General features: G+C 41.6%; 4 protein-coding genes and 1 long non-coding RNA gene across 29 annotated transcripts in view; 3 read left to right on the forward strand and 2 right to left on the reverse strand.

The window, feature by feature from the left end:
* The window catches only part of LOC126986889 (glycogen debranching enzyme-like), a 60,459-nt gene extending 54,211 nt beyond the window's left edge, over positions 1–6,248 (forward strand). For all 17 annotated transcript variants that reach the window (XM_050843369.1, XM_050843370.1, XM_050843381.1 and 14 more), the window contains 13 exons: positions 528–708; positions 823–974; positions 1,182–1,297; positions 1,435–1,613; positions 1,821–1,923; positions 2,392–2,517; positions 2,699–2,798; positions 3,158–3,305; positions 3,595–3,810; positions 4,011–4,222; positions 4,380–4,565; positions 5,442–5,678; positions 6,023–6,248. In XM_050843369.1, the coding sequence (XP_050699326.1) occupies positions 528–708; positions 823–974; positions 1,182–1,297; positions 1,435–1,613; positions 1,821–1,923; positions 2,392–2,517; positions 2,699–2,798; positions 3,158–3,305; positions 3,595–3,810; positions 4,011–4,222; positions 4,380–4,565; positions 5,442–5,678; positions 6,023–6,082 (2,016 nt within the window). In that variant the 3' untranslated portion in view covers positions 6,083–6,248. The remainder of the gene's footprint in view (positions 1–527; positions 709–822; positions 975–1,181; positions 1,298–1,434; positions 1,614–1,820; positions 1,924–2,391; positions 2,518–2,698; positions 2,799–3,157; positions 3,306–3,594; positions 3,811–4,010; positions 4,223–4,379; positions 4,566–5,441; positions 5,679–6,022) is intronic.
* On the forward strand, positions 6,083–8,058 carry LOC126986785 (uncharacterized; the record flags this gene model as incomplete). Its single annotated transcript, XM_050843156.1, has 1 exon — positions 6,083–8,058. A coding segment is annotated over one exon (1,452 nt), but the record flags the coding sequence as incomplete, so codon positions are not given.
* A 6,813-nt stretch (positions 8,059–14,871) lies between these two features.
* LOC126986893 (peptidyl-prolyl cis-trans isomerase FKBP4-like) lies at positions 14,872–32,731 on the reverse strand. Of its 8 annotated transcripts, none has more exons than XM_050843389.1 (11): positions 32,707–32,731; positions 28,606–28,711; positions 28,116–28,260; positions 27,690–27,832; positions 27,240–27,360; positions 26,619–26,776; positions 25,851–26,092; positions 22,242–22,312; positions 19,390–19,559; positions 17,542–17,730; positions 14,872–16,258 (listed from the first exon to the last, which is right to left on the reverse strand). In XM_050843389.1, exons 2-11 carry the CDS (start codon positions 28,681–28,683, stop codon positions 16,196–16,198), a joined length of 1,380 nt encoding a protein of 459 aa, XP_050699346.1. In that variant the 5' UTR covers positions 28,684–28,711; positions 32,707–32,731; the 3' UTR covers positions 14,872–16,195. The 8 variants fall into 8 exon arrangements, with proteins under 8 accessions (XP_050699346.1, XP_050699345.1, XP_050699343.1 ...); XM_050843388.1 differs by lacking the exon at positions 32,707–32,731 and adding an exon at positions 32,077–32,099; XM_050843386.1 differs by lacking the exon at positions 32,707–32,731 and adding an exon at positions 32,007–32,031.
* Positions 20,786–21,342, reverse strand: LOC126986895 (uncharacterized). The gene is made up of 2 exons (XR_007740019.1): positions 21,019–21,342; positions 20,786–20,937 (listed from the first exon to the last, which is right to left on the reverse strand). It is a non-coding gene; the product is annotated as an uncharacterized LOC126986895 (long non-coding RNA).
* LOC126986894 (retinol-binding protein pinta-like) lies at positions 32,114–55,444 on the forward strand. Of its 2 annotated transcripts, XM_050843391.1 has the most exons (8): positions 32,122–32,220; positions 32,633–32,766; positions 43,979–44,187; positions 45,193–45,352; positions 47,064–47,322; positions 49,677–49,787; positions 51,543–51,648; positions 52,808–55,444. In XM_050843391.1, the coding sequence occupies exons 3-8, from the start codon at positions 44,043–44,045 to the stop codon at positions 52,936–52,938; spliced, it is 912 nt and encodes a 303-aa protein (XP_050699348.1). In that variant the 5' UTR covers positions 32,122–32,220; positions 32,633–32,766; positions 43,979–44,042; the 3' UTR covers positions 52,939–55,444. The 2 variants fall into 2 exon arrangements, with proteins under 2 accessions (XP_050699349.1, XP_050699348.1); XM_050843392.1 differs by lacking the exon at positions 32,633–32,766 and having other exon boundaries at positions 32,114–32,220.
* Positions 55,445–71,024: the final 15,580 nt, after the last annotated feature.

Genomic DNA, 71,024 nt, shown 5'->3' on the forward strand with positions numbered 1-71,024 from the left:
TGCTTGTATATTTCTTTGAGGGTATGGAATGGAGGCAGCCTGGTTCAGGAATGGTGATGAATTTGTAAACTATTATACAAGTATGGAACTGCTGCTTCAACAACCCTCTTTGGTGTACATCTCATCGTTTTTATTTCATTACAAAAATATATTTCACGAGTCAAATGGTAAAAATTTAAAAATTATTCCTAATTATTTACCTGATCAGGGAGGAAACAGAAACAGGATAGTGGTAATAACTATTTTTCTTTTTCTTTCAATGCTTCATCAGGATACAGTTGTAAGTTACTGGATGGTCTTTTGCTTCTCATATTTAAAAAAATTTAGAGGAGAGAAGCACAGACACACAAAGCTTAGGTTGAATGTCAAGAGTCTAACGTCTTGCATTTAGTGCTTAAAAATGTTTTGTGAATCTATACTTTTTCTTTTTGCAGTTTTAATACTTACATGAACAATAATTATATGAATTCATATACATTTATTTGAAAAATACTTGAATGGTTACATTTCTAATTTCCTTTTTACAGTCGAGAATTTCTGAAGTCACAACCCACAACCCTGTGTTGACGGAAATTGTGAACAGGCTCAGCCTGGTAGACCTGAATCGTATCCTTTATCGCTGCGACGATGAGGAAAAGGACGAGGGCAGGGGCTGGGGGACCTACAACATCCCTAAATACGGCCCACTGCTCTACTGTGGCCTGCAAGGTGACCAATCTCATCAATTGCAGCTGCATATAACCTTAATGTAAAATCTGCAAGCAAGGGGAGGGATGTACACTCTAATTTGTGTATATTTTAGATAGAATTGTACTCTTGCAGGTGTTGTGTCTGTACTCAGCGAGATTCGTGTGATAAATGACCTTGGTCACCCGCTGTGTGGGAATCTGCGTGATGGTGACTGGCTCCTAGACTACATCGTGGGGCGCCTCAAGCTGGAGCCGTCGACCCAGCGCCTGGCGGGCTGGCTGGAGGTGAGGAGGCTGTACTGTGTGTAGGGCTGTTGAGAGGACTTTTACCTATATCTCCAGAAGTAAGACTGTGTACATGGAGTTAACAAGTCTATATATGATTAGTGGAGTTGTGTTAAGGGAATATAGAAAGCCTCTTTATGAAGTTAGCTGCTTTTAAGTATGTAAATCAACCTTTCTGTAATCAACACCTTCTTCCCTGGCCTGCAGGAGGTGTTTGGCTACCTGAAGGATGTGCCGCGCTACCTCATCCCGGCCTACTTTGATTCCATCATCACCAGCATCTACCTCACCCTCATCAACAGGGCTTGGGCTCTGATGGGAGAGTGAGTACTTTTCTACAAAAATAAGCGACTCAGCTCGAGGTCATACTTCTTGCATTTTGTGAATAGTTCCTTGAATAGTCAATTGCAAAAGCTTTCTTGTCCACATGTCCCTACATTGCTTGTGTTTCTGTTTGCAGGTTTATCTCTGAAGGCTCAAACTTTGTGAAGGCTCTTGGTTTATGCTCAGTACAATTTTGTGGCGTCGTCAAGTCTGCTCTGCTGCCGCCACTGTCCCCCAACCTGGCAGACCCCAAACCTCCAACTGTCCCTGACAGTTCAGGTGGCCAAATCCAGTTGTCTGCCACCATTGCTGCTGGTGAGTTCAGTACTTCATCCTTGACCTTTCCAGAGTTACAACCTTTTGTTGTAGATGTAAAATACTTTGTTGTAGAAGGTAATTGTTTTTCTCATTAATCAGCTACTCATTCAGGGCTGCCTTACTTTATTCTCAGTATATGTTTTTTAGTTTGTAACAATTTTTTGAATAGTTATTGTTTTTATCATAAATTAACTCCTCCTCCAGGTCTGCCACACTTCTCGGTTGGCTACATGCGAAACTGGGGCCGAGACACCTTCATCGCCCTCCCTGGGAACCTCCTCATCCCCAGCAGATATGATGAAGCCAGGTGGGTTTGGAGGCGTGCCCTTTACTATTGTTGTCATACTTAATGGATCAGTTTTGGTGAATCTTAAGATTCACACAACAAGAGGGAAGGCAGAGGGTAGCAAAGTATTCCTCTTGCCAAATTTGAAGGGTCTTGTGATGTTAGTGTTCGGTGAGTCATGGGGAGGAAGGTTGACATACTTCAGTGACTGTACAATTTGATGACATTTGTGTACCAAATAGTGCGAGAATCTGGTCGATACACTAACTCATGCTATTTTATTTGTAATGAATGTAGTATGACCCAGGCTATTCAATTTTAGCTTAAGTAAGTGTTTCTCATTGGATTTTGTTTATATTTTTTTTGCAGCTTGTTCCATTTGAGACTTGCTTGCACGATTCAAAACTCAGTAGTTGACTTTTTATCGACTTATTTTGTTAAGAGTAACCTGAACAAACAGAACTTTCTCACCATTTCTCTGTCTGACAGGTGGATCATCTTGGCGTTTGCGGGCACGCTGCGTCACGGCCTCATTCCAAACCTCCTTGATGGCGGGAAGAAGGCGCGATTCAACTGTCGGGACTCTGTTTGGTTCTGGCTCATGGCTATCCAAAGGTAAACATTAACAGCCCTCCATTGAACTGTAGTGAAAAATTGTTATATACTGAGTGCATAGACCTGTTATGTTTGGTGCTGTAATGGTTTCAATAAGAAAGTTGTTGAAATGAATGGAACTGTGTGGATAATAAATGCTCAGAAACAGTCACTTAGATATCTATCACCAAATACTCTACAGATATGTAACGACTGTACCTGAAGGCTACAAGATTCTGAAGGACAAGGTTTCTCGTCTCTATCCATCAGATGATTCTCCTCCACAAGAACCTGGGAAATGTGTAAGTTTGTGTAGACTATCATGTTTTATTTCATAGCAATATTAGGTACATTTAAACCCTCCATTGCTTTTTGTATCTTTTTGTTCACTGAACATTTCAATATCTCAATAAGAAAAATGTTATTCCTTTCCCCACAACAACAAAATTTTTCCCCTCACCTTCAAAATAGTGATCTTGCACCCACCCAGCTATAAACTAAAGACCTATATTGGTTTATGTTTGGAATGACTTTTGGTAAGGGGAAAACCAGTCGAAAGAAAGTACTTTCTGCATATGGGACAACTGTACTTGTGCCACTCCTCCCCCTGATGCTGCAAAATTCAAAGACAGATTGCTTGAAGCTCTTCCTCCTCCCTCAGGAGCAACTGCTGGAGGAGGTGATCCAAGAGGCTCTGCAGCGTCACTTCCAGGGTGTCAGGTTTAGGGAGAGGAATGCTGGCTTCCAGATCGACAGGCAGATGACGGACGACGGATTCAACAACAACGTGGGAGTGGATCTGGATACAGGTGAGCATGGTCACTACTGAATGGAAAAGTGTCAGTAACAGGGCAGTGCAAATTAACTTTAGCATCATTATTCTTAAATATTTTCCACTGGATCCTGGGAAGGCATAAAACTTTGCATCAGGGATTTATAGTGTAGCATTGTGTGAAGATATATTTATATCGTGTTGGAATTTCATGTTTCATCATACCAGAACATTACACAAGCACTTAGTTGGCCTGTGAATAAAAGAAGTAATAAAAAGTACCAATGAAATAGATGGCTTCACTCAAAAGAGAATTCTCTGAACAGGTTTTGTGTATGGTGGTTCTGTACACAACTGTGGGACCTGGATGGACAAGATGGGGTCCAGCGAGTTGGCCGGCACCAAGGGCAAACCAGCGACGCCTCGTGACGGCAGTGCCGTGGAGATTGTTGGCCTGTCCAAGTCTGCTCTCGGCTTCCTGGGCCGGATGCACCAGGAAGGACATTTCTCCTACAACAGTGTGGAGCGCTGCGATGAGACAGGTGTGTGGGAGCCTGTCACCTTCTATGAAGTGGCATTTTGTACACCATTATCTTTAGCAAACCAATATCTATCACCATTTGATATTCTACATGTATAATAACAAGGGATTATTTTTTTTATAATCGATATTTGTATTAATCTGTTTCACTTGGATCAGTATTTGTCAAGTTACCAATATTTTGGATTTCCTTCACTTTAGGAAAGGTAACCAAATGGACATACGAGTTCTGGGAGAAGAAAATTGAAGAAAACTTTGAGAAGTTCTTCTGGGTCAATGAGACGCCAGTGCCTGAGGCGGAGCCAAAGCCCGAGCTGATCCACCGCCGGGGCATATACAAAGACTCCCACAACGCCTCACAGTTCTGGGCAGACTTCCAACTGCGATGCAACTTCCCAATTGCTATCGCTGTGGTGAGTGTGGGAAGGGAAGAGTGTATCTTGATCTTACAATGACAAACACTGCAGAGCAGGTATACAAGAAGCTCCAATATTGAGGTCTGGTTCCCAGTACAGAAGTGCACGACTTTCTGTGCCACCCATGAGTCCTGAGCTCATTTTTTATTTCCAGGCTCCTGAGATGACGACGCCTAAGAATGCCTGGGCTGCACTGAAGAATGCAGAAAAAATCTTGCTGGGACCTTTAGGCATCAAGACGCTGGACCCCAAGGACTGGGGCTACAACGGGGACTATGACAACTCCAACAACACTGCTGACTCAAAGTTGGCGCACGGTTTCAATTACCACCAAGGTCCAGTAAGTGTCAATGCAAAAACATAAAACTTGTATTAATAAAAATGAAGCACCTGCATGGAGCAGTGGCTAACATGCCTGACTAGAACTCCATGGGCCTGGGTTTGAATCTTGGCCTGAGCAGTTGGCATGCAGCTCACCCAGCTGTCCATTCTCCCTTTTGGGTTGGTCAATAAATGGGTACCTGGGGACACCTGGGGAAGGTAAACTGTGGTAATCCTGGGCATCACATTGGTCTGTGTCCCGGGGTAATGGGTTCTTAATCACCACTGTCTCAAAGGGCCAACAGTATGAAGAGGAGCACTGCAGCCACTCACAGCTATAGCTCGTACACTAAACTTTACCTTTTGTCATTACTAAGACAAAATCATCAGTGATATGTGTCTTGTGGCAGAATAGCAGCACTGCACACACCTCACTAAAGGTAAAGGTGGGGGCATATGTCACAGCTGTGTGTGACCTTGGTGCTCATCTCCATTGCAATGGTCCTTGAGCCTGTGGTGGGTAAGAGTCTATCACCCAGGGACACAAGGCCAGCGTAACATATGGGTTGCCATGGTCTACCTCTCCCAGGTTTCCTCAGGTACTCACTTATCACTAGCCTGTAACGAAGGATGAACAGCTGGGTGAGCTGCATGTCGACTGGCCGGGCCGTGACTCAAATCCAGACCTGTGGATTTGTAGCTAAGCACGCAAATTACTGCACCACGGAAACACTGATCCTAACTAGTGTTGTGGTATATAAATGGTTGTAGGCTAGGGAAGATATGATTATGTAGTAAATTGAATTCACATATAACACAACCAGACTTCTGTATGTGAGAAGGAGACCGCCTACTAGTAACCCTGCACTACATGCTACATCCTCTTGTGCTCCAGGAGTGGCTGTGGCCTGTGGGGTGGCTCCTGCGTGCCCAGCTGGCCATCGCTCCCAAGGTGGGTGGCTGTGAAGAGCTGGCGCGGACCATGAGCCATGTCAAGTCGCTCATGGCCAACCACCTCACACACCTCCTCACCTCCTCGTGGCGCTCCCTCCCTGAGCTGACCAACGCTGACGGTGCCTTCTGCAAGGACTCCAACCCAGCACAGTCCTGGAGCACTGGCTGCCTACTGGAGGTGCGTCGTACCTCAGCCCACCTGAAAGTTTGCTTGGTCTTAATGTCAATATGAAAAGATAATATAGAAATACAAAATGTATGATATCATTTTTATACATTAAATCAGTAAATGCTTACTGGTCAGTTTGTTGGTAAATATATCTTCTCCCTGCAAAAATTTATGCCAGTTTTGAAAATCAGTGATCTAGTGTTGACTGTTGGCTAAAGTGTGTGGCTACAATTTGCCACCACCTCGTAACTCATCATGGCTGTGAGATGACTGATGCTGAACCCTTAATGGAGCCCATACTGAAGCTTTCTGAGCATCCTTGAATGGAGTCTTTAATCAATCTTTATTTACAGGTGCTGTGGGAGATGGATCACATAGAGCGAGGTCTAAAGAACAGCATGAATAGCATTTGAAGAGACCCGGGCTACACCACCATCCTTCCCCTGAACAACCTGCCCCAGCATCCCTCGACCCTCCCCGTGCAGTGCCAATACGACTTCCCCTCCAGCACCTCCTTCCCCTTAGATGACAATAGGCAGCACTACAATCTAGGTCTTCAACCACACAACTCAAGTGAAAGTCTCGATTCACCTTACTCAGCCCTACAGCAAACAGCTCCACAGACCAGCAGGATTGTTATCACCACTAAGAATGTCGATCCCTCGTTTTCTTACGTCAAAGAAGTGGATGTAGGCAACACTGTGATTTCTTACGTTCCCCATAATGTTGTGTTCAGTGAGGACCCAGACTTTTTTGATACTGTCCATGATGTTGTTCATGTTAAATGTTTCCAAACTGACATTAACTTTTCCATGGCCTTCCTGTGCAAGCCGCAGGATCTCCCAGAAAACTGTCTCGTTGTCTGGGCAGTAGATGAGAAAGTCCGGCAAAATGCGATGTGGAGTAGCCCGGAACACCTGAAAGTAAAAGAAGAAAAGCTGCAGACCAGTGCCAAAGTTCCCTGGTTCAGAAGCAAAAGTGCAAGCAAGGAGCAGCTGCTCCACCTTTCCCCCCGCGGCCCAGCCATGACGGAGCCTCTCTACCAAGGTGCACAGTCAGGATCAAAGAAATATCAGGGCAGAGTCCCTTCCATCGTGGCCTTGCTGACCCACCATGCCAAGAGCCACCACAAAGTTCAGAAGACTGCACCACAACCTGAGAAGTCCATTCTAAAGGCATTCCAAGATGGTTCCTCAGAGAATGAATATGGAGTCTGGCAGCAAAACAGATTTGCTCCAGTTTCCCGAGAGATCCACAAAGCTCTGGCCGCAGAGGAGGAAGAAATTACGGATAAATCTGTGAGGCAGATGGTCGACGATTTTGACAAAGGTACTGGCTATGGCTTCAGTTACCACCTCAGCCCGTCCACCAGGGTCACACCATCAAGTCGGCCGTCAGTTCTCAACATACCGCCGCCTCCACAGATGCCGCTGCCTCCTGTGCCCGAGGCTCATGACTACTCTGAGCCCCAGCCCGGCCCCTCCTCTAGGAGAGACTCAAGTCCAAGGCTGGCCAAGCCCTCGGTGACATGGAAACAGTTCCAGTCCAACACGGCAAGCAAGGTCCACCGGCTGTGCCAACCTGTGGCCTACAGGGCTCAGAGGTTGTCCGAGTCCGTCACCTTCCTGAACCCCTACACGCAGAAGGCAGAGTACGAGGCAGCAACGGAAGAAAAGGGTTCAAGCCAAATTATATTGACTCCCCACTCCGAGAAACAAAGGAGGGAGTCAACTTCCCTGTTTCTTCCGGATGACGACGACCTCATCAAACCCAAGGACATAGATCAACAGAAACTATCTACTGTCTTAGTTTTGTCTTTGTTTGTTATTGCCCTAATTATTTTTTACCTAGTTTATTTCCTGTAGACTTTGTTGTATGTTCACTCCCCCATTTCTGTGTTTTAGTTGTGACACAATTAGTTGATAATCTGAGAGCTGTTCTGAGGGAGCTTCTAGACGCAGTGTTGTAGCTTACATGACGTGTTAATGTGTTGCTTCAAGGACATGAAAGCAGAGCTATATCTTTCTGGCTGCACAAATACCTGAAAAGGCAAGTAAATAAATACATGCATCAAGTAGCTGGTTTATGTCTCTGATGCTTTTGATAACCTACAATGTACATGTTGTTAAGTCAAGTAATTATATAAAGAAGTATATTGTTATAGCAATAATATATTCATGCAAATGAAGATGCTGCATGTCTATTCTACTTGGTAATTTAAGAAATTTCTAATTACCTTCGTATGTGTTGCCTATTATTGATTTCTAAATGCCATTTATGTTGTATGCAGTGTTGCTTTTAAGGATGGTGTTTTGATATTTATAGATTATATACATAGTTTAATGTTTATATATATATTCGATGCTTGAATCAATAAATTAACTGCTAATTTGAGTTTTTAATTACCCTAGTGGGCACGAACTGAAGGTCTATATACCAACACCTGTCACAAGAGCCTCCTTGGTGAAGTGGTTAGCCAACCTAGCTATGAATACAAGGGCCTGGGTTTGAATCCTGGCCTGGGAAGTCGGCATCCAGCCCATCCAAATGGTCATCCTATCTTTCTGGTAAAGTTGGGGGCATCATAATTACAGCTGCACATGGCCTCAGTGCTTATCTTGGTCACATTGGCCCCCTGTGGTGGGAAATAACCCATTACCCGGGACAAGAGACGAGTGTGATACCCAAGTTACCAGTCTACCTTCCTCTGTCTTTCTTATTGAGTAGCTTGAAAGGGAGGAGGAACAGCTGGCTGGGCTGCGTGCTGACCACCCTGGCATTAATCTGAACTCAGGCACACTGATTAGTTGCTAGGCATGCTAACCACTTCACCATAGAAGCCCTTCAAGCTTGTTAATAAATGGATACCTGGGCAAAAGTGAGGAAGGTAGACTTTGGAAACTGGAATGCCACCCTGGTGTTGTGGCAGGGATAAAAGTGATAACAAATGTCAAGTTAAAAAATGTTACAATAAAGAGGATGAGAGGCATTAGACTGAATTTCGTATATGCAAAGAACATTTACAGCACGAAGATGTTAAAGATCATATCGTCACCCTCATAAAATAATCACCTGAGTCACTTTTCATTGATTTCCAGGTTTTTGTCTACATCAATTTTTCAACATGTGACGCCCATTTTTGTAAAGTTGCCTTCATCATTCAGGGTTCAAGTGTTCTAGAATTAACCTTTTCATTTCTGCCTAAATCTTAAGCCAAATGAGATAATGACAGTTCTTTTCTGATTTCCTGAAAAGAAGAAAATAATGACAGGCGGTTTGTTTACGAAGGTGACGATATATCAAATTAGTAAATTAGCTGGATGTAAAATTACTGATTACAACCAAGTGACATCCAACAACAGACCCGACTAGCAAACAGTACTCAAGGACAGGAAGCATTAAACATCAAACTTTGAATATTGGGGCCAAGAAACTTTTAAGAACCTGCCTGCTCTACACTCAACAGTATTGTACTTACATGAGGTGAAGGACCAATATCTTTGAGCAGTGACTGATTTGAGACTCATCAGGAAAAGGATGATTCTGATGTCCAGCAGCATGTAAGGGAGTAGAAGATTTGGCTGAGTGTTGGCCATCTGAAATTGGGCATAAAGTTACTAATCTGACTACACTATGTTCTCGCTATGCAAATTTGAGTTGTGTCCAATCTTGAAAGCTTTAAGCTGACTCCTGCACAGATCTTTGCTTTCTAATTACAGTCCTAAAGATTCTCTCCCTCTTTCTAGACTTTCATCTCCAGTTTCCTTTTGGGCTAATCTATTTCCACTGTGGTAGATGGTCACTGATCTATCTTAAAATCTATAAACATTGGTGTTCTGCAGGACTGTTCTGTTACCCAACCTCTTTCTATCATTCATTGATCTATTCAATTTGACCGGCCAAAAATTTTCATTGAACTGCCGAAGGAAATAAGAGAAATAGCAGGTTGCTCAGTTGGACAGTTCAATGGCAGTCTCAATACATTCTTGACAACAATGGTCATTGAGCCCCCGTTCCAGGCTACACTGTGAGTAGCCAAGCAGCACCAAACTTCATCCAGGACCAAGTGACCATCACCAATAAGGACATCAGGACTGGAAGCAGTGGTGAATCACCATGACCGCAAGACATAAACCTCTAAACAATACTAAGTAAACTAAGTAAATGACCTCTGGCCTGCTCACTAAGCCTTAAAGAACTTTGCTCTAGCCTCCCTCTCTGGTGAGTGCTATTCAAACTGCATATGGATACCAAGATTTCTGCAATTCTCAACCTTCTCATTCTCACAAAATTTAGGAGAAAAGAGCTGTTGGTGTTCCTGGTACCAGAAACATGGGGACCAACAAATAACTCATAGCCAACTGTCAGAGTCAGTAGTAGCATAAGGTAAAGGTAAAGTTGGGGGCATACGCTGTAGCAGTGCGTGGCCTCGGTGCTCATCTCCATAACATTGGCCCTTGAGCCTGTGGTGGGAGGGAGCCCATTACTCCAGGACACAGGGCCAGTGCGACATCTGGGTTACCACAGTTTACCTTCCCCAGGTTTCCCCAGGTACCCATTTATCAACCAGCCCGAGAGGGAGGATGAACAGCTGGGTGAGCTGCACGCCGACTGCCTGGGCCGGGATTCGAACCCGGGCCCACGGAGTAGAAGCCAGGCACGCTGACCACTAGACCACGGAGGCATATAAAATCAGCGTGTTCTAGTGGGACTCGAACCTAGGTCCACAGGCTCACTACGACCGCGCGCTGACCACTCGGCATTAAAGTCACCTAAAATAATGAGTGCGTCTCAAGGAGGGCTACTACTGAGATAGGCTCAGAAGAAGCATACACTGCAATAAGAGACTTGCAGCCCACCCAACAACACTCACACTATAATCATCAGCCAGAGTAGCCTCTACAGCACATAGCTGCACCTGGCTATAGCTACCCCCTTAAGATGGGTACCAGTGCCATGCCGTACCAGATGTATCCTCCACTATTGATCTCACCACTATATTAATTTTTAGTCTTCTGAGTTCATTTAAAAAAGTGAGGCAGTCAGTGATCCTTTGCAAGGCTCAGGTTGTTCCAGGTGCTCACACGCAGAGCTCTCTGATGGTTTACCCCTGGGCTGGTTCTATGGGTGGGCACCTTATCTGCACCACCCTGACTGCCTCTAAATCAAAGAGCAGAGCTTTGGGTCCTCCCTCTTTCAGAATGATGTTCCAAAGGATTTGTCCTGCAACTGTTGTAGGTGGCAGGCTCACTTGATGCAAATGCATCGAGGGAGCGTGCCATGTGGTTGGGCCCCCAACAACCAGACCGGGGTCATGACTGAAGCCTTGACCCTGGCCTCTACTTCCTATTCTGACCAGTGTTTGAGGGTTTTATAGGGAGGGGTTGTAAGCACCCCCCCCCTCCCCCATCATCTATTTAGATCACAGGTTGGGCCAGCTGTTACTGGGATAGTAATGACAAAAAAAAGTTCTTGTATAGTGATGTGATATTTGGATATGATTTCTTACAAAATCATTCTGCTCTGGATATGGATTTTGGAGGAGAGGTCTCCTATAAGATATGTGGGCTAGCCAATATAGAAGTACCGGGTCCTTTTCTTTTCAGAAACTTGACACCTGAGTGCAAACCGGTTGCTATTAAGTCTAGACAATACTCCATGGCTGACAGGAAGTTCACTGAAGCTGAGACAGTGTATCTTGTTAGAGGGGGTAATACAACCTAGTAACACACCTTGGAGGGCTCAAGATTTAGTCATGTCAGGGGAGAATCACAAAAGGAGAATGGTCATAGACTATTCTCCTATAAATAGGTTCACTGAACTTGATGCGCATCCCTTGCCATATATAGACGAGATGGTCAATAATATCACACACTACAAGGTGTTTAGTGCATTGGATCTGAAAAGTGCCTACCATAAGGAGAGAAGGAAAGACCTTACACTGCGTGCAGAGCTGGGGGAAAACTTTATGAATTCAATCGTATCCTGTCTGGAGTGAAAAACGGAGTTGCAGCCTTCCAATGCGTACTTGATGAAATCCTTAGTAAAGAAAAAGTGAAGTGCACTTATGCTGATGTGGATAATGTTTTGTGTGTGGTGAGATGGAAGAGCAGCATGACCAGAATTTAATGCATTTCTTGAAGGTGGCTAAAGAGCATAACCTGACTCTTAACCACAGGTGTGACTTCAAGGTCAAAGCCATAAATCTGTTTGGGTACTCGGTGAAAGAAGATTAGACCTGACCCAGAATGCCTGCAGCCAATTTTGCATCTCCCAGGACACAGGTCCAGTGCAACATACAGGTTAATATCATCATCATCTTCATCATTTCGTTTAACATCCGTTTTCACTCTTCCTGAGCAGTTGGACGTTTTATGGCTCATAAATCGAGCCATTGTCAGTTTGTGGTGCAAGATTTTCCAGGTGCATGCCCTTGTAAACCCAACCACCTATTTTAAGTGGTGGCCCTAGCCTTTGCCGGAACAAAAAAGGTAAACCCTACAAGGCAGCAAGGGGCTATGAGGTTTCCTACCTGCTATTTCACCCATAGCTGGGATTGGATGGCCATTGACTCTGATAAACATGAGTTCATCTGCCCTTAGAATAGTCTTGTTTTTAATCCACCTGGGGGTCCAGCACACCCCCCTCACTGGTCCAAAACCAAACCAGTGGGGTCGCCGGTTTAGTCGCCGACTACCCGACCATGCGGCTGGTTGTACTGGGTTACATGTTACCAGTAGCAGAGCACTACCTTAACTGCCCTGACCAGACACTATCCAGCTTAATATGATTATATATTTTCATAATGCAGACATTAAAGGAGATAAGCATGATTTTAAGCCAAGTTGTAAGCATCAGACAACTGTATCTATCTGTCTATCTACCATATATCTCTGACGCCCTACTCCCTCATGGGAACTTCCCTACAGGGGGTGGCCGCAGCAGAAGTGTCTCCATCTCTCCCTGTTCTCTCAGTACACTCAGTTTTGCTACTTCCAACTCTCTTGCTCCAATACTTGCTGCCCCTATTGATCCACTTCCCTTGATGCCCCCTCCCTCAATCCTTCCCCCACACACTCTCACATAACTCATTTCCACAGCATGTATTTTTGATAGCAGTGCTGCATTCCATGTCCACGTCTCTGATGAATACGACAGAGTTGGCAGGACAATACTGTTCTTTATTCCCTTCTTTATCTCCATGCTCACACTTCTTCCTTTCATGACTCTTTCCAATGCACCTACCACCTGTCTGCTCTTCATTGCTCTTTCCCTCACCTCACCTTCCATTCTTCCATGCTTACATAAAATTGTCCCTAGATATTTAAATTCAGTCACCTTCTCCATTCTCTCCTCCCCCAGCCTTTTCCTACACTTTGTTGTGCTCTCTGCTTTAGCTCTGTATGGCTTTGCAAAATCAATGGTCTGCTCTCTTTCCCTCTCTAATACAATAACCTTATTCTTTCCAGCATTCACTCTCAGCTTTCTCCTCTTACACACCGTCAAACTCATCCACTATCCTCCACAGCAGGGGCGAGCAACCTCCGGCCCATGGGCCAGATATGGCCCATGAAGGCCTGCCACCCTGCCAGGCATTAACATTGAAATTTGGCCCGTGAAACCCAAGGAAAAAAAATGCCAAACAGCATCTGCTGGCAAATACTATTTGGCAAGCCTGCACTCCTCACCTCACTGCGAGAGTTGCCAGGTCTGTCCTTTTCGAGATCTGGTTGTCCTATTTAATTCAAACAAAAAAGGACAGTCTGAAGCTGTCTTGTTGTGGGGCCATGCTGTCCCGTGTGTGCATGACTTGCAGCAGGAGATCGCCACTTTCCTCCGTCAGAAGAATCTTCCCCACGCTGATCACTTTGACCCGCAATGACTCACTGACCTGGACCTACTCACGGACATCGCTGCGCATCTGAACATCCTTCACGTGAAGCTGCAAGGCAAAGACATTCTCCTGACAGACGTGCACGCACACATCAATGCCTTCGAGGTTGAGGTTTAGACATGATCAATTGTCTGAAGTTAAGTTTGAGTTATTCTCCTTGCCTTGCTGCATCTACTGTTGTGAGCTGCTCTTCTCCAAAATGAAGGACATGAAGTCTCGACTTTGCTTCCAACTCTCAGACCTCCACCTCAATGACACTATTCTGTTGTCTACTTTATCCACTGAGTCGGACATTGAAACATTAATTCATGGCAAGCAGCACCAGTTGTCTCACTGATCTGTTTGTTTTTCATCTTTTACTGTTTTTTCTTTGGGGTTCTTGTTTTTCACTCCGGCATGCTCCTGAAAGTCTCATCTGGCCCTCCCTTCGAAAAGGTTGCCCGCCCCTGCTCTACAGTGTCCCCTCATTCTCTGCCAACAACACTATCATCTGCAAACAGGCCTGCCACCAATGACTCCTCTGTACCTGTCACTTGCAGCCTTGGACCTAGCTCCACCTCCCTGGCTTTCATTTCTCTCATACAACTGTCCATGTAGGTACACATTAAAAAGCCATGGTGACATCACACACACCTGTCTTACACCCACACCAATTTCAAGTCTCACTTTACTCACCATTAACATGTACAGTGGCACTCACATCCTTAGAGAATGATAAAATATGAAAGAAATTTCCCCATCTTGACTTCCATCCTTACTTGGGTAGCTTTTCTTGAACAGGTCGTCAGAGAAAAGTTCACAGAATTAGCACACATTTCAGCACTGACAAGAAGCATTTTATAGTCCGTGAGAATGAGGTAGAGATATGCTGATGGCTGTGTCATCCTCCTGCATAAATTATATGAATTTAGAACCTGTTGAACAAACATTATCACACTTTTGCTGATAATTAATGTTCTGCACATATATTTTTGGAAAACTGCTGTAAAAAGTCTACACATCTCAACTACTTTAAAATGTCCTCTTGCCTCAGTTAGCAGCATCAACATACTCACTATCATCATCGGCCATTTACTAAAGCAGGACATGGCTTCCCAATATTTTCCAACTTTCTTCTGTCTCATGTCCGTGTACTCCATCCTACTCAAGGAAAAGTTTTAATTTACTTCCACCTGCTTCTGTCTGCCCTGACTTACAATTCCTGGATTACCAATGTTATTTTGGCTGCCAATGTTACAAGTAACCTACCCAAGTTCATTTTTCACTTAAAAATAACTAAATTTGTGTTATTTCAATATCAACACACAGTTAATCATCACAGTTTTTATTAGGAGCAAAATGCTGAAAGAAAAATATTATGAACCACAATATTTTAAATCACCTAACAAATCAGGGAGCTCATATCTGGCAAAGACAGGATAGATAGGAAAAAAAGATAAAAAGCACTATTCATTTGGAGAATAATGACTTGCAACAATGAGATAATACCCATACTATTACTTACATACTTCGTGAATCTAGGCAATTTGTCTTCTGCTACATCTAGTACCTACAAGTGCTGCCAGTCTTACTAGTATCAAAAGTCAGTCAGTCCTTGCCACTCCTTTCCTCAGCTATTATGCTACAAACAATTACTAACTTCCATAGGAATGAAAATGAATCGTTTCCATGTATCACTGTAGATCCTTGAGGAACAATACACAAGTAAAATAATTACACAAAGCCTCAAGAAGTCGGCAACAGAAGAGCACGTAAAACTTCCCTTCAGTGGATAAAAGACATTCAAAAGCATCAAGTAACCATTTCAAAACAGAAGCTTGCACACACACACACACACAAGCATACACACACACACACACACACACACACACACACACACACACACACATACACTCAAATCCTGAAACATAACCTGCACCTCACAGCCAAACACGGCCAGGGGTTCCAGACAGAGCATATTCACTAATTCACAAAGACCACTCCAATTAGTGTTTGTATCAGAAAAATAGCTACCCAGAAAAACAGAGCTAAAGTATAAAAGCAATCCAGTGTTCAAATAAGTCATGATTAACTATTACGCTTTCTTTCGGCAAGCTTAGTTTCATGCCTCGTCTAAATTTATATAAGCTTGTTTTCATACATCATCAAAATATTCCAGTACAGTCGTCCCTCAAATAGTATGGTTTTCAATAGTTCAGTTTCGGTTTTATGTGGATTTTCAAAGATTTTATTAGGATTTTAAAATTTTCCGATGAGCAGGAAATTTAAAAATACTTAAAAGATCTTCTATGACAATCTGTATAAAACCGAAACCGAACTATTGGAAACCGTACTATTTGAGAAATGACTATATTATTTTTCTGATACAAGTAAGGACTGAAATGGTGAACAAGAACAGGTGAATGTACTCTTCTACATGAGTTGAGGGAGACATGGAGACTTGGATAAGCGTTCACATGATGGTATGGCATTGACAAATTAAACTTCACCGAACACAGTCACTGACACCAAACAGTTTGCATACAGTGTCCTTGATTCTGCTGAAGACTGCCACCGCTCCACTGCTGGGAATGCAATGAAGTGTAATGCGACAGTTGGTGAGGAGTTTCAACTATCAACATTCCTGCTCTGCTTACATCTTCTCTTCCTCTTCCTTCTCCTCAGTGGGGGTGCACTTTGCCTCTGCCTTCTGCTTCTGCAATAATGATAGCAATAGTTGAAATAGGAAGCCAGGAGTTGAAGTGCTATCGAACCATCAATACAAGGTTTGAGACACCCCTGAACCATAATGAAAGTGCAGGGAAGTCTATGGCAGCTCTTAAACCAAAGTGGCACATCACTCGAAAACAAACCTCTACAAACAAGTCCGACCTTTCACATAGGAGCGGTGTGACACATTGCATGTGCCACATGTGACTTGCATGCCACTCCGAGATGGGATTGGACTGTTTTCTTCTCAGTGTGTGATGTGCCACCTCAGAGAGTGCTGTCACATTACTGAAGCTTTCACACCAAGAGTAATTAATAACCAAGATAATATTAAAAATATCAAGTACAAGTGACATTAAAGATTCAACAACAAAAGATCCTGCAGATCTATGACGTATGTACTCTTAAATTCTGACAGATTTATGCCAGCCACATTTGACAACACTGCCTTGGTCACCCATGTGGAGTCTATAGTTGGTTCACCCAAGTCTGAGGTGTGCATTACTGTGCGCTGGGAACCTGTTGTCACAGAGCTAGTCTGATTGTGGATAATTTATGATAGCCTACGCATAGGAAACAGTCATCAGCGTCAATAATATGCAGGCAAAAATTACAAATACCATCAATTGCAGTCGATTTTGAGTTGACAATTATTAGTACTGTCGCAAACAACAGTTTTGTTAATTTACATGATCGATGATTTTGATAATTAAACTGCCTTGGCGCTATCCACCACTGAGAAAATTAGCAGCCTATATATTAACAAAATACCTGTTAAGTGACAGTTCTAATAATTTTTTATTCAAAATCAACTATAACTGATGGTATTTGTTATTGTTGCCTGCATGTTATTGACACTAAAGAGTGTTTCTATGCTTCGTCTATCATTCACTATCTATGCAATCAGCGTGTATGATTGCGTGGATAATGTATGATAGCCTAGGTTCAGAGCAACTACATCTGCCTCATCCTCAGATGATGACATCTTGCGAATTAAGCATTGACGTATGCTACACATCACTTTGGTGTGAAAGTTACCTAAGAGTCTATTTGAATTAACAGAACTATAGTCATTGTACACTAAGTTGGTCCAGAAGCCCCACCCCCTCTTCCTTAGCCACAGGAGCTCATTGGTTGGATGAAAGAAGCATTGAGCTATGAGTCAGTGTCACTATGGAAGGAGGGTGAGGGAGGGGGCAAGGCTTCTGGGTCAACTTAGCGTACAGTGACCCTAGCAGAAACATTACTGAGAATGAGAATAAAACCTACTGCTTGATCCTGCTTGGCAAACTTTTCAAACATTCCACCGTAGATTTGCTTCTCCCTCATCTTGTCGGCCTTGATCTTCTGGACGCAGATCATGAGCTGCTGTTTGGCTGCCTTGTTGTTCTGCTCCAGATCTAGACAAGACTGGAAATCCTTCTGTGCCAGGATTGGATCACCCATGTTGAGCTGGGCCTGGAAGGGAAACTCACTCTCAGTCTACCATGAATCAATGATAATTCAAAAAATTTGGGTCATTCACTTATTAACCCACTGAACACCAGGCAATAAGTGCACATTGCTACAGCCCAATCCCAGGCATTTCCCCCATTTTCTTTCTTCTAAAATGGTCAGCAATGCCCTAAAAAACATGAAAAACATATAAAACCCCTTACTGTCAATGTTAAATTCACCAGAAAACACCCCAACAGCATTTGAAGGTCCCCTGCTATATCATGTGTTTCAAACTTGGTGCACCTGGGCTGTCAGTGGCGGGCCATCAGCTGTTGCTACGTCATTGTGGTGGCATGTCTGGTTGAAGATGCGACGAGATGATGAATGACAGCCGGATATGTTTATGGGTTCACAGAAATGCAATAACTGAGGACAATGACCTGTGAGGCGTGGGGAGTGTGTGCATGGGTGCGGCATGGGTCTAGTGAGCAGTGTTGTGTGCACTACCTGCTAAAAGTAGTGGCACTACCGCTACCACTATTTCAGTAAATTGTAGTGGCACTGCCGCTACAACTACTCATTTCTAAATGTAGTGCACTACTGCTACTTGTGAACAATAAGTATTGAAAAAACATAATTCTTTTATATATATTGTTACGTTCCACGTCCTTGATAGAGTACTGAGTAAGTCACTTTACACTTCCTGTACGTGAGGCTAGAAGATTCACTCACCTCCCTCTGCTGTGCTAACTGACTCACCCAGTTTTTACCAGTTTCCAAGGCTTTGTGATCTGTGATCAGGAATATCCACAACAGCCAGCCACACCTCCAGTTGCAGACTCACTACTGAGCGAGCATTAGGTGACTGAAAAGAGTGACGGGCCACGACTCAGCCCACTGAACTGCTGTACACGTTTCATTCGTGTTTTCATCACGTACGTAGTTGGTCCACCCTGAGTAGCAAGTAGTGAGTAGTGACTAGCCCTACCTAATAATGTAGTGCCACTACTGTTTTTGCTGCTCTTTCTAAAAAAAGAGTGGCACTACCGCTACAGCTACTAAAAAAGTAGCTTCGCTACGTAGCGGTGCTACTAGTAGTGCCGCTACGCCCAACACTGCTAGTGAGTTGCCACTTGGGATATTGTTCCCACGTGCTGCCTACATGCCCACTCCATAAATCAGCCTCCTAGGCCACTCTATTAGGGTGCCACAAGACTCGATAGAAGGTGACGGATCATGGGCATTACTGTGGTCCAGCAGGTTAAACTAGTACAACTTTATTAGCCTCTCCTGAAGTCAGCTTTCACACTAAGGTAGAGGTAAAGTTGGGGACATATGCTAAAGCTGTGCACAGCCTCAATGCTCATATCAGTCACAATGGCCCTTAAGCCTCTGGTGAGAAATAACCCATTACCCCGGAACACATTCTCAGTCATATATAAATAAGCCATCACTGCTAACTCTTCCCCTCCCACTTTAATACGGGAACAAAACAAAAATAGCAAGCCTTCCCACCTGCTGCCTCCTGAAGTAAGCTTTCACATTGCTAGGATCAATCATAAAAACGACAGGTATAAATAATCTATCACAGCTAAAAGCTCCAATTCTTCCCCTCCCAGTTGAAGGGAAAAAAACAAAAAATAGAAATCAAGGAGAGAGCAAGATAGCAAGCCTCCTCACCTGGCCTCTCCTGAAGTAGGCTTTCACATTGGTGGGGTCCATGCCAATAGCCTTTGTGGCGTGATCGCGGGCTGAGGCGCTGTCCTGGAGTTTGAGGTACACCATGGACAGGTTGAGGTGTCCTGCCAGCAAGACCTTTTGACTCTCAGCTTTCTTCTCATCATCCAGTCCTGAAATGCCAAGGTATAGAGTGCCGTGGTTGGTTAGATTATGATTGATGAAACAGAAAATGAGTGATGACTATGGAGAAAACTGATGGTGTTTTTCTCATAGTATTACTTTGTTTAAAAGCTATCAGTCACCTTATGAACGAATGAAAACTAGAGAATGAATGCTTGTAAGTGTAAATGGCATATGTTTCTGGCCATTTTCATATTTGTTCATTCATGTTTAAGAAGTTATCGGCCACCTTATGGATGATTATAGAAATGAGTGAAAGCTAGAAAAATTGGATGCTGTTAAATTATAAATGGTGCATGTTTAGGACCACTTTCATACTACTTCATGCAAAATGGACTTAATAGGCACCTTAGAAATGAGAGACTAGGAAGTGACTGATAACTAGTGTCCGCATAAAGAATAGAGTGCTCGCTGTAGATATAAATGCAAAAACGGAAAAGCACTTTGAATTTTTTTTGTGGTCTGCAGCCAAGTCTTGCAGCTGACCAGAACTATCATGTCTCAACTTCCTTCCACAGAATATTAGTTACTCGAAAGAATCAGCATCAATGTAGAAACCTTGTATCCATTCCAACTAGCCATGACTGTAGAAAATATATTATTGGCAGAATCTTACTGTAAATGTACAGGTTGAGAATCCCTTATCCGAAATTCCTGGGACCGAAAGTGTTGCGGATTTCAGAATATGCAGGCCCTTTTGACATTTCAACAATATCTTTACACCACAGAGCACACAATACGCGGTAATCACAAAGAGTAACCAGCGGAGGTGTTGCTGTGATGACTGCTGACAACAAACTAACGCAAAGCAGCACCAGAGTTGCCAGGTCGTGGACTGTGTTCCTGCCCTATCCCATCCCAAATGTCGCCCAAAACCTGCGGTGGTGGCAAGCAGATGTTTTTACGCTCAAGGTGTCGACACAGCAGACCTGGCAACCCTGAGCAGCACACAACAGCTATACGTGGTGGAATCCTCCCATCACTTTGTGGAATTTTCTATTTGAGATGCGTCAAGTCAGCATTCAAAAATCTTTTGGATTTTGGAATTTCGGATAAAGGATTCTCAACCTGTATTAAATTATTTATAAGGTGGTGAGGAAGAGGTAAAGGAGAAAGTATGAGGAATCCAAAAAGTGAAAATGAGCATAGGATTATATGAGAGAGAGAGAGAGAGAGAGAGAGAGAGAGAGAGAGAGAGAGAGAGAGAGAGAGAGAGAGAGAGAGAGAGAGAGAGAGAGAGAGAGAGAGAGAGAGAGAGAGAGAGAGAGAGAGAGAGAGAGAGAGAGAGAGAGAGAGAGAGAGAGAGGAAAACATCTTATGAGGAAAAAAGATCCTCACCAATGACAAACTATTCCTAAGCAAGTCAACCTGTTCTCTACTGAAAAGCAAGTCAACCTGTTCTCTACTGTTAAGCAAGTCAACCTGTTCTCTACTGAAAAGCAAGTCAACCTGTTCTCTACTGTTAAGCAAGTCAACCTGTTCTCTACTGTTAAGCAAGTCAACCTGTTCTCTACTGTAAAGCAAGTCAACCTGTTCTCTACTGTTCCATTTTCTACACAAGTCACTACAGTGCAAAATTACTCACAAAACCCAGTCCAAAATATACAGCATAACAACGATACACAGCCTTAACTTGCAAACAAAACTACACTCAACACTGTCCTCCTTATAGGTTCTGGCATATTACAAATTTACCTCTCATATGATGTTTTTTTTACTGCCTTCCAAGTATCTAGGAGCAGCGAGTAGTGGGCTTTTTTTATTGTCTCCTTTTTTTTGAGTGCCCTTGAGTGGTCTCCTTCGTAAAAAAAAAAAAAAAAAAAAAAAAAAGAACGATGCTGATTTTTTGAGTTGGTAATAACTTGACATCTCTAAGTAAAGGGGAGCTTGTAATAATGCTGCCACACTTGATGTTTGCCAGGTGGGTTCATTTCCCCAGTCAATGTGAATAGAGTATTTAAAAGGCAGGACGGACAGCTTGGGAAGGCTCAAGAGGCAAGGGAAATGCTTGTACTTGAAGAGACATTTCAAGAGAGGTAAATATGTAAGTTTGCCAATCTTGACGCACCATTCCAACCAATACTCATAAGGACAAAAAGGCCTACACAGGTAAATTAAGTTGCAGCATGAAAATGAGTCTAGGTTTCAGGGAATATCTTTACTGGATTATCATTTCCGGCACTCAAGAATTATGTGTGTTTGGAAGGGAAATGAAAATAATATCCTGTTTGCTTGAATTCCGAATATTTGACTATCTGGCTGGTGGAATTCAAATTGACAGACTATATTATAATGCACTGTCAAAATAAAGAATGCTTACCAACTGCTGTTTTGACACAAGTTTACTTTTCATATTTCAATGCAATTTTCCAAGTAACAATTTCCCTGATAAAGTAAGATATGCAAGTATTGATCAACCTAAGAAAAAACTCATTGTGATTTGGCATAACCCCTTTCTGTGAGGCCACTCTCCTCTTACACCTCCTACATGCCATACTGAACGGGGCTGCCAGGACACAAATGAGTTAAATTGGTGACATGGATAAACATTTCTGCCTCCAACAGTACTGATCAGAATGGTGGACACAAACCAGTGAACACAACCTCTCAAACTAGAGTCATATCCTTGTCTATCCTTCCATCCCTCCCCCACAGGATGGAACGAGTACTACCCTTGTCGTTGGCTGCGAGGTTGACCTGCTCTTCCATGTCACTGTCGTCCTCCGAAGAGTCGTTCCCGGGGCCCACAGAGGAGAGATTGGCACTTGATAATTATTCTACTTAACTTGGAGCGGCTGGAGAGTTACTTAAATGGCTAGGGTAGCTTTCTGGGCTGTGTAAAGTATGTCTGCCAGCCTGTATGCAGTGCTCCAATCAGTACTCACTTCAGGGAACAACACAAAACTAAACAATAAAGAAAATTATCTGAAGGAATTAAAATGAGCATACTGTATTTGACAGCTTATAAGACGCACTTCAATTTTGGCAGGCATTTAAAAACAAATAAATAAACGGGTTTAAACTATGAATGTTGGATGAAGGGTTTTTGCCTGACATTCATAGCCCTCCCCACTTTCAGGTCATTTTTTGTGATATTTTTGTTTCTGTTCGCATTGCTAATCCATTCCTTTTAAAATATCTGTACCACAAGCCCTCATCACCAGAAATATCATCATGACCTTTTGCAGCAGCTCTTACTTTAGCTTAAAAATTATTAGTTTAGTTGTTACTATTAAACCTTAAGTGCCTTTGATCTACAACCCAAGCCTTCATCTCCTTTTCCAGTTCCATCCATCTAGCTTTTCTGTGTGATAGTTGTGTTGTTATTTTACTTTACTGTAGTTGTTACTATTAAACCTCAAGTTCCTTTGATCTACAATCCAAGTCTTCATTTCCTTTTCCACCCATCTAGCTTTTTTGTGCAAAGGGTTTGTTTTCATTTTATTGCTTGCTGAAGTTGTTCCTCTTGTTTTTGCCAGACACACCATTTTCTCGGTTGGAGGTTATCCAAAATGCCTAGCAGCAGCTCTGATGCCGTTTTCCTTGGCAAATGGTATTACTTGTAACTTATAAGCAATTGTGTCAGCATGTCTTTTCTGTGACTCCATTATGAATCTAGAAATTTCAAACTCGAATGAGCTTCAAGGTTTTTTGAACATGTATGTAAGGTAAGAATGTTAAAAGATGGAAAATGGATAACAGGCACTTGTAAATATCGAATAATAACCTATCTTCTCAGCATCTCGTCAATATTATCCATATCTTTTTTGTGTCTATCAATTAAACAAAATTAAGTAGTTTTATGGAGGTCTGTCTTACCTCAATGGTCCCTGGCTCCGTACTAAGGAAACGCAGTGGGTCTTGCGCATGTCGTCAAGTTTGGTGTACAACCATGAATGGTTAACCGTCATCACTTAATTTTCTTCCTTACTGGTGTTATATTAGATGACGTACTGGTAAGTACTACTGTTATACATTGTTACTTTTAAAAAGAGTTGCCGTTGTTAGTGTACAGGCGATCGGCACCTTGTTTACATATGCGGAGATGTTTGCGGCTTAATTTAAGTGCCACTGCAGCACAAAAACTCCATTAGCCAGTAACCCAAAGCTGAACCCTTGACCTTATAAGACACAGGGTGATTTTCTGGGATGTTTTTTGGGAAGAAAGTGCGCCTTATAAGCTGTCAAATATGGTACTTCAAAATAAAGAATGCTGATCATTCTTTAACCTTTATTCTGATAGTAGTGAATTTTTCAGGCTTTTGATCAATTTTATAATCAAGTTTTTTATTCCCTGATGCAAGTGCTAATTGGAATCGCAGGTACAAAATAGCAAACATACACTAAACTTCCCTGGATAGCTAACTATATATGCAAGCACACACACACACATACAGACATACACACGCAGAGTCACACACTCGGACATACAAACACATAGGACATCAGTGTTACGTATTGTAGCTTAACATCACTATTTTTGTCCTGAAGGATGGGTGTATTATTATCTCCTAGTTGCCAGAGGTTCCTCATAAGGTGTGCAATGCAAGGATTTCACACATGCACACACTACTTACCTTTCTGTCTTGAGTTAAAACTAAGCAAACTCATAACACTGCATGACTATACAAAGATTAAGCAGGCAAACATCCCATCCACAACAGCCATCATGCTCATGCTATAATGTTCTACTCCCATGATGCATGATACAAAAAATGTTCCTATATGGCCCATGAAAGTATCACTCTAAATGACAGCTATGCCAATGAATTTCAAATATTTCAAAAGTGTTTAGGTCCAAAATGTGGTGTATGAACAGCATATACTACACTGAATATATCTTTAAATAAGAAGTAAAGTCATGAGCAAACAGTCATAATAATAACTTAAAGTAACTGCCAATCATGAAACAAGTGTGCCAGTAATGCTGGAGCTGATGTGGTGAGGTGTGGTGGGAAAGCCACTCCCTTGGATCATTAAGTCTTATTCTGTTGATGCATTTTTATGTTTTTAAATTAATGTTATTCAGTATCAAGGTAAAGCTACATTTTAATAATTGGTAGTATAATATGAAGCTTGATATTTTTGCCTTTAAGAATAGTGATCTAATAGTATTTTAGTTGTGTAATTCGAGGTAAATCAAATCATAACTGCTTTGATCAGTGGAGCAGAGCCCTGATTTGGGGCACGTGATTGGGTTACCAGAAGTAAAACCAAGGAATTTATGGCTAATGACAAAGAGCTTCATGATTCTCTACAAAAAATCCACCCCAACAAACTTGTGTGAGACTAGATAGGGAAAGAGGCAAAGGTTGCTGTCCACTTACAACCCTGAAAAATGTTATCAGTTAGAAGGTGCATAAAATGGTGTCATAAATTTTGAGGCTTCCTATGCCACTGCCACACCTTTGAGGCTAGATAACTATGACCCTCAGAAACCATCCAATTAGAAGCATCGAAAGGTCCTGGATGAGGCAGTATGTCAACCAGCAGCACAGTATGGAGTATTTCTGTTGCCTTGACTATTCATTATCTTTGTACATATATATTAAGCAAACTGAACACCTTCAAGCTTCTATAAAATTCTTTTCATAAATGTGTAAGTTTTAAGTTAATGTAGTCTTCAGTCTGCCCAACATAAACACCAAAGATAACGATGAGGCAGCTTTGAAAACAGCACAGCCACTCAACGCTTCACCTCATCCAAGAACTTTGTTGATGTCACGATTAAAACACCTTCATTATAAGACACACCTTCCCTTCTACTCAAAGCTACTGAGACCTGCAAAACTCAACTTCAAATCCCTCTCAGTACCATTCCAATATATAGTCTAATCCCACTCCATAACTACCATTCCCTTATATAATCTAATCCCTCTCAATTAGTACCATTATATAATCTAATCCCTCTCAATTAGTACCATTACATAATCTAATCCCTCTCAATCAGTCCCATTCCCTTATACAGCAGACCCTCTATTTACCACAAGATAAATAATAAAGAAATTCTAGCAAAATGGAGGTATGGTTTCTGTTTATAAGTATTAAAATATTTATTCTATTTGAGACTGGTGGGACTTTTTTTCGTGAGTGTGTGTGAAGGAGACACGGGCGCATTATAAGGAAATCCTTAAAAAGAAATGTGATAAATGGAAGGTCTATTGTATGGTCTAAGCCCTCTCTGAGTTAGCATCATTCCCTTATATAAACCCAGCAGACAACATGAAGGCAGATCAAGCAGGTATTAATAGGTAGCAGGTAGGCAGGTGTCAGACAGCTTACCAGAGTCATATTCCAACAAGTCGATGATCTTCTTGTACTGCTTCACTGCCAGCTTGTACTTTTCGGACTTGAGGAACTGGGTGCCCTTCTCCTTGCAGGTCTTGGCTTGCTCAATCTTCTCCCCCTGGTCCATCTCCCATGACTCCTTCGCCTTCTCAAAGCTCTTCAGCTCTGCCTCATACTCCACGGATGCACCTGGTGGCACTCCCAGGGATGAGTTACCTTCGTCCCCAAAGGCATACTGGGAGAGGAAGGCAGCAGTTTATTAATTTCTCAATGAAAAAGTTAAAAAATACAGGAAAAGGGAGGCAGTACACTTAATCTTCTTTATGTGAGGAAACTGAGGTTTGTTTGGTCCTGAAAGGCATACTGGGAGTGGAAGGCAGTAGTTTATTTTTATGTGAATTAAAGAAAAGTTAAAAAGTACACAGGAAAAGGGAGGCAGAAAATTTTATTATGTGAGGAAACTGAGATTTGTTAAAAAAGGAAGATTGGAAGTTATATTTTAAAAGCATAGTAAATGATGTACCAGTTCAGGGGGCAGTCAATTGTTTTACCTTGATATGCATGATGTAAAAGATTTGTAGAAAAGCACACAAAGTCATCCTCATTCAATCTTATCTTATGTCCAAACCATCTCAAGAGTACCATGCTTCACCAATTCATCTACTCCACATTTTATTTTCATTTAACCAACATGCAAATATATATGCTTCATAAAATTATGGATAGTATTATTGTTATCATAATCATTATTATTACAGTACCTTTGGTGACAGCTTTATGACAGACTTTTCGCCCTTCTTGAACTTTTCGAGGGCTGTCTCCAGGCCTTCGGGAATGTTGTGTTCAGAGCCTTCGCCGAGGGGGAAGATTAGTTCCCTATCGTCAAACACTGTCCCGTTCACCTTGCCCTTAATGTGCACTAAAACATAGATAGATAAAGGCATACATTAGAGCTTCCCTAAGCCAATCAGAAACAACAGATTTACAGGCAACTGTCACAATATGAAAATGAAGCAAGTAATGAAGTGAATGTAAATACAAGCATGAATATTTCCTACTTTAAAGAACACGTAGGAGTGAGTAATTACTATTAACATCCAAAATACGAGCCAGAAAGCCTTATCTGTACATAAATAAAGTAGTAAAAAGGGTTTGGTTAGGTTCTCCAATACACACACATCAAAACTATCATGAGAAAAACTCCAGAAAGTTGAGTTGTTATTTATTTTTGTTAAACAGATGTTCAATAAAGGGTTTTAAAAGTGTTTACTGTATTTTATTTCAGCTGAATTTTTAGTTTTGTTTCCCACAGATATGAGTACAACTTGTAATGGCATGTATGACCAGGTGAACATAGGCTTTTAGTGCTGGCTTTTGCTCACCTTCCAGCAATGCCCCGTCGTTGGGGGTCTGGTAGCCCTCGCCGGCGGTCACGTTCCTGCGTATGATGCCACCATCCTTCTTCTGGCTCAGGTCTTCCCCGTGCCACTCAAACAGCTCAACCTACAGGAGGAAGAGTGAAAAAGGGACTTTCATTTTTCCATCACACAATTACAGATCTTATATTAGAGTGTATTACAAAGCAGTAGTTTTCAATGACATCTCGTGAATAAAATCAATGGGTGCAAGTTAGAAAAATACAGGTTTAAGGTAAATTGAGGTAGAAACTATTTAATGGGTGTCTTGTATTTCTTTATATACTTATGCAATTTTTTCTCCTTTCCTATAAGAGAGAAGAATGAGCGAAATAGCCTCTTGTATTCCCCTTATTTACTTGTGATACTTCTCTACATTTTCCCATAATAAAGAAGACGGAGCAGCCTCAGCCTCACCTCGAAGACTAGCGAGGCGTTGGGGGGTATCTTGGGTGGGCTGCCGCGCTCCCCGTAGGCGTACTCACTCTTGCAGGTCAGCTTGGCCAGCTCGCCCTTCTTCATGGTGGCAACACCCAGGTCCCACCCTTTGATCACCTCACCTGGGGGGCAAGCAGCCATGCACTAATAACTGGACATTAAAGTGTGACATTACAAAAGAGGGAAGTAAAACTAATTCTCATGCTTTCTGAAGAGAAATGATATCAACCACAGTGCAATGGATAACTCACTGATAGATAACTTGGGAAATGGTTTGATATTCATTACTACAAAAAGAGGAAATCAAAACTGCAATTATAATATTTTCTGAAGAGGAATTACATCAGGAAGAGAGCTACAGGTAACTTGTAGTGATGTAATGTGTAGACTGTAGAGTGAACTTACCTTTCCCCAGGGTGAAGGAGAACTGCTCGCCCCTCTCCCGACTGGAGTCAAACTGTGAGCCATCCTCCAACAAGGTGCCGACATAGTGCACGAACACCTTGTCACCCGGTTGAGGTCCTTCCTCGCCCTCACCCGGCCGTAATACCTGTAAGGGTGTGGAGGAAGAGGTGCTATTACTGCCCTGCTAAATATGGCTGCCTCATTCTGCTGTACCTTACCCTTTACAAGATTGAAATGCACACCACTGACTGATGGGAATTAAACCTTGGCCTTCAGAATAAATGTAGGGAAAGTATACCAACTGAGCCAATGGTAAGCTTAAAAAAGATGCATATAAACTCTTTAGGAGCTAATATAAAAAGATATTAAAAAAAAAAAAAAAAAAAGGAATGTATGTAGAGCCTACCCTTCAGAAGTTTTAGAAGACTGCCTCATTCTATAACACATTACCCTGTGGAGGCATGACACCCCCACCCCCCCCCTCACTCACCTCCTTCATCACTCCTCCATCCTTCTCTGGTGTGATGTCGACCGCCATCTCCACGGTCTCAGGATGCTCTACCGCCATGCTGGGTTAGTATGTGTTGTTCTTTACCCTGGAATGAATGTTAATTTAGAACAATAAGTCATAACTCCCCTAATGCATTGCAGTGCATAAGGATGAGGCCAATTCCAAGTACCGTACTCCATAAATCAGTTTCATCACTCCATCTACCATCTACCAAAAGTACATTGAGCTGGGTGTAATTCTGGAGTTAATACCTTTAATTATATAAAAATATTCAGTGTTTATCTGGTCAAGTATTAACCAGGTAGAGTATGATATAATTTCATCACTGTTCAGCTTAGGCATCACAGCCTATAGATAATACAGGAAAATATCAGGGATTGTTGAGGAAAGGGTAGCCTACTAATTTTGAGACACTGACTATTTCTGAGCAAAATATGATGCTATTTATTATGGAGATAGTTTTATTTTACGGAAACCACCAAACGTTTGACTTTTCAATGCCTGGGGTGTACCCGCTGCTGCCCACCTGTCATCTGTCATTCATCACTGCATTGCATTCTGGGACCCCAAAAGAATCCACATCCTAGAGGTAAACATCTCAACTACATCCTAGAGGTAAACATCTCAACCACATCCTAGAGGTAAACATCTCAACCACATCCTAGAGGTAAACATCTCAACCACATCCTAGAGGTAAACATCTCAACCACATCCTAGAGGTAAACATCTCAACCACATCCTAGAGGTAAACATCTCAACCACATCCTAGAGGTAAACATCTCAACCACAGCCTAGAGGTAAACATCTCAACCACATCCTAGAGGTAAACATAACCACAGCCTAGAGGTAAACATCTCAACCACAGCCTTGAGGTAAACATCTCAACCACAGCCTTGAGGTAAACATAACCACATCCAAGAGGTAAACATCTCAACCACATCCTAGAGGTAAACATAACCACATCCTAGAGGTAAACGTAACCACATCCTAGAGGTAAACATAACCACATCCTAGAGGTAAACGTAACCACATCCTAGAGGTAAACATAACCACATCCAAGAGGTAAACATCTCAACCACATCCTAGAGGTAAACATAACCACATCCTAGAGGTAAACATAACCACATCCTAGAGGTAAACATAACCACATCCTAGAGGTAAACATAACCACATCCTAGAGGTAAACATAACCACATCCTAGAGGTAAACATAACCACATCCTAGAGGTAAACATCTCAACCACATCCTAGAGGTAAACATCTCAACCACATCCTAGAGGTAAACATCTCAACCACATCCTAGAGGTAAACATCTCAACCACATCCTAGAGGTAAACATAACCACATCCTAGAGGTAAACATCTCAACCACATCCTAGAGGTAAACATAACCACATCCTAGAGGTAAACATATCCCAGGCCCCAGAGAAATCCCCGCCTGACAGACCAACACTTAAGAGCAACACACCCCGAACTCAGCAACACACCCTGCCAAGTGACAAGTATTGCACGTGTCTCTCAGCAACACCCAGTACGCCTCTGCAACACACCAGACAACACGTGCGCGGCCCTTACCGAGACCTTCTGGAAAGTCCGTCAGGGAGGGAGCAGCGGCAGGCGGCGGCAGGGAGGAGGAAAATACAATACCTTCCAAGGGCTGCCACGCGCCGCCACCAAGATTCAAGTCGCCCTCACCATGGACTGACTTATTATATTCTCCTTTTTTATAGCCTTAGTTGTATAATCACACTACTGCCTGGGGGTTGGGATGGCATGCTCCTCCTCCCTTCTCCTTTGTTGTTTACTTGTAATTAATAAAATATCCATCAATCAGTCTTTTTTATATGTATTAGGGTCTCTGTTTCCCCTTCTATCCTTCCACCATGGTTCATTTTGCCTGATTCCATATTTTTTCGCTCCTATATTACTGCTAAAAACTGGATTTGACTTACTAGGCTATCTTTTTTAATGTATTTTTAAGGCCTCTGCTGTTTCACCCTTTCCTCCTTTTAGTTTAGTTTGTTTTATATTTCTGTCTCGGTTTCGTGGCCCATAAATTGCTAAAACTGGATATGAATTACTGATTATAGATGTTTCACTTTTTTCTACGGCATAAGAGTTTCGATCGACGCCTTGTAATTTATTTTCTGCAAGTATACTGTTATAACGTTTCTTCTGCAATGTAAAAAGGGTCGGTGTATTAAAATTAAGGCAAGAATGATTTATATGGCCTGTATGTGTGTATGCAACCTAAAAGGTCTTAATTCAGATATCTCCTGCGTGGACTCCTTGCAAAGAAGGTTCTAGACTTTTCCAACATGCACGTATACGCGAGGCAGATTATAAGGACAATATATGCCTCTTTTTACGCATACAGTTATTTTGGGAAACCTTTAGCTAGCCAGAAATATAACTCATCGATATGTTGCCCAAAGTACAGAAAAAGATGGATGCATAACATGTGTACAATGATTAACGTTTTTGCATTCGCTGAGCTGCACTTTGTAATCTAAATCGCGAATATATGAGGCACTTAATAATATATATAGTGTACCAAACGCCACATATACGTATAGAAAGACGCTTGGTACACTATATGTTATTAGGGGCCTCATATATAGTAGCTATAGCCTGTAATATAGCTCTGTAGCCCTTAAGATTTAGTATCAGCCTAAAATATATCTACCTTATCTTACAACCAAAGCACAGGCCTAACCGAAGCATAATTTTAACCCTTCTCGCTTCTCATATGCGTACTACAGCGCTCTTGGGAAGCTTTTAGTCAATCAGAAATACAACTCAACAATATGTCATCTGATACTGATAACGAAACGATGAGTATAAGGGATGAGAACAGCCCAACAATTAAACTACTAGATCAACGTTAATTTCTGCATCATCTGACAAGCCTGCCCCAATATATCTTTCTTAAGCCTTCTCGCTAACCCGTTATCTTAATCTTATCAGCCTTCCTCTTATCCTGTAGAAATCCACACGTAGTATCTCCTTTGGTAAATATATATATCCGTTGGTGTAATATGACATAGCCCGTGTGCAAATACAGACGAGTTAGCCTTATCATGTCAACCCTCAGAAAATTGCTACTTAGAAGGGAAACTATAGTATGAGAGGTTATTCCTAGTAAACTTGTGATAATTAAGACTATAGGCTACTACTACTACTACTACAACTACTACTACTACTTCTACTATACTGCTACTACTACTTCTTCTACCATTATTATTACTACTTCTCCTACTGCTATAAATACTACTAGACTACCCCTTGCATACCACTCTGCCTTCTGAAAACATATATAACTTCCATATCAATACTGCTGCTACTACTACTACTACTACTGCTATTACTACTATATACTTGCATTCGACCCTGGGTTTTCAAAGTCCGCCGGCTTATCAGTGGGCGTCACACTTATCAATCGAGATACTAACAGCAGATAAGAATCACTCCAAATTCGTCCAGCCGTGAGTCAGTTGCGGGCGCCCACCCCGTGCCTGCTACACTGACGCCACTTTGCACATCACCAACACCATCTTCAACACCACAGTCATCACCTTTATCATCACCACCAGCACGTAATCTATCTCCATATCACCACTATCACCCTCAGCATAAGGAAATAGGCTTCGTGGTTCCTACATACATCATTGCTATTTCTGATTATCAACGTTTTAATTAACAGCTGTCCATCATCACGGTAACAAACTTCAATATGACTCGTTAATCTTACTCATTTTTGTAGTTTCATCACCTCCACCACCATCACTATCATCACCAATATATCAATACCTCCCTTTCATCTTTCCCCTCCATCACAATCACCACTATCATCACCAAAACATCACCACCTTTCTGCCTTTTATCTCTCGCGCATCTTGACTACCCACCACCACGTATCGTCATCACCACCACCACCACCACCACTAACATCACCATTATCTCAAGTCTGACCGTTCTTCTATACCCACTCCCCCTCACCTACGTCAGTATAACAAGTGCTCTTACGGTTACCTGAGTTCTTACCTGTTACTTGAGCTCTTACCTGTTACCTGAGTGCTTACCTCTCACCTGAGCCCGCCACTTCTCAGGTATATCGTCCAGCGCACCTGTTTGAGTTAAAGGTAAGAGTTATATCATCGCTAAGCCGTGATAAGTACGTTTTTGCGTCGAGGGAAAATAATAACAGTAAAAAAAAGATTACACCACAAAAGCCTGAAAGAAGAAATTATGTTATATTAATTGTGTGTGTGTGTGTGTGTGTGTGTGTGTGTGTGTGTGTTACCGGCAAATAAAAATGAAAAGAATCAGTGTTTCTGCATGTGATAAATACGACTTTTTAATTAAACGTAGGACAAATATTTTAATAGAAGTGATTAAGCCACAACAGTCCATCTATATTTGTGTTCGCAGAATAATAACAAAAAAATAATATAATAAACATTGTTACACACACACAAAAAAAAACAAAAAAACACTGAAAGGATGGATATGGAAAAGTTGTGGAGTGGAAAATATAAAGTGATGGAAGGAATATACTTATTTTTCCTGTGTTTTAGTTAGTTATTTAGATATTCATTTATTACGTCAGTTCCTAAATAGTTGGCTAGTTAGTCAGTTATCTTTCATTCATACATTCATTTCTCATTCATTCATTTATTCAGTCAGTCAGTCAGTTACATAGGAGTTGCTTGGTTAATCAGTCAGTCAGTCAGTCAGTCAGTCAGTCAGTTACATAGGAGTTGCTTGGTTAATCAGTCAGTTAATCTCGTGTGTGGTGCGTGGTGCGTGTGTGTGTGTGTGTGTGTGTGTGTTGGCGTAGTGGGTTATCAAGAAGGCCGAGACAGCAGTTAGCCTCCCTGTCCGCGTTACAAGAACCATTACCGCAAGAAAAAACGAACACGCTAAATGAAAACCAAACAAAGGGGAGCACACACACACACACACACACACACACACACACACACACACACACACACGGACACATAGATAACTAGATATAGACAGATAGATAGATAGGTAGGTAAGTAGATAGATAGCTAGATAGATATAGGTAGGTATAGATAGAGAGAGAGAGAGAGAGAGAGAGAGAGAGAGAGAGAGAGAGAGAGAGAGAGAGAGAGAGAGAGAGAGAGAGAGAGAGAGAGAGAGAGAGAGAGAGAGAGAGAGAGAGAGAGAGAGAGAGAGAGAGAGCGCATAACCTTGTCACTGGGCTGCATTGCTATCATTTTTGTTCATCATTATTATCATTATATATACTTTTCTACGGTCACCTTGTCATTGCTAGTGAATTTATCAGATGTTGTTTATATATATATTTATTTTTTCCCTTGTAATCTATCAAACTTCATTACTATCATTAAATATATATCATCATCACGTCTACTATGTTAAATCTTCTACCTGTAACTTGTAAAACTCTATTACTTCTATCATGTCTATATATTATCATCGTCTATAATCATATACTGTTTGACCTCTAATGTATAGATCTCAGTTGCTATCATCAAGTATATTTATTATTATCACGTATATTTTTATTTGTTTCCCGTCTAAGCTCTTCGTATATTCAAACTAAAAAAAATGAAGATAACTGAAATATATTTACCACGTCTATTAATACTTTTCTACCTGTATTCTACCCATCAATTAGTCTCTGTCACTGCCTTGTGTGGCATGAAGGGACAACAGAGCTAGAGGGATCTTTATTCGTGAATGAATATATGGTAGACACTGGTAGGGAGGCATTCGTTGGAGACGCGGCAATAAGTCAGGAGCAGCGAGTAGCGGGCTTTTTTTTATTGTTTCCCTTTTTTTGTGCCCTTGTGCTGTCTCCTTTGCTGTAAAAAAAAGTCACGCACAATAACAACAACAACAAATTTTGCCATATACTCATGACCACACATGACCCCCACACAAACCACACATGACCCCCACACAAACCACACATGACTCCCACACAAACCACATATGACCCCCACACAAACCACACATGACCCCTACACAAACCACACATGACTCCCACACAAACCATACATGACCCCCACACAAACCACACATAACCCACACACAAACTACACATGACCCCCACACAAACCATACGACCCCCACACAAACCACACAAGACCCCAACACAAACCACACAAGACCCCCACACAAACCACATATGACCCCCACACAAACCACACATAACCCCCACACAAACCACATATGACCCACACACAAACCACACATAACCCACACACAAACCACACATGACCCCCACACAAACCACACATGACCCCCACACAAACCACACATGACCCCCACACAAACCACACATGACCCCTACACAAACCACACATGACCCCCACACAAACCACACATGACCCCCACACAAACCACACATCACCCACACACAAACCACACATGACCCCACACAAACTACACATGACCCCCACACAAACCACACATGACCCCACACAACCACACATGACCCCACACAAACCACACACATGACCCCACACAAACCACACACACATGACCCCCACACAAACCACACATGACCCCCACACAAACCACACATGACCCCTACACAAACCACACATGACCCCCACACAAACCACACATGACCCCCACACAAACCACACATGACCCCCACACAAACCACACATGACCCCCACACAAACCACACATGACCCCCACACACACCACGCATAACCCACACATACACAAACCACATGACCCCCACACAAACCACACATAACCCCCACACAAACCACACATGACCCCCACACAAACCACACATGACCCCCACACAAACTACACATAACCCACACACAAACCACGCATAACCCACACACAAACCACGCATAACCCACACACAAACCACACATGACCCCCACACAAACCACACATAACCCACACACAAACCACACATGACCCCCACACAAACCACACATAACCCTCACACAAACCACACATAGCCCCCACACAAACCACACATAACCCCCACACAAACCACACATGACCCCCACACAAACCACACATAACCCACACACAAACCACACATGACCCCCACACAAACCACACATAACCCACACACAAACCACACATAACCCACACACAAACCACACATGACCCCCACACAAACCATACATGACCCCCACACAAACCACACATAACCCACACACAAACTACACATGACCCCCACACAAACCACACATAACTCACATACAAACCACACATAACCCACACACAAACCACACATGACCCCCACACAAACCACACATGACCCCCACACAAACCACACATAACCCCCACACAAACCACACATGACCCCCACACAAACCACACATAACCCTCACACAAACCACACATGACCCTCACACAAACCACACATAACCCTCACACAAACCACACATAACCCACACACAAACCACACATGACCCACACACAAATCACACATAACCCATACACAAACCACACATGACCCACACACATAAACAACATACGAGACATTCTAATCAACGAAATGAACAATGATAAGGATCTAGACCTTGTGTATAGCGATTACGATCTTCTTTTATCTCAGCGGCCTGCCTCTATCTGCCACTGCCCTTCCTTAAATTGACATAATGACCAAAGTAAGCGCTGGAAGGGAATATCACTGGGAGGTTCGTTTTTACTCCACGAGACTTACTAGGATCGAAACCTTTGTGTATAGAGATTCCAGTGGGAGAAGAAAGGCGCTGGAAAGGGTTTAAGTTGGGAGATGCATATATAAATCACACCGAAGGGTTATTGGGATCGGAACCTTTGTGTATAGAGATTCCAGTCACCTCTTTCCTTCTTAGGCTGATATAAATGGGAGAAAAAAGGCGCTGGAAAGGGTTTAAGTTGAGACATGCACATATAAATCACACTGAAGGCTTATTGGGATCGAAACCTTTGTGTATAGAGATTCCAGTCACCTTTTTCTTCTTAGACTGGTATAAATGGCAGAAGAAAGGCACTGGAAAGGGTTTGAGTTGAGACATGCACATATAAATCACACCGAAAGCTTATTGGCATCGAAACCTGTGTGTATATAGTTTTCACTCCTTCTTTTCGTCACGTGGATGTTGTATAATGAAGTGTGGAAGAGGGGGGAGGGGAGGGGTGAAGATTACAGCGTGGTATTATCAGATCACATAAGTCAAGGAGAGAGAAAATTCGTCATTGTCATCGTTATCCTCATTTTTATTATTATTATTATTATTATTATTATTATTATTATTATTATTATTATTATTATTATTATTATTATTATTATTATTATTATTATTATTAGTAGTAGTAGTAGTATTTTTATTATTAGTATTTTTATTATTATAGCAGCAAGGTGCCTATTTTTCCTTCCTTGTATGGCAAAATTTGGATATTAATTTCAACTCTGTTTAAAAATAATACTAATGTGGAGGAGGAGGAGGAGGAGGAGGAGGAGGAAACATGGAAACATTGACTAGCAGGCAGCAGAAAGCCTGTTGGCTCATTACTAGGGAAGGAGGAGGAGGAGGAGGAGGAGGAGGACGAAGAATGGAAGAATTATAATGAAAAGGAGGAGGATGAAGAGAAAGAACGGAAGATGAGGAGGAAGAGGAAGAGGAAGAGGGAGATAAGAACGAAGAGGAGGAGGAGGAGGAGGAGGAGGGGGAGGGAGGGGGAAATAGATAAGTTAAAGATGTGGGATGATAGTGAATAGGAGAAGACTGGGGATGAATAGGAGGATGAGGAGGAGGAGGAGAGGGAGGAGGAGGAGGAAGAGGAGAGGAATAATGAGAGAAGGAAGAGAATGAGAGGAGGAAGAGGAAGAGGAGAGGGAATAATGAGAGAGGGAAGAGGAGGAGGAAAAGGAGGAAGAGGAAGAGGAGAGGGAATAATGAGAGGAAGAGGAAGGAGGGGAATATGAGTAAAGAGGGAAGAATGAGAGGGAAAAGGAGGAGGAGGAGGTGGAAGAGGAGAGGAATAATGAGAGAAGGAAGAGAATGAGAGGAGGAAGAGGAAGAGGAGAGGGAATAATGAGAGAGGGAAGAGGAGGAGGAAAAGGAGGAAGAGGAAGAGGAGAGGGAATATGAGTAAAGAGGGAAGAATGAGAGGGAAAAGGAGGAGGAGGAGGAAGAAGAGGAGAGGAATAATGAAAGAAGGAAGAGAATGAGAGGAGGAAGAGGAAGAGGAGAGGGAATAATGAGAGAGGGAAGAGGAGGAGGAAAAGGAGGAAGAGGAAGAGGAGAGGGAATAGGGATAAAGAGAGAAGAATGAGAGGGAGGAGCAGGAGGAGGAGGAGGAGGAATAGACGAAAGAAGAAGCAGAGGAAGAAGAGATAACAAAATAAAGTTAATCTAATTATATATTGCTACATTCAAAATATTCTTGATAATAGTGATGAAAGCGACGTAAATATGTATGCATGTATGTATGTATGTATGTACTCATGTGTGTGTGTGTGTGTGTGTGTGTGTGTTGCGAGGCCATGTCAAGCAGTGTTGCCAGAGCCTAGGTGACGGCCCTCAATATGCCTCGCTAGGATGGACGTCACACGGAGATCAGTATGCCCAAGCTGGCAACGTCGTGACATTATTGACAGTTGTTGTTGTTGTTGTGGTGGTGGCGGTGGTGGTGGTGGTGGTAGTAGTAGTAGTAGTAGCATTTGTTGTTGTTGTTGTAGTTGTTGTTGTTGTTCATTATTATTATTATTATTATTATTATTATTATTATTATTATTATTATTATGGGATGCCAGGTGGTACCGACATTACTATTGCATCGAGTATAATTAACTAAACGTCATATGCTTTCATTATCCATTATTGATAACCTTTAAATAATTGTGATAACACGAGCCGTATTATAATAATCACCAACGAGCGCATAACATTAGCGGCGTAATTGACAGGTTAATATTAGGACCCCCCCCCACCCCCCACCCCTGTACCGTGTGGACTAGGGGGAGGGGGGGGACAAACACCCCTTTACTATGGTACGGACCGTCCTTTGTTAGTCATGCGTACCCACCTGGGCCCGGATTCTTCAGTCTTACCAACCACGCCTCTGGTATCTCTCACATTTACCGGAGCGCTACCAGAGCTGCGGCATCTTTCAAACACGGCATTCATCACCGGTGTGGTAACGCTCCGGTAACTCGCACCCTAGCAACGATTGGCTGGGCTGGATAGCCAATCACGTGCGACCTTTGATGCTGATTTCAGCTTTCACGTGTCGTTTGTTTACTAATACACAGACTTCAAAATCAAAACATGTGTATTGTACAGGCGTAAATACTGCCTTAAAAAAATAATTAGCGTGGTGATCCCTCAATTAGATGCGTTTTTTACGAATGAATGCACGTTACTTGTATATTTATTCTTGAAATAAGATATACTCGCTTATGTAGCCTAGCAATATTCTGAACATTTTTGTATGGCTGGAGTAGGTAGGAAGACACCTACCGAACGGGTGCAAGCCACTCCCGGTGAGGTATATATGGGAGGTGAGAAGGGAGCTGAAGCCCTCCAAAGACCCTTCCCATGTCCTCACTAACCGTTTCCCTATTGTCTCACCAACACCGGAGAGTAGTTCAGCATGCTCTCTAAAGACAGATCCTCTCTTTATCCACACCACACTACATTCACATAACATATACACCTTTTTCCAAAATTCAAAATTCAAAATGGCTCAATTAAGCAATGCCTCGGAGTCCCCGCCTGGGGACCACAAATTCCCCAGGAGGACTCCTTCTGGCTGCCGACCCGAGAGGTGTCTTGATAACTCCTCGAACCTCTTTCTTCTCAATTTCTGCAACATTCGCGGTCTTCGCTCTAATTTTCATTCTGTGGAACATCATCTCTCCTCCTCTAAACCTCACCTTCTCTTCCTTACCGAAACACAGGTTTCTGAGGCTACTGACAGCAATCTCTACTCTGTTCCCTCCTACTATCTCTATCCTAAATTTCAATCCAAAGCTGGATGTTGCGCCTACGTGCGCAACGACATCACTTGCTCTCGTGCCCACGACCTTGACTCTTCTGAATTTTCCACCATCTGGTTAAGACTTCACTGTCATTCTATTACTAAATACATCTGTGCTGTTTATCTCTCACCTAACTCTACCAACTATGTAAAATTCTTTGACTATTTGAATTCTAAAGTGGAGCACATCTTGACCCTCTCCTTTCGCTGAAATCTCCATCCTAGGAGATTTCAATGTTCACCACCAGCTTTGGCTTTCATCCTCTTTCACTGACCAGCCTGGTGAACAAGCCTACAACTTTGCTATCCTCAACGACCTAGAGCAGTTGGTCCAGCACCCTACACGTATTCCCGATCGTCTTGGAGATCGGCCCAACATTCTAGACCTCTTCCTTACCTCAAACCCTTCTGCTTATTCTGTCAAACTGTTCTCTCCGTTGGGCTCCTCCGATCACAATCTTATTTCTGCATCCTGTCCTATCGCTCCTGTACACCCTCTGGACCCACCGAAGAGGCGATGCTTCTGGCATTTTGCTTCAGCTCAGTGGGACGACCTGAGGATGTACTTTTCGATTCCCGTGGAATGATTATTGCTTCCAGGATAGAGACCCCTCTGTGTGTGCTCAGCGCATCACAGAGGTGATTGTCTCTGGAATGGAGGCATACATTCCTCGTTCTTTCTCTACTCCTCACGCTAAAAAGCCTTGGTTTAATCACGCTTGTTTTCGTGCTGTCAATGATAGAGAGGTAGCTCACAAAATATACCAGAGCCTTCAAACTAATGCTAATTATGAACTTTACATTTCTGCCCGAAATCGTGCCAAATCTATTCTCCGACTAACCAAAAATTCTTTCATTAATAGAAAATGTCAAAACCTTGCTTTCTCTAACTCTTCCCGTGACTTCTGGCATCTAGCCAAAAACATCTCCTCCAACTTCACTTCTTCATCTTTCCCTCCACTCCTCAGTCCTGACGGCAACACTGCCGTCTCATCTATCTCTAAGGCTGAACTCTTCTCTCAAACTTTTTCTAAAAACTCCACTCTGGACGATTCTGGGCATATTCCTCCTACTCATCCCCCTCTGACTCCTTTATGCCTGTTATAAAGATTCTTCAAAATGATGTTTTCTATGCCTCTCTGGCCTCAATCCTCAGAAGGCTTATGGACCTGATGGAGTGCCTCCTATTGTCCTTAAAAACTGTGCCTCCGTGCTGTCACCCTGCCTGGTCAAACTCTTTCGCCTCTGCCTGTCAACATCTACCTTTCCTTCTTGCTGGAAGTATGCCTTCATACAGCCTGTACCTAAGAAGGGTGACCGCTCCAATCCCTCAAACTACCGTCCTATAGCTTTACTTTCTTGTCTATCTAAAGCTTTTGAATCAATCCTTAACCGGAAGATTCAAAGCACCTTTCCACTTCTGACCTTCTATCTGATCGCCAGTATGGGTTCCGCAAGGGGCGTTCTACTGGTGATCTCCTAGCCTTCTTAACTGACTCTTGGTCATCCTCTCTTAGCCGTTTCGGTGAAACTTTTGCTATTGCGCTGGACATATCAAAAGCTTTTGATAGGGTCTGGCACAAATCTTGCTTTCTAAACTACCCTCCTACGGTTTCTATCCTTCTCTCTGTACCTTTATCTCCAGTTTCCTTTCTGACCGTTCTATTTCTGCCGTGGTAGACGGTCACTGTTCTTCCCTAAATCTATTAACAGTGGTGTCCCACAGGGTTCTGTCCTATCTCCACTCTTTTCTGTTGTTCATTGATGATCTTCTTTCCAAAACGAACTGTCCTATCCATTCCTACGCCGATGATTCCACTCTGCATTATTCAACTTCTTTTAATAGAAGACCCACCCTTCAGGAACTTAACGACTCAAGGCTGGAGGCTGCAGAACGCTTAGCCTCAGACCTTACTATTATTTCCGATTGGGGCAAGAAGAACCTGGTGTCCTTCAACGCCTCAAAACACAGTTTCTCCACCTATCCACTCGACACAATCTTCCAAACAACTATCCCTATTCTTTGATAACACCCAGCTATCACCTTCCTCAACACTAAACATCCTCGGTCTATCCTTAACTCAAAATCTCAACTGGAAACTTCATATCTCATCTCTTACTAAATCAGCTTCCTCGAGGCTGGGCGTTCTGTACCGTCTCCGCCAGTTCTTCTCCCCTGCACAGTTGCTGTCCATATACAGGGCCTTGTCCGCCCTCGTATGGAGTATGCATCTCATGTGTGGGGGCTCCCTCACACAGCTCTTCTGGACAGAGTGGAGGCTAAGGCTCTTCGTCTCATCAGCTCTCCTCCTCATACTGATAGTCTTCTACCTCTTAAATTCCGCCGCAATGTTGCCTCTCTTTCTATCTTCTATCGATGTTTCCACGCTGACTGCTCTTCTGAACTTGCTAACTGCATGCCTCCCCCCCTCCCGCGGCCCCGCTGCACTCGACTTTCTACTCATGCTCATCCCTATACTGTCCAAACCCCTTATGCAAGAGTTAACCAGCATCTTCACTCTTTCATCCCTCACGCTGGTAAACTCTGGAACAATCTTCCTTCATCTGTATTTCCTCCTGCCTATGACTTGAACTCTTTCAAGAGGAGGGTATCAGGACACCTCTCCTCCCGAAACTGACCTATCTTTCGGCCACCTCTTTGGATTCTTTTTAGGAGCAGCGAGTAGCGGGCTTTTTTTTATTAATGTTTACTTTTTTGTGCCCTTGAGCTGTCTCCTTTGCTGTAAAAAAAAAAAAAAAAAAAAAAAAATTATTCTTGAAATAAGATATACTCGCTTATGTAGCCTAGCAATATTCTGAACATTTTTGTATGTTACCTACATAGTTTTCCGTCGCCAACGCCAGCTGCGTGCCTCGCTATCACAAGATTGGGTATTATTCTAATGTTTGCCCATACTCACCCCTCGCAACCAAAACTGGCTAGGGGGCCATTGTCATCATGCCTCACTGGTGCAGCCAAGCAATGGGTGTGGGCGTGGGAAGTTGTGGCTGCTGAGGTGAATGGCGTGATCGAGTGGCTTCGTGAGTAGTGTGGAGGAGGTCAGAGCAAAATTTTACGACATTAAACTCCACAGCAAGAATATTGGAGACTTGAGACGGGAGGTGACTGTCACAGACAGAACATTATTCCCTCTGCAGTGTTTTAACAAGTAGGGAAAAGTCATGTGGGTGGACAGTTCCACAGACTTACATACTATAGAGTGCGGCCTGCAAGTGAAGCCGGCCTGAGGCCGTGCACGGGTCTGCCCAGTTCATCCCAAACCGACGACTTCACACACCTCACTCCCACCCCGTTTCCTGACCCCAACATTCATTTTTGAGAAAAATGGAGACCACCATCATCTTCTTGAGAAAATTCTGCATCACACTAGCATAAAATTGTAACAATAATGTGTAAATACACATACGAAAATCAAAGTTAAATGAATAGGGAGTACACATTTTCTTGCATTTATTTCTCTTCAACTCCTTCGTACTCAGCTGGTTTTCGTCACATCGCTTCTGCAAGCCCAGATCCTAAATCTGCATGCTTTTCTGCTTCTGATGGTGAAGGGCACGTCACGAGGTAAAAAATACATAGGCTCAAAATCGCCTCCGAACACGAGCCGCGGCAGTGTCTAAGCACTCACCACGCCTGCGGTAACTCAGTTACGGGTGCTCGGAGCCGCGGTAACTTTTGGCCTTACCACAGCTCCGGTAAGTGGTTGATGAATGCCGATTTACCGGGTGGGCGGAGATACCGCGAGACTTACCAGACAGAGGTCCGGTAAATGGTTTGATGAATCCCGCCCCTGGTCAGAAGGCGCCTGAGCCGATGAAGTTTGTTAAACCTATTATTGTTCCCCCTAATAGTGCTGAAGCCTATATAATATTATCTTAAGTGACTGATCTTACTGTTAAATTATCTTTACATCTCTCTTTTTCTCATCTATATCCTTCTCTCCCTCCTTAACTAATTATTCTGCCTCTGTTAAATCATCTATATATATATATATATATATATATATATATATATATATATATATATATATATATATATATATATATATATATATATATATATATATATATATATATATAGGTCATTTATACATATCTTTCTTTTCCTCTCCTTCTCTCACTTATTACTATTAACTCACTGTTTATCATTTATGTATACGTAGCTTTCTCTCACTAATTAAATCATTAATACATAGTCCTATCTACCTTTCTCTCTCACTAACTATTCCTCTACTGCTGAATCATCTATACATCTCTTTCATTAATTAAATAATCCACACACAGCTCTTTCTCTCTTTCTCCCTCACTAATTATTTCTTCTCCCTTCAGCGCCTCCAGCCGTCTACAGAGCCTCACCCCGCTCAGACCTCCCGCCCGCACGCCCTGCAGCATCATGCCGGGCGCCGAGAACGGTCTGAGCCCCGAGGTGGAGCGGGTGGCGCGGGAGGAGCTGGGGGAGGACCCGGTCAGTAGGGAGAATGATATAGAGACGGTGCGGCAGTGGCTTGTGAGGCAGCCTGGACTCAACGCTAGGACAGGTACGAGGTTAGGAAGGAAGAGGGTAAGAAAGCGAGAAAGAAAGAAAAAGAGTGAGACTAAGTTAGTGACACCTTCCACTTTCACTTCAGTAAGAAAGAGAGAAAAAAATACATTGATCTCACGTTACTTATTCTCAATCTTACGTTAATCCTTCCATGCGTTGGCTCATAATAACTTTTTTTCGTATATTTCTTTCCATCACGTAAAGTTAAAATCTCTGAGTCCTTTCTAGTCCTCTACACACACACACACACACACACACACACACACACACACACACACACACACACACACACACACACACCATCCTCCTCCTCCTGCGCCTCATCATCATCATCATCAACCACCACCACCACCACCTAAAAAAATCTACGCATTCATCACTTCGCGTTTCACCACTAAACATTCCCTGCTTTGCCTCCTCCGTCTGTCTCCCTTAAACCTCACCTTCTTTTCTTCCTTAGACTATGGTAACGATGCACTTCTATATCCCCTAAGCCTAACCTTCTTTCCTTAGACTATGGTAACTAAAACACTTCTATATTTCCTAACCCTCACTTTGTTCTTCGATGTCTCCTAACCCTCACCTTCTTTTCTTTCCTTGACTATGGCACTTAATACACTATTGCTTCCTAACCCTTATCTTGTTTACTTCACTAGACTATGGTAACTAATACAACTCTAGATCTCCTAATCCTCACCTTCTTTTCTTCCTTAAAATATGGTAACTACTATGTGCTTCAATATCTTCTAAACCTTACCTCCTTTTCTTCTCTAGAATACGGTAACTAAAACACTTCTATATCTCCTAACCCTCACCTTCTCTTCTTTCCTTTCCCTCCCTCGTACAAATCTGAGATAATGGTAAATAAAACACTGCTATATCCCTTTACCCTCACCTTCTCTTCTTTCCTTTCCCTCCCTCGTATAAATCTAAAATAATGGTAAATAAAACACTGCTATATCCCTTTAACCTCACCTTCTTTTCTCCCCTTCCCCTGCAGACCGCACCACCATCCTCCGCTACCTCCGGGGCTGCAAGTTTTCCCTGGAGAAGACCAAGACCAAGATGGAGGTTTACTACACGTCCAAGGGCGCCAACCCGGACATGTTCCAAGGGCGTGACCCCCTCGACCCTAACCTTCGGTCGATTATAAAGCTTGGGTGAGTGGGTTACTTTTTATGCTCAGTTTTACTTATTTATTTATTTATTGTTAGTTTTGTGTTGTTGTTGTTGTTGTTCTTGTTCTATTGGTTGTTATATGAATTTTCTTATGGTTACTTTACATAGAAATGATGACGTGGTTTGGGTGAGTTTCCCCTAAATATTTCCTTACCACGTATTTTCTTTCATTCTCTCTCTTCCTATATTCTGAGTGATATTAGATGGGTGACAATAACAACTTCATTATTTCAATTAGGAGACATTTTCCTGTCACATGCTTTTTATTTACGTGTGTCAAAGAATATACATTAATAAAAAAAATCCATTCCTTTTACTTGTATGCATAAGAAAATATAATTGAGAAATGACGATTGTTGCCCATGTTGAGGGTCTCTCTCTCTCTCTCTCTCTCTCTCTCTCTCTCTCTCTCTCTCTCTCTCTCTCTCTCTCTCTCTCTCTCTCTCTCTCTCTCTCGGGTATGGCAATTTAACATACATGTCGAAGAGCCGTTTTTACACCCCACTCCACGAGACTCTTCACAGGAAACACGAACATGAGTCTCGGGAAGGCCTCTCGAGCCCCTGTTTGATCCCTTCCCGAGCACAGCACAACACTTGTTCATTATGGAATTAGGACCCCCCCCCCCCCACACACACTCCCCCCGCCCCCCCCCCACACACACACACACATTGCTTCCTTGCACATACTATAGCAAAAGCCGTCATATTTGTCTTTCATATGTAATTTCAAGAGGAGGGTATCAGGACACCTCTCCTCCCAAAATTGACCTCTCTTTCGGCCACTCCTCTGTACTCTTTTCAGGGGCAGTGAGTAGCGTTTTTTCCCATTATTATTATTATTATATTGAACTGTCTTCTTTGCTGTAAAAAAAAAAATGTCTCCTTCACCCCTTCTCTTCCATCCTACTAACACTCAATTTTGCTCCTATCCTTTCCTCTCTCCTTTCCCCTTCCACAATGCTTTATTACACAGACTAGAACCATCATCTTTGTTTTCCATATGTATCTCATTTCCCATAGTCCTTTCCCTTCCATCCTTAAGACATTCTAGATCTCTTTAACACACTAACACGTAATTCCATCTCTAACCCTTTCTTCCCTCTCTTTCTCCCTCCTAATGCTTTCTCACACAAACTGCAACTATCATATTTATCTTTCTTATGGATTCCCTCCTTCATCATTTTTCTTTCCATATGGCACTAGTTTTCTCTAACACACTTACACTTTCCATTCTTTCTTTGTTTCTCCCTCGGTCAATGCTTTTTCGCACATACTAGAATCAGATACTTTGTCTTCCGTATGCCTTCCTTCCCTTACTCCCTTCATATCCATCCCCATGACCCTGTTTATAGTATTCCATTTCTATTCTTTTCTTCCCTCCTTCCTCCTTCCTTCTATTCTATCTCACACAAACTAAAACCACCCTTCCATCTACCGTATGCCTTCCTCCTTATCCTCCCTTATTCTCCCTAATCCTCCTTCCTCCTTTATCCTCTTCCTTCCATCCATTTCTATTCTTTTCTTCCCTCCTTTCTCCTCCCTTCTATTCTATCTCACACAAACTAATACCAACCTTCCATCTACCGTATACCTTCCTCCTTATCCTCCCTAATCCTCCTTTCTAGTTTATCCTCTTCCTTCCATCCCTATAACACCTTAGTTTTCTCGCATACGCCTTTTTCTGCCCTAGTTTGATGGTTCCCCTGCCAGGCTACGATGCACAGGGAAGGAAGGTCATCTTTGGGCGCCTCGGGGGATGGGACCCTTCGAAGCAACGCCCCGAGGACCTGTTCAAGGCCGCTGGGATGCTCTTCGATGTCCTCTTCCTCGACGACGAGCAAACAACCATCATGGGCATCGTGCAAGCCAATGACATGACGGGGTTAACGCTGAACCACGTGGCCTCGCTCCCTCTCCCTCTTATCAAACGAGTGCTGAAGACGTGGCAGGTGAGAGGGGGTGGTGATGGTGTTGATGGTGGTGTTGATGGAGAGGCGAGGGGGGCGAAGGGGGGGCGAGGGGCGATAACGTTGATGAAAGTCACGTCCTTTTCTTTTCCTCTCGTCAAATAGGTACGGAAAAAGTGGATAGTGAGTGTCAGTGAGTGAGTGAGTGAGTGTGAGTGTGTGTGTGTAAGAGTGAATGAGTTTAAGAATGAGTGAGTTTGACTGAATGAGAGTGTGAGAGTGAATGAGTGCGTAAGAGTGAATGTGGTGGCGGTGATGGGAGATGAGGTCCTTGTGGGAATGGGTGTAATGGTGATTGTACTTGTAATGGCTGTGGTATATTGACGTTTGGTGGTGGAGTATAGGTGGTGTTGATGGTTAGGTAGTGGTGGTGGTGATGGTGTTAGGTCGCAGTGGTGGTGGTTGCTGAGGTGGCGAAGGTATGGTGATGCAGAAGTAGTAGTGGTGGTGGTGGTGGGTGGTGGTGGTGGTGGTGATGGTAGTGGTGGTGAGGCGAGGCAAGAAAAGTGGTGAGTGAGAGTCGTGATGAATGAGAAGGAGCACAGGAGATAAATAAAAGGTGGTACATTGCTGCTAAGTGGTGGTTGTGGTGGTGATGATGATGATAGTGGTGGTGATAAAGGTGATGACAGGTTGTAAATATGGTGTAGGAAAATAAAGAAGAGAGTGAGAGAGAGAGAAAATCATATGGTAAAATAAATAATGCACTTAGGTAACGGTGGTGATGATGATGGTGATGATAGGTGATGAAGATAAGCATGAAGGTGGTGGTGGAAGGTCATGGGAGGAGACAGGTGATGAAGATGGGAGATAAAAATGTTGTTGTTGTTGTTGTTGTGGTGGTGGTGGTGGTGGTGGTATTAGTAACGGTGGAAGTAAAAGAAATGTGGAAAGAGATGAGGAAGGTGGTGATAATGGTGGTGATGGTGATAGTGATAGTGGTGATGGTGGTGTGAATGGTTGTGGAAGCAAAAACATTAAAAAGTGGAAAGAAATTAAAAGGAAAGATAAAATGGTGGTAGGTGAAGGTGAGGATGATGCTGGTGGCGGCGGTGATGGTGGTGGTGGTGGTGGTGGAAGGCAGGCAGGCACAGGTAAATTCTCAGGTGGCAGGTGAAAACGAGTGAAGGAGGACAGGTGAACGAACGCTAAGTGACCAAAGAAAGTGGAGGAGAGGAGGCTAACTCAAGGGAAATAAGAGGGAGAGAGGAAGGAAGAGAGAGAGGAAGAGAGGGAGGAAGGGAAGGAGGGAGGGAAGGAGGGAGAGAAGAGAGACCAGAGGAAATGTAGCGATGGGTGGGAGGGTGAGAAATTAATGATGGTAGTAAGGAAAAAAAACCCTCTGGTAATTTTGCACAAGAAAATATGGAGGGTAAACAACACAACGGGAAAATATATGAAAGAAAAACAGCGCAACGGGAAAATATATGAAAGAAAAGCAGCACAATAGGAAAATATATGAAAGAAGACACAACACAACCTAAGATAAACGTGAGGGTATTGAAGTAGTTTGTGGCAGCTTGAAAAATAAACGGCGGAGGAGGTGAAAATAATATATACGAAGCCGAGGTGGTAAGCTAAGCACCATTAAGCAACAGTCCCATTAGAGAAAACAGGAGAGGCGAAAGGCAGACTAAAATAAATAAATAAATAAATAAATAAATAAAATAGAATAATAGTAATAAAACGAATAGATAGGCACATTTCCACTACTACAAAGAAAAGTGGTTAACCAATTGACGGGAAGCATACGCCGGGGGGAACGTTACTTCACTCACCCGCTGCCTCCTCTCCCGACGGTCCAAAAAATAGAATAGTACAGTTCCACCAATAAAAAAGTAAATAATATAACGAACTAAAGGGGAGCATACGCCCGGGGGTACGTTGCTTCACTCACCCGCTACCTCCACTCCTGACATTCCCCCTAGTGAACCCCACGCACCTGCCCTATCCGTCCCTTTTCTCGTAGGGCTAAATCTAAGACAAATGTACTCTATATATAACAATTTTTTTTCTTTCACACAAACAAACAACGTAGTCTCGGATAAATATAGCACAGTGATAGGCACACAAATAAGGTTATCTACTTTTCCACAGGGTTAAATTTGACACACGTAAAATAATGTGAAATAACAGTAATTTTGATTCTTTTACATACTTTTAAACGACATAATCTCAGAAAAAAATAAAAGGAAAATAGTGAAGAAGATATGGTTAGCCTATCTATTGTTTTGTGCTGGGTTAAGTCTGAGCTAAATAAAAAAATGACTATCTATCTTTTGTCTATTGTTTTTTTTTTCTATTTTCTATCTTTTACTTTTTTTTTTCCCCGGCAGAATGGCTACCCGCTGCGGCCTAAGAGTGTTCATTACGTGCACACACCAAGCGCCTTCGATGCCCTCTTCAACCTGTTCAAGCCGTTCATGAGGGAGAAGATGAAGAAGAGGGTGAGTGGGGGAGAGGAGGAGGGGAGGGGGGGAAGTGAAGGGGTGGTGGGGGATGAGGATGAAAGGGGATGAGAAAGGGTGGTGGTTTGGGTGGGGAAGGTGTGTGTGGAGAGGGAAGGGGTGTGGGGGGATGTGGGGAGGAAGGGAGTTGAGGGTGGTGTATGTGGCAAGGGGTTAGGGGGGAGTGGGAAGGATGGGGTGTGGAGGGGGGTGACAGGGTGGTGGTGAGGGGGTGAGGGGAGTGGGGATAGGTGAAGGGGATAGGTGTGTGTGTGTGTGTGTGTGTGTGTGTGTGTGTGTGTGTGTGTGTGTGTGTGTGTGTGTGTTCTGATGGTGATGATAATGAGGATGTCAAATGAAAAAAAGTAAAAAAAAATGATGGTGAAGAAAATTACAATAAGGATAAAAATAACAAAGAAATCATATAGTCGAGGCAATGATGACAAAAAAGAGTAGAGTTAATATAATAATGATACTGATGAAAATGACAGCAGTTTAATAATGACAGTAATAATAATAATGACGGTGACAATGACAAAAATGATAAATAAAACGTAGTAATGATAAAAGCAAAGACGATAGTACAATGATAACCACGATCAAACTTCTAATAATGACAGTTTTAAAAGAGATAATGATGATGATGATGATGGTGATGGTGATGATGGTGATGATGGTGAAAAAATCCATCACACTCAATAAATAAAACACAATAGTGACAAACAGAGATGGCAATACAATGATAACTACGACTCAGATTCTATTAATGACAGTGATGATGGTGATGATGATGGTGATGATGGTGAAAAAATCCATCACAATCAATAAATAAAAAGCAATTGTGACATAAACAAAGATGGCAATACAGTGATAACTACGACTCAGATTCTATTAATGACAGTGATGATGGTGATGATGGTGATCGTAAAAAAGTCCCTCACCATCAGGCCCCATCGACAGGTATCCTCATTAACATGCGGTCGATGCTAAGCCGTCGATTGCAATTTGTCATCTTAATTAGGAAACCGAATGATAGGTATGCCGGGTGCAGGCGTGTGTGCGTGCGTGCGTGCGTACGTGTGTGTCTGTGTGTGTGTGGGGGGGGGGGGGGAGAGTGTGGGGGTGAATGCGGGAGGGGTGAGGGGGACTGTGAGTGTGTGTGTGTGTGTGTGTGTGTGTGTGTGTGTGTGTGTGTGTGTGTGTGTGTGTGTGTGTGTGTGTGTGTGTGTGTGTGTGTGTGTGTGTGTGTGTGTGTGTGTGTGTTACTCTGTTTTATTCCTTTTTCTTTCATCTTTAACTCCTCGATCTTTCACCTTCCTCTCCTTCTCCTCCTCCTCCTCCTCCTCCTACTACTACTACTACTACTACTACTACTACTAAAACTTCCCTTTTTCTCTCCCTTACTTTACGCTTCTCAAAATCTACCTACCCTACCTTTCCCCTTCTTTCCACATGCTACTCCCTTCAAAACACACAGAGATAGAAAGAGAGAGGCGAAGAAGAATGAGGAGGAGGAGGAGGAGGTCAAAAAAAGAATGTAGCTAGTTTGCACTGTCAGCGATATTTTTTTTCCTGCTCAGCTGTTTAACCCTTTAGCTGCCTCCTTTCTGTCCCCCTTTTAGACAGACAGACAGAGGAGAAGGAAGAGAAGAGAGAGGAGCAGGAGAACGATGACAAGGAGGAGGAGGAGGAGGAGGAGGAGACCGAAAAAGAACGATATATTGGTTAGTTATCTCTATTCCATCTTCCCTTCAGATTCACATTCACGGCAACAACCTCGAGAGTCTACACAAGAGCGTCCCACGAGAGATGCTGCCCCAGGAGTACGGGGGAACGGCGGGTACCCTGGCGTCCATTGCAGGTGGGTGAGGCGGACTGGGGGACTGGGGGACTAGAGGCTGGGGAGGCAAGGAATAGGGAAGGTACAGGAGCATGACGAAGGAAGGTAAGGTAAGGTTGGGAAGCGTTCGAACAGGTGAGGAAAGATAAGGGAGGTAGGGGAAGGTAAAGGGAAAACGATGGAGGGTAGGGTAGGGTAAGGGAAGGTGAGGGAAGGTAGGGGAAGGTAAAGGAAAATAAGGAAAGGTGAGGTCGGGTAGGGAAAGGTAAAGGAAGGAAGAGGAAAGGAGGGAGAAGGTAAGGTAAGGTTGGGGATGGGTTGGAAAGGGGAGGTAGGGTAGGGAAAGGTAAAGGAAGGAAGGGGAAAGGAGGGAGAAGGTAAGGTAAGGTTGGGGAAGGGTTGGAAAGGGGGAAAGGCTGGCGAGGCTGGGATTGAAGTAAGTGAAAAGGAAAGCCATGTTTGGAGACAACAGAAGGATGACGCGAGTGTTTGCAGCGATTTACTTTATCGACAAAGGAATCGACGCTTTGAAGAGAAAGTAAGGATTTTAGTTTTAGGAACAAACAAAAGGATTAAGTTTTAAGAACAAAGAAAGGAATTAAGGTTAAAGACTGAAAAAAGGACCCCCCCCAAAAAAGGGACCAAAAAAAGGAATTAAGGTAAGGAGGAGGAGGAGGAGGAGGAGAGGGAGGTGAAAGGTCGAGGAGGTGGAGATGAAAGAGATGGAGAAAAAACAGGTTAAGAACATGATATTGATGGATGGAAGATAGTGAGGAGGAGGAGGAGGAGGAGGAGAGGGAGGTGAAAGGTCGAGGAGGTGGAGATGAAAGAGATGGAGAAAAAACAGGTTAAGAACATGATATTGATGGATGGAAGATAGTGAAGAGGAGGAGGAGGAGGAGAATAGAGTGGTCAAGAAAATGGGAAGAGGGAAAAGGGGGGGGGGGGGTTATGTGTGTTCGTGTGTGTGTGTGTGTGTGTGTGTGTGTGTGTGTGTGTGTGTGTGCTGAGGACAAACAGGACAAAACAGTTACGTAAGTGGACCGCTGAGCAAACACACACACACACACACACAATTGACGTTTGCCGTTAGCACACAGCAAGTCAGGACGTGTGTGTGTGTGTGTGTGTGTGTGTGTGTGTGTGGAGAGTTGATTTATCCTCTTCCTCCCTCCCCTAGAGTACTGGTTGAGGCGCATGGAGCACCACCGAGACTGGTTCCTAGAGGACGAAAAGTACCGCGCGGATTCGAAGAGAAATCGATCCCAGGCCAACGAAGGAGGATCGTTCAGGAAGCTCAACCTGGACTGAGCGACTGGTGGAGGGCGAGGGGGAGGAGGAGGAGGAGGAGGTGAAGGTGGTGGTAGTGGTGGAGGAGAATGACGTGCTGGGTGTATATTATGATGGTTCGTTTTCCTTTGTTTTCTTAGCCTTTTCTTCTTCTTCATGTGAGTTTTTGTTTTGTTTTTTGTCTTGTTTCCTTGTTTTGTTTGTTTTTCTCGGTTTGTTTTTCTTTTTTCTTTCTGTTTGTTGTATTTTTTTCTTCTTCTTGTGGTTCTTCTTTTCTCTTTTTCAATTTTCTTTTTTTTTCTTTTCCAATATTTTCCTGTTATTTGACTTCGTTTTTCATATTTTTTGTCATCTTTTTTTTCTTTATTTTTCTTCCTTTCTGTCGTCGTTTTTTTTCTCGTTGTGATTCTTCATTTTCTGTCTTTCCTCTTTCATTTTTTTTTCACTTTCTTTCCTATACTTTTTTCTGTTGTCTTCGTTTTCTACATATTTGGTGATCTGTTTTCTTTTTCTTCTTCTTTTCTGCCGTCTTTTTCTCGTTGTGATTCTTCGTTTTTCCCTTTCATTTTTTTTCACTTTCTTTCCTATATTTTTTTCTGTTGTTTTACTTCGTTTTTTTCAAATATATATTTTTGGGGATCTTTTTTTCTTCGTTGTTTTGTTATTTTTTTCCTATCGAGGTCATTTGCTTTCTTGTTTTCGTATTTTATTTTCTCTCTTTGTTTATTTCTTTTGATACTTATTGCTTCGTTTACCTTGTTTTTCTTTTTTCTACATATTTTCCGTGTTTTTTTGTTTGGTTTCCTTTTACAATATTTTCGTCGGTGTTTTATACAATATTTTCGAGGAGGATTTTTCTTCTTTTTTCTTTGTGTCTTCCAACGATAACCTCCCTATTTTTTCCAACTTTTCATTTGCTTTTCATATTTTTCTCTGTTAATTACTTTCCTTCTCTATGTTTCTTTTCCTCGTTTTTCTCCACTGTCTTAATTTTTTTGTCTTGTTTTTTTCCCACTTTTCATTTGTGTTTTCGATATTTTTCTGTTAATTACTTTCTTTCTCTATTTCTTTTGCTCTTTTTCCTTCAATTTGTTTCTTTTTTTTGTGTGTTGTTCCGTGTCTTGCTCTAGTTCATGTCTTTTCTTCATTCTCAAGTATTTTTTTTATTTTTCTTATTTTCTTACTAAGCTCTAACTTCGGTTTACCTGCCACTCTTATTTACATATTGCTGTGCGTTGATATTTTGTTTCTGTTTTCGTTCACATCCTTTACTCTCGTTCGTGTTTTTTCTTATTTTCTTTTAATTCTCGTTGAGGATTTCGTCTTTAATCTCCTTTTTCAAGACTGTTTTTTTTCCTGTCTTCCTTTCTTCTTTTTCTTAGTTTCTTCTTTGTTTTGTCTTTATTCTCCCTTTTCTGTCTGTTTTTTCCTATCCTCTTTTTTTTCTTTAATAGTTTCTTCTTTGTTTTGTCTCTATTCTCCTTTTTCTGTCTGTTTCTTCCTATCTTCCTTTCTTCTTTTTTCTTAGTTTCTTTTTTGTCTCGTCTTTATTCTCCCTTTTCTCTGTTTTCTTCCTATCTTCCTTTCTTCTTTTTCTTCGTTTCTTCTTTGTTTCGTCCTTATTCTCTGTTTTCCTTTCATCTTTTCCCTCTTTCCTGTTTGCTTTTCTTCCTTTCTTTATTTCTCGTTCAGGGTTTCTTTTTTATTGTTTGTTTTCTTTTCTGTTAGTCTAAAAAATCGTTCTCGGCGTCAAAACAATGTTCTTTTTACTTTGAAACTTTTATATAATTTATTGAATAAGTTATGTGTATATATTTTTGAAGGTTTAAGTCGGTATTAACATATTTTTCCCGTTATTTTCTCTCTCTCTCTCTCTCTCTCTCTCTCTCTCTCTCTCTCTCTCTCTCTCTCTCTCTCTCTCTCTCTCTCTCTCTCTCTTTATATCGTTTTTCCTCTTATCTTTCTTCATTTTCTTTATTTGTTTATTGTTCTCTCTCTCTCTCTCTCTCTCTCTCTCTCTCTCTCTCTCTCTCTCTCTCTCTCTTTATGACGTGCTAATAATCGCGCTGCATTATTTATTTATTGCACTATTTAAAGTTTGCATAAAAATTAATTCTCAAAAACGATATGTGGATTTTCATCGTAAATAACCTTGGCAATGAGAGAAGCAGTGTGTGTGTGTGTGTGTGTGTGTGTGTGTGTGTGTGTGTGTGTGTGTGTGTGTGTGTGTGTGTGTGTGTGTGTTGACAGGAATTAAAAGAAGATTATAAATGTGTGAATTATAGATGTTTGTATGATCGTAGTTGTTGATGTTGTTATTATTATTATTATTATTATTATTATTATTATTATTATTATTATTATTATTATTGGTGATGGTGGTGGTAGTGGCAGTAGTAGTAGTAGTAGTAGTAGTAGTAGTAGTAGTAACAGTAATGGAAGTTGTAACAGTTGTAGTTGTTGTTGTTGTTGTTGTTGTTGTTCTAATATTATTGTGATGTGATAGTAATAAAGATGATGATGATGATGATGGTAATGCTGTCTGTCTCTCTCTCTCTCTCTCTCTCTCTCTCTCTCTCCCTCTGTTTTCCCTTTCCTTCCTTTCCTCCCTCTCACATTGTCCTTATCTGTCTCTCCTTCCATTTCCTTGAGAGAGAGAGAGAGAGAGAGAGAGAGAGAGAGAGAGAGAGAGAGAGAGAGAGAGAGAGAGAGAGAGAGAGAGAGAGAGAGAGAGAGAGAGAGAGAGAGAGAGAGAGAGAGAGAGAGAGAGAGAGAGATTCTGTCACTTTACTTATATTGCAAGGGAACATTCTCTCCTCGTCCTCCTCCTCCTCCTCCTGCCGCTCCTCCTTCTCCCCTTCACTTCCACTCGTCTTCCTCCTCCTCGTTATCCTCCACCTCCTTCAACTCCTCTTCCTCCTCCTCCTTCCTCCTCTTACTCTTCCTCCAACTCCTTCTCCTTTCACATGCAGACTTCTTTATCCTCCTCCTCCTCCTCCTCCTCCTCCTCCTCCTCCTCTTGTTTTTACTTTCCCCGTCTTTATATTTTTTTTGTTTTTCCTCTCGTTCTTGTTCTTATCCTCCTCCTCCTCCTCCTCCTCCTCCTCCACCTCCTCTTCTTCTTTCTCCTTCTCTTCTTCCTCCTCCTCCTCTTCCTCCTCCTCTAATGCCTTATACATGTTACCTCGTCTCAAAGGAATATGTGAAAAAATACGTGAAAGAAAACGAAGTCAGAACAAACAAACAAACAGACAAACAAACAAGAAAGCCCGACTCCGATGCAGATCAAGGGAGAAAGGAAGAAGAAAACGGAGGAGGAGGACGAGGAGGAGGCGGCGGATCCATGAAGTGAGACGAAAGGAGAGACATTGAGAAGGAAAAAAAGGTAAAAAGAATGGAAAGAAGGAGGATAAAGAGGAAGAAGAGGAGAAGGAGGAGGAGGAGAAGGAAGAGAAGGGAGAGAAAGGAAGGAGAGGAAGATAATAAAGAGAAGGGAAGTGAACGAAAAGAAGCATTTGGGAACGAAAAAAATGGAAAAAAAGAGAAGAAAAGAAGAAGGCGAAAGAGAAGAGGAGAAAAAAGAGAAGGAAGAGATAAGAGAAAATGAAAAGATGAAAGAGATGAAAGATTAGGATGAGAAAGAAAGGAAAAGAAGAGGAAGAAAAAGAAAGAAGGAAAGAAGGGAGGAAACGTAAGTGGTGAGAAAGAACAAATAAAAGAAAACGAAAGAGAAGAGGAAAAAAGAGAAGGAAGAGATGAAAAAGAAAATGAAAAGATGAAAGAGATGAAAGATTAGGATGAGAAAGGAACGGAAAAAAAGGAAGAAAAAGAAAGAAGGAAAGAAGGGAGGAAACGTAGGAGGTGAGAAAGAAGAAATAAAAGAAAACGAAAGAGAAGAGGAAAAAAGAGAAGGAAGAGATGAAAAAGAAAATGAAAAGATGAAAGAGATGAAAGATTAGGATGAGAAAGGATCGGAAAAAAGGAAGAAAAAGAAAGAAGGAAAGAAGGGAGGAAATGTTGGAGGTGAGAAAGAACAACAACAACAAAAAAAGAATGGTAAAGAAAACACAGTGTACAGGAAAGAAGAAAAAAAAAGAGAAGGAAAAAGGCGAGAGGAAAAATCGAGGAATTGAGAAAAAGGAGACGGAGAAAAAGAAGATGGAACAAAGACACGAATAGGAGAAAAAAAGAGGAAAGAGGAAAAAAAAAGAAGGAGAAAGAAGAAGAGGGAAAAAGGACGAAGAAGGAGAACGAAATGATTAGGTAAGAAGACGAAGAAGAAGAAAGATAATGAAGATGAAAGATATATAGAAAAAGATGAAAAAAAGAAAAATAAGATAAAGTAAAAGAAGAAAAGAAGAGGAAGGAATCGTGGAGAGAGTAAAATAGCCTCAAAATCGGAGCGAGAGAGAGAGAGAGAGAGAGAGAGAGAGAGAGAGAGAGAGAGAGAGAGAGAGAGAGAGAGAGAGAGAGAGAGAGAGAGAGAGAGAGAGAGAGAGAGAGAGAGAGGGTAAAAGTGTGGACATGATAATAAAAACGGTCGTACATTCAGAACTGGAAACGAAGGAGGAAGAATAAAGAGGAGGAGGAGGAGGAGGAGGAGGAGGAGAAGGAGGAGGAGGAGAATAAAGAGGAAAGAACGACGGAAGAAAAGTAAAAAGAAAAGAAGAAGAAGAAGAACAAGAAGTAGAAGAAAAATATGAATAAGAAATAGAAGAAAAAGATAACGAAGAAAAATAAAGAAAAAAAACAATAACAACAATAAGAAGAACGAAAGGAAAGAAAAAAAGGAAACCGAGAAAACGATAAAGAAAACAGCAAAAAATACATAAAAAAACGAAAAGAAAGAGAGAGAAAGAGAAGGGAAAGGCAAACAAACAAACAAACAAACAAAAAAAAAAAGAACAGAGAAACAAACGTATAAACACATTCTCAACTCGACACCATATTCCTGTTTCATGATTCTGACGTCTATTGTTTCACTTATACTCTCAAAGGTTCCGATTCCCTTCTGATCCTCCTTAGTCTCGTTCCGATTACCTGTCCAGCGGATTAACACGAAAACGATGGGATCAACACATAGGATTGGAGTTACATTAGAACATTCACCTTTACCCTTCTCTACCTCCTCCTTTATCAATATTTCTACTCTTCCTTCCCTCTGTAATGTTTTATTTTCTCTCCCTTTTGATCTATTTTAATCCTCATATTCTTAATTTCTCTTTATCTGGTTATCAATTTTCTCTGCTTCCCTCCTCCACTTCCTCCTTTATCAATATTTCTACTCTTCCTTTCTTCTGTAATCTCTTAATCTCCCCTCTTCCCTTTATTTTACTTTCTATAATGATTTTTCTATCGTTAATTTCTCTTCATTTTTACATCTGGTTATCAATCTTTCTCTTTTCCCCTTGTTTACCTCATTCTTTATCAATATTTCTACCCTTCCTCTTTTTCTGTAATCTCTTAATCTCTACTTTCTATAATAATTTTTCTATCGTTAATTCCTCTTTATCTTCACATCTGGTTATCAATCTTTCTCTTCTCCCCTTCTTTACCTCCTTCTTTATCAATATTTCTACTCTCCCTTCTTTCTTAATCTTGAAATCTCTCTCCCTCTTCTTCTACTTTCAATATTAATCCTCCTGTTCTTAATTTTTCTATCTTCTCATCTGGCTGTCAATCTTTCTCTTCTCTTCTCCTCTACCTACTAATTTATTTTCTCTTTTTCCTTTCAAATTATCTATTCCCCTTTTCCGTTCTTCATTAATCCTTTTGTTCTTGTTTTTTCTTTATCTCTTTATCTGGTTATCAAATTTTCTCTATTCTCTTTTCCACCTTTATATTTCTACTCCTCTTTCCTTCTGTAATATTGTAATCTCTCTCCCTCTTATTCTGCTTTCAACATTAATTTTTCTATTCATATTTTCTTTCAATCTTCTTCTTATCTGTTCTTCTCTCCTCTTCTCTTTCTGTTAGTTTTATCTTCTTCATCAATATTTCTACTCTTCTTCCCTTTATCAATATTTCTACTCTTCTTCCCTTTATCAATATTTCTACTCTTCTTCCCTTTATCAATATTTCTACTCTTCTTCCCTTCAGTAATAACGAAATATCTGTTCTACTTTCTATATTTAACTTCCTGATCTAAATTTCTCTTTATCTTCTCATTTATCTGTCAATCTTCCTCTTGTTTTTTCAATTTTTTTCTCTTCCTTTCTTTATTAATCTCGTAATCTCTCCTTCTTCTTCTTCTTCTTCTATTTTCTTTGCTAATTTTCCTATTATCACTTTTCCTTAATTTCCTCATATTCATTTTTTTCTCTTTTCCTCTTTTCAATTAACTGTTTTTTCTTGTCTTTCTTCTTTTCGTAATCTCGTAACTTATCCTTTTCCTCTTCTTCTACTTTCCTTATTAATCTTCCTTTTCTTATTTTTTCTTTATCTCCTTTCCTGTTTATCACTTTCATCTCCTTTTCCGTTTATTAACCTTTTGCTTCTCCTTTCTACTCCTTCCTTTCGTAATCTTGTAATCTCTCCTCTTTCTCCTCTCCTACTTTCATTAATAGTCCTCCTCTTTTTCCTTCCTCTTTATCTCTTTTATTTCCTCTTTTTCTCCTTTCCCATTTATTTTTTCTCATTTCTTCTTCTTCCAACTTTTTTTTCTTTCTCTATCATTCTCTCTGCTTGCTTCCTTTTCTTTCTTGTACTCACTCCTCCTCTCTCTATCTCTCTTTCTCTTTTATTTTCTCTCTTTCCATCTGTTCAGTTCTTCTTCCTTCCTTTCTCTCTTACTTCCTTTTTATATCAGTCTTTCTCTTCGTCCTTTTTATCAGCCTCTATCTTCATATTTTTCTCTTTCCACCTTTACCTTGCTCCTTCTCCTCTGCTTATTTCTTTCCCCTTACTCCACCTCTTTCCTTCTCCTCTTCCTCCTCCTCCTCCTCTTTATTAGCAATTCTCTTCATCTTGCCTCCATTCGCGACGGTCTCTTTATAGAACTTTATTCCTATCTTTCTTTCACCTTCCCTTTCACTACCTTACTCTTTTCGAAGGCTGGCGCTATGATAAAACTATGACTCTTCTTTCTCATTGCTTTCCGTCTCTTTAGCTTCATGCTCACTCTCTTTTCTTCTTTCTTCGTCTCCTTTCCTTCCTTAACTCTCTTTCGAATGCTCGCCGCTGGTATGGAACTGTGACCTTTCTTTCACGATTCAATTTCTCCGTCTATAGATAGTTTTGTCTTTCCGTTTTGTTTTACTTGGGTTTGTTACTGCTTTCCAAATGTCACTGTTGAGATGATGAGAAAGGAGGAGGAGGAGGAGGAGGAGAAAAACTTGTGCATAGGAGCGAATCAAGGAGAAATCTGTGTAACGTGAATGTGGTTATATAGCCAGGCGGTAGAAGTGAAAAGAAAGAAAGAGAAAATAGAAGGGAAAATAAAGGAGAGAGACCGACAACTATGTAATGTGAAATAGTTAATTACTAGAAGAAAATTAAATATGAAAAAAGGGGAAAAAATCGAGAGAAAAGAAAAGACTGGAAACTATGTAATGCTGAAGAGAGAGAAAAAAGTTGAAGTAGAAGAAAAGTAGTAGGAAGGTAAGTAGAAAGAAGTAGAAGAAAATGAAAGGAAAGAAAAGAGAAAAGGGAGACCGGAAACTTTGCAATATTAAAGAGAAAGAAAGAAAAGTAGGAGTAAAAGTAAAGTAGAAGGAAAGAGAAGCAGAAAGAATTAGAGAGAAGTAGAAAAAAATGAAAAGAAAGAAAAGAGAAAAGGAAGAACGAAAACTATGTAATGTTAAAGAGAAAGACAGAAGAAGTAGAAGTAGAAGAAAAGTAGAAGAAAAAAAGCAGAAAATGTATTAGAAAGAAGTAGAAGGAAAGGAAAAGAAAGAAAAGAGAAAAGAAAGACAGGAAACTATGTATTGTTAAAGAGAAAGAAAAAGTGGAATTAGAAGAAAAGTAGAAGAAAAAAAGCAGAAAAAATATTAGAAAGAAGTAGAAGAAAAAGGAAAAGAAAAAAAAGTAAAGGAACAGGAAAGTTTGTAATGTAAAAGAGAAAGAAAAAGTGGAATTAGAAGAAAAGTAGAAGAAAAGAGAAACAGAAAGAAGTGGAAAGAAGCAGAAGAAAAGGAAAAGAGAAGAGAAAAGGGAGAGTGGAAGCTTTGCACGTGAACTGAGAACCATGAAGTGTAGAACGTAAGCCAGATTATATAAAAAAAGAAAAAAAAATAGGAAGAGGAAAAGAGTAAAAGAAAACAAATGATAACTATTCGCAATGGAGAAACAAAACATTAAATCTGCCTTGAGAGAAATGACTTGCAAAAATGAATAAATAAATAAACAAATAGATAAATAAATGAATGAAATGAATACAAGAAAAAAAATCAGAAATAAGTAAAAAAACAAACAAACTACAAGCGCAGGACGAACAAAACACTAAAATCTGCTTATACGAAAATTCATCTGTAAAAAAATAAAACAAGAAAAGAAAAAAAGAAGAAAAAAATGGTGAAGAAAAACTTATACTGGAAAACAAAACCAAATTTCTTGCCGAAGCCGATCTGGGGAAAAAAAAAGAAAGAAAAATATGAAACAAAATCACTCTTAGTCGGATTGACATCACAAAACAAAAAAAATAACTCAAAAAAACAGACAAAAAAGAAATTCACGAGAGGAAGACAACGCTCACGAAGAGAGAGAAAAAAAAAAAGAATTACAGAAAGAGAAGAGAGGAAGAAAACATGCGAAGAGAGAACAAAAGAATTAGAGAAAGAGAATAGAGGAAGAAAACATGCGAAGAGAGAACAAAAGAATTAGAGAAAGAGAATAGAGGAAGAAAACATGCGAAGAGAGAACAAAAGAATTAGAGAAAGAGAAGAGAGGAAGAAAACAGCAAAGAGAGAACAAAAGAATTAGAGAAAGAGAAGAGAGGAAGAAAACAGCGAAGAGAGAACAAAAGAATTAGAGAAAGAGAATAGAGGAAGAAAACAGCGAAGAGAGAACAAAAGAATTAGAGAAAGAGAATAGAGGAAGAAAACAGCGAAGAGAGAACAAAAGAATTAGAGAAAGAGAAGAGAGGAAGAAAACATGCAAAGAGAGAACAAAAGAATTAGAGAAAGAGAATAGAGGAAGAAAACATGCAAAAAGAAAACAAAAGAATTAGAGAAAGAGAATAGAGGAAGAAAACAGCGAAGAGAGAAAAAAAGAATTAGAGAAAGAGAAGAAAAAAAAGAGAAAAGATGCGAGATGAAAACTGATCTAAAAAAAAACCCCGCAAAAAAACAAAAAAACTGAAAAAGAAACAGAAACGAAAGAAAAAGAAAAAAAATCGCAAGATGGGAAAAAAACACCACCATTAAAACTACTTATATGAAAATCGATCTATATGAAAAACGAAACCGAAGCAAAAGAAAAAAGAAAGAAAAAGGAAAATCCAGAGCGAAGGAAAAGAAAAAAAAAGGAAAAAAAAACGCTCTTAACCGGTCTGAAAAAAAGAAAAAAAAAGAAAGGTGAGAGAGAGAAATAAAACAGGAATAAAGAAAAGATAAATAGAAAGAAATAGAAAAGAGGAAATTAATATAAGAAAAGTGGAGAATTAATACAGGGTCAAGAACAGGAAGGGGGGGGGGGAGAGAGAGAGAGAGAGAGTGAGAGAGAGAGAGAGAGAGAGAGAGAGAGAGAGAGAGAGAGAGAGAGAGAGAGATCAGTGACAACGAGGCACTGGAGGAGGAAAGGAGAGGAAGAAAAGATAAAAGATAAGGAATGTGACAAACGCAAAAAAAAAAAAAAAAATGAAGAGAGAAAAGATAAAAAGAGCGAAAGAGATAGAAGAAAGATTAAGAAAATATTAGTGAGGGAAATGTTCGTTACAGCAAAGAATGAGAAGGATGAGGAGGAAGACGAGAAAGAAGAAAAAACAATAAGTATGAGAATTGAAATAAGACGCAGAACAAAACCATAAAACATAAAACGAAAATGCGGGAAAGGAGAATAAGAATAACGAGGGTAAGAAGGAAAAGAAGGATTGAAGCGTATGAGGAGGAGGAAAAGAAGTAGGAAGAAAAGGAGGAATACATAGGAATAAGAAAATTATGAAAATATAAATAAGAATAAGAAGAACAAGAAATGGAAAATGAAAACGAAAATGCGGAAAAGGAGAATAAGAATAACGAGGGTAAGAAGGAGAAGAAGGATTGAAGCGCATGAGGAGGAGGAGGAGAAGGAGAGGAGGAGGTTGAGGAAGAAAAGAAGGAATACATAGGAATAAGAAAAGTATGAAAATATAAATAAGAATAAGAAGCAGAACAAGAAGTGCAAAATGAAAACGAAAATGCGGAAAAGCAGAATATGAAAGAACAGGAGAAGAAAAAGGAACAAAAAGAGAAAAAAGAAGTATGAGAAGGGGTAGAAGGAAAAGCAGAAATATAAGAAGTAGGAGGAGAAGTATGAGTAGATGAAGTAAGAGAAACATAAAGGGAGGAAGGAGAAAGAGAAGAAGGGAAAGAAGAAGAGGAAGGAAAAAAAGGAGGGGTAGCAGAAGAAGGAGAAAGAAGAAGTAGTTGAAGAAGAGGAACAAGAACAAGAACTACAAGAAAAAGAAGACGCAGAAGAGAAGAACGAAAAGGAAAAGAAACAAATATGAAAAGAACTAGAAGAAGAAATAGAAGGAGTAAGATAAGGAAGGCTACGAAGAAGGAGATAGAAGAAAAGAAGGAGAACAGAAAGAGAAGCAGTGGAAATAGGAGAATAAGATAAAAAAAAACAAGAAAAAGGAGAAAGAAAAGAAAGAGAAGGATAATGAGGGGTGTCTGACTAACTGGGTGGCTGACTAAACAGGAAGAAGAAGAAGGAGTAGGATAAGGAAAAGATAAAGAAGAAGAGGGAGCAGAAAGAAGAGGAAGAGAAAGAGAAGGATAATAAAGAAGATGGCTGTGTGGTTTACTGGCTGGCTGACTAAACAGAAAGAAGACGAAGAAGTAGAAGTAGAAGATGGAAAAAAATAAGAAAGAGGAATAAGAAGGAAAAAGAGAGGAGGAATGAGGGTAAGAAGGAGGGTGGCTGTCTGGCTTAGTGGCTGGCTGGCTGAACAGAAAACTTAACTCACGGACGTAAAAATAACAGGCAAAGTTTTATTAGTTTCATATGCGTGAGGGTGGAGGAAAGTTTGGTGTTAGACGCGTAATGGAAGCACCACCACCACCACCACCATCACCACCACCACCACCACCACCACCCTCATTATACCGTCATCATTATTGTAACACTGATATTCCTTCTTCCTTTTGCATTTTGTATTTTTTCCCCTCCTCATCACCACAACTACCATCATCACCATCACCATCATGACCACCGCCTTCACTATTACTGTCATCATTATTGTAACACTGATATTCCACCTTCCTTTTGCATTTTGTATTATTTTATTTTCCTCTCTTAATACCATCATCACTATCATCACCACCATCACCACCACCACCATCACTATAATCGTCATCATTATTGTTAAACTGATATTCCTTCTTCTTTTTGTATTTCGTATTTTCTCTTTTCCTCTCTTAACACCATCATCACTATCATCACCATCACCACCATCACCACCACCATCACTATTACTGTCATCATTATTGTAACACTGATATTCCACCTTCCTTTTGCATTTTGTATTATTTTCTTTTCCTCTCTTAACACCATCATCACTATCATCACCATCATCACCACCATCACCACCACCACCATCACTATAATCGTCATCATTATTGTTAAACTGATATTCCTTCTTCTTTTTGTATTTCGTATTTTCTCTCTTCCTCTCTTAACACCATCATCATTTTCATCACCATCATCATCACAACCACCATCACTATCACCACCACAATCACCATCACCCTCACTATTACTGTCATCATTATTGTAACACTGATATTCCTTCTTCTTTTTGCATTTCGTATTTTCTCTCCTCCTCTCGTAACACCATCATCACTATCATCGCCATCACTATCACCACCACCCTCACTATAACCATCATCATTATAGTAACATTAATATTCTTCCTTCCTCTATATTTTCTTTTTTTGAGTTTTATTAATTTCTCGTAGCATCGTCACCATCACCATCACCACCATCACCATCATTATATCACTATCACTGCGCTATCATTATCCTCCTTCCTCTATTTCTTTATTAATTTATGTCCCTCTTCTTCCTTCTTTCTTTCTTCTTCTACCATCATCAACATCATCAGTACTACATTAGCGTTATTATCCTTTGTCCACTCCTTCTTTCTGTCCTTTTTTTTAATTCTTTTTTATGTTCTCTCTCTCTCTCTCTCTCTCTCTCTCTCTATCATCTATTTTCTTCTTGCGTTCATCCTCTTTCTATCTATAATTATTCACTCACGAATCTAATCTAACTTCCACATACATTTTTTCTCTCTCTTACACGGACTATATTTTCCCTTGTTCTTCCTTCGGTTATTCTCTCTTCCTTTCTAATTACTTATCCACTACCTAATCTAACTTCCACACACATTCTTTGGCACTCACACCAGCGCACCCACACCCACATGCACCCACACACACACGCTCCACCAACACACGAGTGCCTGTTCATAAGTCTTCCGGCTCTCCGATGAACGTATGAAGGGAGTCGTGAGTTACTATTCCGCCCTTGTTATTGCATCGACCGGCGCTTGTTTTACGTGGTGGCATCTGGCGCGTTCCCGATACTTCTAAGGTGACCCGGCGATAGTGAGGGCCGTGAGGGTCTGTCTTCACGGGTGGATGAAGTGGTAGTAATGGTGATGATAATGGTGGTGGTGGTGATGATGGCCGTGTACTAGGAAGAGAGAGCGTTGTGGTGGTGAGTGAGTTATGTGAATGAAAGGTTGGTGTGAGGTGCCTGATTTTTGCTTTTTTTAAGGGTGGTTGTGAGGTATGTGAGTTTGTTGAGGTTTTGATATGTGGTTGAGTGTGTGTGTGTGTGTGTGTGTGTGTGTGTGTGTGTGTGTGTGTGTGTGTGTTTGCTAGTTTGTTTCCTTGTTTGTTTGTGTCTGATACTACAACTACAACAACAATAACTACTACTACTACTACTACTACTACTACTACTACTACTACTACTACTATTGCTACTACTACTGATGATGATGATGATGATGATGATAACTATGATAAGAACAAAAAGAAGAAAATAAAGAGAACACAAAGACGAAGAAAAATAAGGACAACAAGATCAATACGAGGGAGGAGAAAGCAATGAATAATAATAATAATAAGCAGAAAAAAACAAGACAAAACATATAAAGAAAACAAAGACGAATCAGAAGAACAATACGAACAAGAAGAAAAAAGCAAATAATGATAATAAAGATAAGAAAAAAGACAAAACATAAAGAAAACAGACGAAGAGGAATAAGAACCAGGATAAGAAGAATGCGAACAAGAATTAAAGTCAAAGAAAACAAAACAAAGACAAAGATTAAGAACAACAAACTAAATACAAACAACAACAAGAAAACGAAAGAAACGAAACAGCAGCTCCTCTTAATTACGACAAAAAAGAGAGCGAGAGGGAAAAGATAAAGACAGAGATAAAGAAAAAGATACAGGAAGAGAAAAAGAAAAGGAAAACACAGTGGGAACGCTCGCCAAGAAACATTACGTACACTTAATGAGCACTAATTAAATATGGTAATGTGTGGTGAGTCTCCAATATGTCATTAATTAATATTTTACGACGTATAGTTAAGGACTCATCAGTGACATGGAGAGAGGGTGATGGTGGTGATGATGGTGGTGGTGATGGTGATGGTGTGATAATTATGGTGATGATAATGATGGTGATGATGATGAGGGTGATGATTAAGTGTTGGTGTTATTGTTAAAGTTGTTGTTGTTGTTATTGCTGTTGTTGTTTCAGTAGTAGTAGTAGTAGTAGTAGTAGTTGTTGTTATTGTTGTTGTTGTTACAGTAGCAGAAGTAGTAGTGGTAGTGATAGTGGTGGTGGTAGTAGTCGTAGTAGTTAGTAGTGGTAGTAGTAGTAGTAGTAGTAGTTGTAGCTGTTGTTGTTGTTGTTGTTGTTGTTGTTGTTGTCAATACTGAATAAAAATAATGAATACTAAATAATTACCCACCCTAAAGCAACAACAACAACAACAACAACAACAACAACAACAAGAGAAAAAAATGAACCAGATGAAATCACAAAAAAAAAAAAAAAAAATGTAAAAAGAAAAAAATGAAACAAAGAAGAAAGAAATTACGAACCATAAAAAAAGAATGTTACAAAACTGGAATTACACACACACACACACACACACACACACACACACACACACACACACACACACACACACGATCTATATCTTTCTCCCCCCCCACACACACTCTACGCCCTCTCCTCCACTCCCCTTCTCCCCTTCCCCCCTTCCCCAATCCTCCCTCTCTCCCTCCCCCTAATCCCGCAACCTCTTCTAATCTCCTCTTCCTCCACCTTCTCCTCCCCAACAGACCCCTAATCACCCACCCCAATCAAGCACCCAATCACCCACATTATCTCCCTAATCACCCACCACATACACCCCAACCACCTTTACCCCAATCACCTCTAATCATGACTCCACCTCCCCCACTACCCCTTCTTCTTTCCTCCTCACCTTCCATTCCAATCATCCAATCCGTTTCTCCTTTCCAGTCATAACGAAGGGAGAGCTGGGAGATATTTCTGATCATTACATCCAATCAGCTCCAATTCTCTTACCCCCCAATCCTCCTCCTCATTCAATCATCCAATTCACCTCCCTCACCCTCCACCCAATCGCCACATCCGTTATCTCTCTTTAAATGTTTCCCAATCGCCTTCATCCAATCCACCCTTCCGTTATCCTCACCATTTATCCTTCCCCACTCTCATCCATCCAATCACCCAATCCACCTTCCTTATCCCCTTACATCCATCCCCATTCATCCAATCAGCACTCCCTCCCTTACCCTTACTCCATCATCTTTCCTCCCCTTAATCACCCATCCCAATCAAACATCCAATCACCCGCATTATCACTTTAATCCCCCCCCTCAACCCTCCCTTACCCTAATCACCCACACCTCTCTCGTTACCCCTAATCATGAGTCCACCTCCCCCAATCACCAATCCCCGTCTCCCTTCCAATCAGAGTGAGGGGAGAGTCGTGTCCAATCCCTAATCACGTCACCTGGCCGCTCTGATCACCCGCCAGCCTCGTTACGGGCAATAGTTGGCCTCGTGCTTGGCCGCCCTAACTATCCAGCCTGATGAATAACGAGCCCTAATTGGTGGGGGGTGGGGGGTGGGGAGATGGGAAGAATGGGGAGGTGGGGTGGTTAGGAGGTGTGGGGGGTACTGGGATAGGATTACGTGGTGTGCAGTGTTGGCTGGAGTAGGTGAGGGGGGGGGTGAGGAGGGGTAATAGGGTGGTGGGGAGGAGAGAAGGAGGTGGGGAAGTGAGAAGGGGGGTAGGGAGGGTTGATGGGGTGGGAAGAGATGTATGTGATGGTTAGGATGGGAAAGCGAGGTGGGGGGAAGGGGGATGGAATAGGGTGATGGGGAGAAATGGGGAAATTGTGGGGAAGTTGGGGTTGGGTAGGAAAGGTAAAGGGGGGTAGAATTTTGGAGAGGGTGAGTGAGTTTTGGTGTCTGTGTCTGTGTATGTCTGTTTGTCTGTCATTGTTCGCCTCGCCCTTCTCTCTCTCTCTCTCTCTCTCTCTCCATCCTTCCGTCCCTTTCTATCCCTCCCCTTTCATCTTCTTTTTTGTCTGCTTCTCTTTATTCCCCGTCGCTTGGTTACAATATTTGCTCTTCCATTATGTACATTCTTATTTTCTGGAGTGTGTGTGTGTATTTTTTTTGTCTGTGTACCAACCTGCCTTCATCCCTGCCTTCCTACCTTTCTATCTATCAATCTATTTACCTATCCACCTACCAGCAACCCTCCCTACCTACCTATCTACGAAACTACCTACATACCTACCTATCCATCTGTTTAAATACATCTCAATTAATCTGTTATATTTCTTCTCTTTTCCAGTAGCTTTTCTCTATGTTTTTTTTTTTATATTCAAGTAATCCATTTTCTTTTCTTATTTGGTTTCCACACTTATTTTTTTTGTTTTGATTACTGTTTTCGTTTTTTTCCCTTCTCCATTGTGTTACGGCTTCCTTTCTACTCCCTCCTTTCAATATTTCTGTAGTAATAGTTTCTTTCGTTCGTCTTTCTTTTTCATCTCCTCTGTTTCTTCTTGTATGCCCTTTCCCCTTCTACTTCGCTTTCTTTTTCTTCCTTCGTCATTCTATTCCCTCAGCTCTGTTTCCCAATTCCCCTTCCTCGCTTCTTTCTTCGTTTCCCTCTTTCTGCATTTTATTTTTCCTCTTTGCTATTTATTTCCTTGTTTTCCTCCCCAATAATTAGCGACTCGTCTATTCCTCCCTCTCTCTCTCACCATCTTTCTTGACCTTATTCATTTTACCTCTCCATTTTTCACGTCCTCTCCCTTTCACTTCTACCAGTTTCTCTCGCTTCTCTTCTTTCCTCTACTCTCCCCTGTCTCTTATCTATCTGTATATCTATTCACCGATCTATCTACCTACCTAAGTATACATCCGTCTATCTCTAACCTTTCTACGTAACTACCTACTCACCTAAGCTAAATGTCTATCTCTTTCACACTGCCTCCATAATTATCTATCTACATACTTATCTATTTATCTATCTATCTATCTATCTATATTTCGGCCTTCCTACCTACTTGCTTACCTGTCTCCGCTATTAACTACCTGCCTATCTACCTGTCTGTATCTATTCACATGATGCAAAGTGTCCATCAACAAGACACACACACACACACACACACACACACACACACACACACACACACACACACACACACACACACACACACCGAGACGCGGCGGAGTTTGAGAATAAACAGCCATGACAGGGAGGAAGAAGCATCGAAGCCGCTTTCATGTTGTCTAAAGACATTCTGAGAAACTTTCAAGAGATAAAAGACGGGAAAGAGAGCGAGGGAGAGAGAGGAAGAGGGAGGGAGGAAAAGAGGGAGGGGGAGGACAAGAGCGGGAGGGGGAGGAAAAGAAAGAGGAAGGAAAAGAGAAGATGAGAGGGAAGGGGAGGAAAAGAGAGAGAGAGAGGAGGGAAAGGAGAGAGGTAGGAAAATAGAGGGAGAGGAAAGGGAAGGAAAAGAGAAAAGGGGAGGGGGAGGAAAAGAGAGGGAGGGAGGGGAAGGAAAAGAGAGGGAGAGAGGAAGGAAAAGAGATGGTGAGAGAAGGAGAGGGAAGGGGGAGGAAAAGAGAGGGAGGTGGAGGAAAATAGAGCGAGAGGGAGAGGAAGGAAAAGAGAGGAAGAGAGAGGGAGGGAAAGCGTGAGGAAGAGAGGGACGGGGAGGTAAAGAGAGCGAGAAGGAAGGGAAGGAAAAGAGGGAGAGAGAGGGGGGGAGGAAAAAAAGAGGGAGAGGGTAGGGGGAGGAAAAGAGGGAGAGGAAGAAAATGAGAGGAAGAGGGAGGGGCAGGAAAAGAGGGAGAAAGAAGGGATGTAAAAGATAGGGAGAGGAAGGAAAATAAAGGGAGAGGGAGAGGAAGGAAAAGGGAAGGAGAGGGAGGGGCAGGAAAAGAAGAGATGGAGGAGGAGGAAGAGAGAGAGAGGAAGGAAAATAGAGGGAGAGCAAGGAAAAGAGAGGGAGAGGAAGGAAAATAGAAGAAGAGGAGGAGGAAGGAAAAGAGAAGGAGAGGAAGAGGAAGGAAAAGAGAAGGAGAGGGAGGGGGAAGAAAAGAGAGAGAGGAAGGAAAAGAGAGAGAAATGAAGGAAAAGAGGGAGAGAGATGAAAAGAGTGACGTCTGACACACCCATTGCTCTTCCCTTTTCTTACTAACCTTCAAAACAAAAGAAAAAGAAAAAAAAGAGCATCCCAACCCGCTTAGCAAATTGTTTTTAAAAGCGTGAGTCCGGCCGAGGGTTGGTTCATAAATATTTAAGAGTATTACAACGCACCCGATGTTTACCGAAATGTTTAGCTGTTATTCATGTTTTTGCTGCCTCGAAAACAAGCATAATTAGA

Source organism: Eriocheir sinensis, chromosome 63 (assembly GCF_024679095.1).
Source record: "Eriocheir sinensis breed Jianghai 21 chromosome 63, ASM2467909v1, whole genome shotgun sequence".
Classification (NCBI taxonomy): domain Eukaryota; kingdom Metazoa; phylum Arthropoda; class Malacostraca; order Decapoda; family Varunidae; genus Eriocheir; species Eriocheir sinensis.

Bases quoted from the DNA above. Each gene is read 5' to 3' on its own strand.
- LOC126986893 (XM_050843389.1), bottom strand. From the start codon at position 28,683: ATGGCGGTAGAGCATCCTGAGACCGTGGAGATGGCGGTCGACATCACA. The intron at 28,261-28,605 runs GTGAGTGAGGGG...ACACCCTTACAG, and splicing joins ATGGAGGAGTGATGAAGGAG to GTATTACGGCCGGGTGAGGG. The intron at 22,313-25,850 runs TAAGCTGTCTGA...CTCCTCTGTGGG, and splicing joins TTGTTGGAATATGACTCTGG to CCCCGGGAACGACTCTTCGG.
- LOC126986894 (XM_050843392.1), top strand. From the start codon at position 44,043: ATGCCGGGCGCCGAGAACGGTCTGAGCCCCGAGGTGGAGCGGGTGGCG. The intron at 49,788-51,542 runs GTGAGTGGGGGA...TCTTCCCTTCAG, and splicing joins GGGAGAAGATGAAGAAGAGG to ATTCACATTCACGGCAACAA. The intron at 51,649-52,807 runs GTGGGTGAGGCG...TCCCTCCCCTAG, and splicing joins TACCCTGGCGTCCATTGCAG to AGTACTGGTTGAGGCGCATG.